This window comes from Mus caroli, unplaced genomic scaffold (genome assembly GCF_978045245.1).
Source record: "Mus caroli unplaced genomic scaffold, Mus_caroli_1 scaffold_8, whole genome shotgun sequence".
Classification (NCBI taxonomy): Eukaryota; Metazoa; Chordata; class Mammalia; order Rodentia; family Muridae; genus Mus; species Mus caroli.
The window spans coordinates 65,800,456-65,870,926 of record NW_028227263.1 but is presented as its reverse complement, the minus strand read 5'-3'; the positions used below and the strand labels follow the sequence as shown (position 1 = coordinate 65,870,926).

Genomic DNA, 70,471 nt, shown 5'->3' with positions numbered 1-70,471 from the left:
GGCATCTGATCTCATTACAGGTAGTTGTGAGCCACCATGTGGTTGCTGGGATTTGAACTCAGGACCTCCAGAAAAGCAGTCAGGGCTCTTAACCACTGAGCCATCTCTCCAGCTCCCAGACTAGCCTATTTCTAAACCTCCTATCTCAGCCTCTTGAGTGCTGGGATTACATACACGCCTGGGTTTCCATGGCCAGCTCCTGAGTCTTATCCTCTAATGTGTATTAAAAACTTGAACTTGGCCAGGTATAGTGGTGTGTGCCTTTAGTGTCAGCACTCAGGAGCCTGGAGCAGGCAGAGCTCCATGAGTTCAATACCATAGTGAACTCACATAGTGAGTTCTAGGATAGCCAGGGTTACATAGTGAGACCCAGGGGAAAAAAATAACCCAACCACGACTATTAGCAAACCTTTCCCTCACTTCCATATCCTATCCACCTCCCACGGCAGGCCGGAAACAACCTAAGACTTTCAGGAAGGAAAAATTAGCCGTTTCAAAGAACATAGCATTGGCTGGGCCCTGGTGGCACACACCTAATCCTAGCACTAGGGAGGTGGATTTCTGAGTTTGAGCCCAGACTGGTCTACAAAGTGAGTTCCAGGAGAGCCAGGGCTACATAGGAAAACCTTATCTAGAAAAACCAAAGCAGAAAGAAAGGGAGGACAGACAGACAGACTGACATATTATTGGGTTAGGTTCTTATCACTGCTGTTTGTGAGCCATCGATCATGCTTGTTACCCAAGCCAGGTGTGGTGCCTCATGCTTGTCAACCCAGCACTTGGGAGGCAGAGGTATGAAGATCACAAGTTTGAGGCCAGTGTGACCTGTAAGTCCAGGCCAGCTTTCGGCACCTGTCTTGGCATGGCACATCTGGCTAAGGAATGAGAGAGCACCGAGAATCATCTCGAGTCAGACTCAGTTAATGGAGACAGCAGGGAAGTTCTTGGCAGTGATGGTAGACTGTGGAGCCAGCTGGGTGGTTAGGTCCGTCACTGATTCTGTCCCTTTGTTTATTTAGTAAAGGATGCAGTGTCATCGCTGTGCTCAATGTTAGGATACTATAAAGTCCTATTAGGTGCCAGATAACAGAGACTTGGGTGCACCCCGGAGCTCCTGTCAGAAAGGCAGCATAGCTAGAATAGTTTCTCAGCTGACATTAAGTCTCCCGTGTAGCCCACACTGGTCTTAAGCAAAGGGACAGAACATGCCGTGCCAAGCAAGCCTTCTGCCTCTGCTTCCCAGGTACTGGCACTGCAGTTTTATATGCCACCATGCCATCTCCTCTCACACGTTAATCCACTCTATAACTTTAGCCTGAGACAGTCCCCTTGCTTTAAAGATCTTACTGAGATATGACAGATAAGTACATACAAGTGTGCACCTTGCCTTAGTTCCACAAGCTGCACACACTTAAGCAGCACCCAGATCCAGAAACAACTGAGCATCGATACCCAGATGTGCCACCTTGTACCTGCCTTAAGTTTATGGTGTGGTAGAGCCTGGGGGGCTTCTCAGACCTGGTTCTAAGCAGACTTGTGCTGCACAGATCTGCTTTTACTATACAGTTGAGTCAAGTCATAGTGAGACGGCTTCTCCATGGAATTCTATGGAATTCTACACTTATGGTTCCCAATGCCATAGTAGCTTCTAGTGTGAGCGAAAGGTACAAAGCTATGCTCCTACTGTCCTCTTGCTCAGTGACAACTCTGAGGTAAGCAAGCAGCCTCACTCTAGGGACAGACTGGAGACCTGGGGTGTGTGGTAAGCTCATCATTAGCACCTGCTCATCCTGTGGGCACTTAGCTACATTGTACTAGTTTCTTTTAAATTTTTATTTTTGCTTTTGTTTAGATGAGGCAAAGTCTAGGAGTATAGCCCAGACTGGCCTCAGATTTGTAGATCTCCTGTCTCAGCCTCTTACACTGGGCATTCCAATTTGTTATTAAAGCTGTAAGAAAGGACACGGTGACCAGGCTGTGGTGGTGCATGCCTTTAATGCCAGCATGTGGAAGGTAGAAGCCAGTGGATCTCTGTGAGCTCAGGCAGACAACCTCAGCTCAATCCCTTGGTCTCATATAGTGAGAGAAGAAAGCCAGCTCCCAGATGTTGTCCTCCGACCTCCGCGTGTGCACCACTGTACACATTCTCTACCCACCATGTAAAATGTTTAAGTTTCAAAAGCCAAAGCAAAGCACAAGACACTAAGAAGCACAGGGATGAAAGGAATGGATAGTAAAAAGTGGTACATTAGCTAGATTTAAATCTTTTTCTAGCTAGCAGGATTGGCACAATTGTAACTGATTAGTCCTTGCAAGTTAACAACCATCATTTTTCCTGGCCCTTTCCTGACTGGGTCTGGGAGGGGCTGGAGGGGGTAGAGGGGGTGGAAAGGGGTAATCGCTACCCTCTAACCAGCTCCATAGCGCAGCTGCCTTGTTCAACCCACTCTCTCACGTGGTCGGGGAGACCTTTACATGGATGTCCCTAAGTAGACCTTTTCAGATCTTTAGGTAAAATACACATCTTTCTTTCTTTCTTTCTTTTTTTTTTTAGATTTATTTATTATTATATGTAAGTACACTGTAGATGTCTTCAGACACTCCAGAAGAGGGCGCCAGATCTTGTTACAGATGGTTGTGAGCCACCATGTGGTTGCTGGGATTTGAACTCTGGACCTTCGGAAGAGCAGTCGGGTGCTCTTACCCACTGAGCCATCTCACCAGCCCTCTTTCTTTCTTTCTTTCTTTCTTTCTTTCTTTCTTTCTTTCTTTCTCTTTCTTATTTAATGTATATGACTACACTGTAGCTGTCTTCATGCGTGCCAGAAGAGGGCATTGGATCCCATTACAGATGGTTGTGAGCCACCATGTGGCTGCTGGGAATTGAACTCAGGACCTTTGGAAGAGCAGCCAGTGCACTTAACTGCTGAGCCAACTCTCCAGTCCAAAATATGCACCTTTCACTTTTGCACTTCTGATAAAATTGTGAATGAAGGAGCGGAGTTGAGACAGAGATGAATTCCCTTTGGTTTTCCACATTCCCTACCCCAGCCCCTTGTAGCCTAGGTCTAGAGTCCTTTGGTAACCTGAACAAAGGCTGTCACCCCAGGGCCTGCTTGTCCTTGGGTTTCTCTCTACTGCTCACACCTTGATGTCTCAACTGAGTTGAACATCTGCTCGAAGCTGCTGTGGGAGAAAGGTTACTGAGGGAAAGGGCTCACTGCAGGGGACAGTTTGCCCAGTCATTCCTCCACAGCTTGCTGTGAACCCTGTTAAAGGAGAGGCGCTCTGTCAACTGCCCAAATGCCCTCCTGGGCTAGGCCTTAGTCCCTAAGGCAGCTGTGAAACTCCTGGGCTGGTTTGGAAGCTAATTGCTGTGTGTTGGCCTGGGTTTCCACTTAAGTCATCTCATAACTCCTGAAGATCAGAAGAAATCTCCAAAGCCCAGTCTCATTGCTGGTCCCTCCTGTCATCTTGTCCTGTCCTCACCTCTCCACGGGTTGCTCTTCCTGTAAGCAGTCACAGTTCAACTATCTTGAGATCTGGAATTTTAACCTGGTAAGTAGCGATCAGGGGCCAGGAATAGAGCCCAGTAACAGATCATGTGGTTAATGTGTGGAGCCCTGGGTTTGGTTCTTAATGCCCAAAATCAAAACACATACAATAGTTTTTATTTTTAAGGCAAGGTCTTACTGTGTAGCCCAGGCTGACCAGAACTGCACATTCTCCTGCCTCTTTCTGAGTGCTGGGATAAGGTACCTACCTTAAAAACTCAGATAAATGCCAGGTGTGGTGGCACACACCTTTAATCCCAGCACCTGGGAGGCAGAGGCAGGCGAGTTTCTGAGTTCGAGGCCAGCCTGGTCTACAAGGTGAGTTCCAGGACAGCCAGGACTACACAGAGAAACCCTGTCTCAGAAAAACCAAAAAACAAACAAACAAACAAACAAACAAAAAACCTCAGATAAAACTAAGTGCTAAGTGCCTTCCTGCCCCCTTTCCTTGAAGCCACACCTTATCCCATCTGGGCTCTCCCATCTCTCTGCAGGATTCCAACACATTGACTTTGAACACACACGTATTTGGCATGTGTGTGATGACACTGCTGTGCAAGAAACTGGGTTGTTGAGAGCAGCGTTTTGGAAAGGTTCTCTCTCTGCCCGGCTGTACTCAAGCTGGAGTGTGCTTTTCCTTTCCCACCGCAGCATAGTTCTAGTCCAGCCCTTGCCCCATGTAGATGCCCCACAGTTGGCTCTTGATGAGTTGGTGTCAAGGATTCTCTTAGAACCAGGCGTGCAGAAAATAGGGAAGTGGGCTGTGTGTTGCAGCTTTGCATGACGGGTACCAGGCATGTTACATTAAGTGGTAGAAAATGTCAACTGGACGTTGAGCTCCATCCTGGTTATTCTCCAGGTAAGGATAAATACCTCTGCCCACTGCCGTGAATGACACTCTGAAACGGCCCCTGGTGCTCAGAGCCCCTGGTGGCGAGGTCCCCTACAGCTCTTAGGACCAGCCCCTCTTCCCCTGCACCTTCCTGCTGCAAAGCAGCATGAAGGTGCCGCCCCTCACCAATGAGTCTCATGAAACAAAAATAGGTGCCCTTGTATTTTATTGGTTAACGCTGCTGTCTGTCTGGTTGTAGAGGCCTTTGGGAAATGTAGTATGTGCTGAGTCCTGGCGCTCACCGCTCCACCTCCTGGATTCTTTGGCATTGGGCTGTCCAATTGATCCTGGCTCAGGGTTGAGTGTCACATGAGGATGTAGGGTGCTGGCCGGGGAAGAGGCTCCGGGTTGTCCCCGCCCCGCTGGGTGGATGTGGCCAAACCTAGAGCCAGGGTCAGGTTGTATCTATTCCCTCAGCAGGACAAGTACTTGGTGATGTAGGCCGTTCTTGCCGTTCTTGCTGCTCAATGGTCTGGGGACCATATCCCTGAGCCTGTAGCTTTCAACACACTCAGGTCCCAGGGCCTGCGGTTGTCACCTAAAAGTTTCCAGGAAACCTGGCCTGGCTTGTGGAGCAGAATAGCTTTCTGCTTCCTGGTTTGTGAACCCAGCAAGGGCCCAGGCTACCTGCATCATGACCGCTTCAGTTAGTCAGTGTCCAGGAACTTCCAATACTAGCTTCCTGGGGTCCTGCATTTTTATTATGTTCTTAAGGCTTGCAGTCTTACGAAGGGTCCTCTGCGTTATCAGGAGAGTTATCATGTTAGGGCTAAGAAGTTCTGAGCAAGGGCGAGAGCCTAGAGGAGACAGGGCAGCTCCGCTATTGCGCTCGAATCTCAGTTTTGGGACCGATTCCACCCACGTGCTGCTCTCCTGCGGTGCTGCTGGTTTTAAAAGAAACTTGGCTCTGGAACAGACAGAAAAAAACAGAACTGAAAATCCATAGTTGGCCTGACATAGCATCACAAGAACACGACTTTAATCCCAGCACTGGGGGGGGGGGGGGGGGCAGAGACAATTGGGTCTCCACGAGTTCAAGGCCAGCCTGGTCTACATTGTGGGATCTAGGCCTGCCAAAACTACATAGTGAAACTCTGTCTCAAGAAACAAAACAAAGCAGTGGTGGTGCACGCCTTTAATCCCAGCACTCGGGAGGCAGAGGCAGGCGGATTTCTGAGTTCGAGGCCAGCCTGGTCTACAGAGTGAGTTCCAGGACAGCCAGGGCTACACAGAGAAACCCTGTCTCGAAAAAACAAAGAGAGAGAGAGGGAAAGAAAGAAAGAAAACAAAGCAAAACAAAATAAAATAAAATAAAAAAGGAAAGAAAAGAAGGAAAGAAACAAAAACAGTATTTGGTGATGTTTGGCTCCCGTCCCTAAAACAGGATATGAAGAATAGGACTTGGTCTCTAAGCAGTCAGCTCAAACTGGCCAGGAAATACCTCACTAGGGAAGCTTGTACAGTAACCTTTTTTCCCCTCAAGACAGGGTTTCTTTATATAGCCCTGGCTGTCCTGGAATTCTCTTCGTAGACCAGGCTGGCCTTGAACTCAGAAATCTGCCTGCCTCTGCCTCCTGAGTGCTGGGATTAAAGGCCTGGGCCACCACGCCCGGCTGTTACAGTAACCTTTTTAACTTTAGGGTCAACTTTAGGGTTATTTAAACTCCAATATGTACCATTGAATTTATGAGGAAAATGTATTAGCTTTCTCTCTGTTTCTCTGTCTCTGTCTCTCTCTGGTTTTTTGAGACAGGATTTCTGTTTTGTTTGTTTGTTTGTTTGTTTGTTTTTTGTTGTTGTTGTTGTTTTGAGACAGGGTTTCTCTGTATAGCCCTGGCTGTTCTGGAACTCACTTTGTAGACCAGGCTGGCCTCGAACTCAGAAATCTGCCTGCCTCTGCCTCCCGAGTGCTGGGATTAAAGCCTTGAGCACCATGGCCAACTTAGCTACTCTTTTTTTTAAACTTTCGTGGGTTTTAATTTTGTTTTATATGTGTGAGTGCCTGCTTGTGTGTATGTGTACTATATGCTTGCAGTTATCCTACAGACCAGAAGAAGGCGCCAAAATCTGGAACTGGAATTATGGGCAAGGTTGGGAGCCACTTGTGTTGTGTGTTGGGAACTGAACTTTGGTCCTCTGCAAGAGCAGCAACTGCCATTAACCACTCTGAGCCATCTCTTTAGCCCTACATTTTCCCATCTTATTCATTTTCTTGACTAAGCTCTGGGTAAAATAGGCTTCCAAGAAGAAAGGGGGAGAGCGGGCAGAGAAATAGCTCAGTGTTGGTAACACTGGCTGCTCCCCTAGACCTGGGCTCAGTTCTCAGTACCAATATGGTTGCTTCAAAACAGATTACCTGTGACTCCAGTTCCAGGTGATTCATGGCTCTAGGCATACACACACACACACACACACACACACACACACACACACGTATGTATTCACATGCAGACAAAATGTCCATACAAAATAATAGTATCAAAAAAGCTCTTACTCTCTTGCTCCCTTGCTCTTCTCCCCCCACACCAATGTGGCCATGGCCAACCTCTACTTCCCTACTCTTCTCCCTCCCTCTGCCTTTCTACAATAAACGCCTTAAAGACATGAAAAAGAGAAAGAGAAAAGAAAAATGAGAAAAGAAAAAAAAGAAAAGGAAAAAAGAATGTTTTTTGTTGTTTGTTTTGTTTGGTCTTGTTTTGGATGTTCTTACCCTGGTGGAAGGCATAGGAGAGGGGATTACAGAGGAGGGAGGAGAAATTTCAGCCCTGTGCCTATCAAGATTGAGACCATTGCTGCTTGGCTCTAATTCTTGCTTGCTAAAATTGAATTCTTTGTGCATGCTGTATTGCCATGACCAGTTTGAAGTCTTCTCTTGGGGGAGCTCAAGAACAGTGACTTGCTGTGGTAGGGACTGGAGGAACCTCAAACCCCTCCAAATACTGCTGCCCTGTAGGAGCTCAGACTCAGTCTCAGACTCAGACTGGACTTTATTTTAAGACCCCATAGTTATTTGAACAGTGAGGGAGAATTGGCCGGTTATTGGCTCACATGTATGAGCTCCGTGAACCTACCCTCCGCCGCATTGTTGCCACATGGGTAACTTGGGTTTTCTCAACCCCGAGTGAATAGTGAATTGCAAGGCAAACACAGCTTCAAGCTCCTTTTAGCAGCCTTCTGGAGCTGTTTCTCCAGAGATTGCCACACTGCATGGGCACCAGGCAGTTAGCAGGGCAGACAGCAGGGCCCTCGCCTCTGACCCTGCAGAATCTGAATTCACAGGGTTGCAGTAGCAAGAGGCATCAGGATCCTTCCAGGCCCACACACTCCAGCAGATGCTGTGCTAAACCAACGATGCTAGTGGCTAAAACCAAAGAATTCTAAAGAGATGACACTACAGTTGCTTCCTTCAGAACAGTTCCAAATGGTCCTTCCCCAGGAGGTCCAGATCTGGGCAGATAGCAGCATCGAGACAGGATCCAGACAGGAGGCTGTGGCTCTGGCATGAGACTTGCCAAAGCTTGAAAGTCAGAGCCTGCCTCTGAACTCACTCATCTTTCTGGCTTCTTGATGCGGAGGAGTGAGATACGCCCTGGGCTGCCCGAGCTGTGCTGCACTTTGCTGCTCCTTTCAAATGAATTTGCTTATTCCACAGTCTGGATAGCGGAAGCTTTGAGTCCTCAACTAGACTGACTGGAGAATGTACAGCTTTACATGTTCTGAGGGTTGGTCTCTGCAGGGAGTCAAGACTAGACTAGCCGGGCAGTAGTGGTGCACGCCTTTAATCCCAGCACTTGGGAGGTAGAGGCTGTCGGATTTCTGAGTTTGAGGCCAGCCTGGTCTACAGAGTGAGTTCCAGGACAGCACACACTGTTCACTGCTGAGCTATCTCTCCAATCCTTAACCATTTCTATGTTAAGGTTTAAAACTTCATTCCTTTCCTCAGTCCTTTGCCTTATGGTTTCTATCATCAACCTAGAAAATGCCCACAGGCTTGCCCACAGGCCAGTCTGGTGGGGGCATTTTCCTCAGTTGAAGTTCCCTCTTTCCAGACGACTGGCTTGTGTGTAACACTGGCATAGAAATAGCCGCACAGCCTTGAATGGGGAGGAGTGCCAGGGCTGGGAGGATCAGAAGGGCTGCAGAAACCAAGGGGTTCTGGGACATTCCAGTGAGCCTTATATCCAAGAAAAGTCCCACCTGCCATCAGAACTGCAGAGGGGACTGAACTATAGTGGGCTTGCTACAAGTTTTAGCACCGTGGACCCAGGAACAGCATCACTACTGATTCAAAAAGCCTGCAGCCCAACTGCTGTGAAGCCAGGAGAAGCAAGCACCTTTGAGGCTAAGATACTCCCGATGAATCTTCCTGGGTGCTTGCTGACATCTTTGATGCTTTAGAGGTGATAGAAAACCTCTGCCACAGGGGACTCGTAGGGAGCAGCACCAAAGGGTGAATGGTATGGAAACAAAGGATCAGAGGAGTCTTCAGGGGACCCAGAGGCTGGGTCCTAACCTTTGGGTAGCGGGGAAGATCGGGGTAAGCTCTCCTCTCCAGAGTGCTTGGAACAGTAAGAGACACAGCCCCGAGGGCAGAATTAAGGACCCTGAGTTGCTAGTCAGGGGGATAGGTTCTGGGGAAATATTTACCTCCTATCCTGAAATACAGCGCAACCAAGCTCTCCACCAACTACAAGAGCAGGGTGGCTCACAAAGACTATTCGAAGGGGTTTTCTTTGCTCCAAAGCAAAGGTGTCTTCTTGTCTGTTTCTGTTTGTTTGTTTGAGACAGGGTTTCTCTGTGTAACCCTGGCTGTCCTGGAACTCACTCTGTAGACCAGGCTGGCCTCGAACTCAGAACTCCGCCTGCCTCTGTCTCCCAAGTGTTGGGATTAAAGGCGTGCACCATCATGCCTTCTTGTCTCTTTCTAATAACAGCACGGACACAGAGCGGGAAGAGCCCTCGCAGATGAACCTTGTCTGTTGAAAACACAATTTTGTTGGGCTTTGTTGCTTGAGTATTCTAGAAGTTCTTTGAGTTTAAGAATTTAGGGCTGGGGAGATGGCTCAATGGGTAAAACACTGGGCCACGGAGAAAAGAACAGAGAACGCCTGTCTCAGATAAGGCTGAAGGTGAGGACTGCTACCTCGGTGCCCTCTGACCTCCTTATGTGCCCTGTGACAAGGCAATTCACACGTGACTGCATGCACGCTCGCGTACACACACACACACACTTTCTTTCTTTTTTTTTTATTTGTTTGTTTGTTTTGTTTTTCGAGACAGGGTTTCTCTGTGTAGCCCTGGCTGTCCTGGAACTCACTTTGTAGACCAGGCTGGCCTCGAACTCAGAAATCCACCTGCCTCTGCCTCCCGAGTGCTGGGATTAAAGGCGTGCGCCACCACGCCCGGCTCTTTTTTTTTAAAGATTTATTTATTTATTATATGTAAGTACACTGTAGCGGTCTTCAGACACTCCAGAAGAGGGCGCCAGGTCTCGTTGCAGATGGTTGTGAGCCACCATGTGGTTGCTGGGATTTGAACTCTGGACCTTTGGAGGAGCAGTCGGGTGCTCTTACCCACTGAGTCATCTCACCAGCCCCACATATACTTTCTAAAGAGCTGGAGAGATGGCTCAGAGGGAGGAGAGCTTCTGGCAAACATGTGGCCCCGAGTTTGCTCCCCAGGCACAGTGTGTGCATCTGTAATCCTTGCACCTTTGGCTTGGTGGGAGCAGACGGGAGAATCCCAGAAGCTCAAAGGCCAGGCGGCCTGAGTATACAGCAGTGAACCAGAAGAGAGCCTGCCTCAAACACAGTGGAAGACGGGGATCAATACCCAAGGTGCCCTGTGCCCTCTGACTTCCACAGGCATGCTTCAGCCTGTGCATATATAAAACACACACACACACACATCATATAAATAAATGATAAATAACTGGGTTACAAAATGTCTTCATGCTACTTTGTATTTTGAGACAGGACTTCGCTTTGTAGCCCTGACTGGCCCAGCACTCAGTGTGTAGACCACACAGAGGTGTCCACCTCCTGGGATGGAGGGCTAGGCCACTAGGCCTGGCCACTGAGAGCACTTTAGAAAGCTTCACACCTAACCTGCACACTCCTGGGACATGGTGCTCTACACACTGCTTAGCAGGGGCCGACAGAAGCACTGTCTATAGAGCCTCTGGCTTCCTCTGAGACCTGGCTCTATTCAGTTTCCTCTTTCCAGTCCAGTACTTTCAATGGATGGCTATTTGCAGCCTTCGAGACTTTTCAGAACACCTGTTGTTGGAGATCATTTTTTAAAGGAATATTCCAGAAATCAAGTTAGAATTTTTGTTTCTTCCAAGGGCAGAAAACAAAAGTGGCATCGATTATTTTAGAATGCCTTTTAAAGATTTTTTAAACATTACTTATGTGTATGTGTGCACACAGGTACCTGCAGAGGGCAGAAGAGGGCGGTGGATCCCCCTGGAGTGAGGTACAGACAGGTGTGGGTGCCGGGTCCTCTCCAAGAGCACCAGGAGCTCTTAGCCTGAGTCACCTTTCCAGCTCCAATCCTAAGATTCCTCATCTATTAGACAGTCATCCCCATCCTCCCTCTTGTAGCCCTGACCTCAGTGTCCTTGCTGAGTCCCTGTGACTTTGCCTGCTGTAGGTACAGTCTGGTCCGGGCAGGCTCCCGCACCATTTGTCCTCTGGGTTGGTTTGTTTCCTGCCATCCATTTTGTCCAAGGACAGCCATGTGTCTGACCAGCTGTGTTTGGCTCTGTGTGTTAAGTGCATCTGTGTCTGTGTGCTCACTCTTCCTGCTGCCTAGCACAATCCAGGACCACCCTCCATGCCCCTGCATGCCTCACTGACAGACCCCAAGCCCGCTTTCTCAGTTGTATTCCCATTTACTCCTAGGGTAGGGGCTCTGTCTTTAACAATGATGTCCCTTCTGCCTTAACACACGATACAACTCAACTGTTACCTTCCCTGTGCGAGCCTACTCTCTCCAGGCCTGTGTGTGACTGGGCCCATGCTGCAGGCCACGCGCCCCTTCTCTAATGAAGGCCCTATGGATACAATTCAGCATCTCGTCATGACACCTAGGCATGGCATTCAGGAATGGCTAAGTGAGACTGATGGAGCCTATAGCATCACTGTTTCCACAGCTGCCTCCAAACCCAGCCCCTCCCACTCTCCCTGGGACAGAGCTGAAAGCATGTGGTCGCCTAACAGTCTCCCTCCCACCAGCAGCTGTAAGCATGTCTAGCCTCACCCCTTTCCCTAGACTGGGGGTGGGAGGGAGGAGGGAAGGAGGGAAGGATGCACTGAATTCTAGCTGTTCTTGACAGTGCTCTCCTGACTCCCAGCACACAGACCTGGCTAGGCTAGGTCACAAGATGTAGAACTAAAAAAGAAAAAGAAACAGAGCCAGCTAGCTCTGAGAGTCATAAATTCCCTTTCTTCTCTGGGTCCCACTGAGCTAGCTACGGACAGTGTCCTGACTCCACTGCCCTGGGACTTGAAGGGTAGGCTCTCACAGTCTTTGAGGCCCACATAGTCCTGGTGTCCTCCTTCAGCTAATGCTTTCCCCACATAGCTCGTCGGAAGGGAAGTTTACGTCGCCTCTCAATCTCTGAGCCCATCCCCATCTCCTGTCACTCTACTTTCTGTAGCAGTTGGCCCTCTTTTCTCTGGCCCCGACTTCCTGCAGCTGTGAAGCTACCTTGGCAAGCCTCCCTTGCTTCACTTCCTCTGCAGCCCCAAACTGCAGCTCAGTCACCCCGGGGCTGTGCGGCTGCACTTCCTGGTCAGGCCCTGGCTGATACAGTTCAGCAAAGTACCTTCTACATTCACAACCAACTTCTAAACTACTCACTCAGCTTTCACACAATGAAATACTAGAGTGCAGCTGGCGGCTGCTGTAGCCCGGACCTCTGCTGTATAACATCTGCCAGCTTCTGAGAGGTAACCACTCCCACCAAGGCCAACACCAAGCTATCAGTGTGTCACCACTGAACAGAGTAGAGGGAGTCACGGGATGAGCATCAGGAGGGGCGAGGATGACAGAATGCTTCCCAAACTCTGAGCATGATCCTGTTGTGAAGCACTTGGGAGGCAGAGGCAGGCAGATTTCTGAGTTCGAGGCCAGCCTGGTCTACAGAGTGAGTTCCAGGACAGTCAGGGCTATACAGAGAAACCCTGTCTTGAAAAACCAAAAAAAAAAAAAAAAAAAAAAAGAAGCTGCAATTCTCACCTCTCTCTAGAACCGACCTGCATCAACTTCACTGCCACAGAATCAACTGACTCTTTCCCCTGCTGGTCTCAGTGTCACTGCAGGGATCCTACCTAGGGAGGAAGGGCCCAGCACCTGAGCTCTCAGCCTGGTATTTGAGGGAAGAGACTTGTACATTCAACCTGATTCCTTACACAATGAGTCTGTATCTCAAAAATAATAAGTAAAATAAAATGAATACATTTTACTTTAAAAAGCTGTTAGGTGCTGGGCTCGTGGCTTGGCTGGTGAGGAGCCGTCCACGCACGCGGAGCTCCTGGTTCGAATCCCGGCCTCGGCTCTTGGCTGTGTGGTGGCCGCTTTTGCTCTTTGCCAGGCAGTGGTGGCGCATGCCTTTAATCCCAGCACTTGGGAGGCAGAGGCAGGCGGATTTCTGAGTTTGAGGCCAGCCTGGTCTACAGAGTGAGTTCCAGGACAGCCAGGGCTATACAGAGAAACCCTGTCTTGAAAAACCAAAAGGGGGGGGGGGGGCTGGTGAGATGGCTCAGCAGTTAAGAGCGCCGATTGCTCTTCCAAAGGTCCTGAGTTCGAATCCTAGCAACCACATGGTGGCTCACAACCATCCGTAACGAAATCTGATGCTCTCTTCTGGAGTGTCTGAAGACAGCTACAGTGTGCTTACATATAATAAATAAATAAATAAATATTAAAAAAAAAAAAAACCAAAAGGAAAAAAAAAAGTGAACAATGGGGGCTGGAGAGATGGCTCAGCAGTTAAGAGCACTGACTGCTCTTCCAGAGGTCCTGAGTTCAAATCCCAGCAACCACATGGTGGCTCACAACCATCCGTAATGAGATCTGACACCCTCTTCTGGTACATCTGAAGACAGCTACAGTGTACTTAACTTATAATAATAATAAATCTTTGGGCTGGAGCGAGTGGGGCTGACTGGAGCAAGCAGAGGTCCTAAATTCAATTCCCAGCAACCACACGATGGCACACAACCATCTGTACAGCTACAGTGTACTCATATACATAAAATAAATACATCTTAAAAAATTTATTATAAAAAATCTGTTAAACTTTTTTTTTTTTAAAGATTTATTTATTGATTATATGTAAGTACACTGTAGCTGTCTTCAGACACTCCAGAAGAGGGAGTCAGATCTCGTTACGGATGGTTGTGAGCCACCATGTGGTTGCTGGGATTTGAACTCCGGACGGACGTTCGGAAGAGCAGTCGGGTGCTCTTACCCACTGAGCCATCTCACCAGCCCCCTGTTAAACTTTTCTTATCCCCCCATTATTTTTTAAGTGCTGTGGACAGAAGTGTGTACCCCTTGCAAATTCATACACTGAAGTCCTTACCCCAAGAGACTAATTTGGAGAGCGGGGGTGTCTAGGAACTAAGGTTAAACAAGGTCATAAGGAAGGGACCCTTATCCACCAGAGAGGAAGACAGAGCTTACTCCAGTCAGCATGCAGAGGTCACGTGTGCACGAGGAAAGCAAGGTGCATCCTTTAGCAAAGTAGAGGCCTCGGAATGACTCCACCTTCCCAGCACTTCTTGGTGCCTATACTCATGAGTGTGCACACCCAAGCACGTGCACCCTTGCGCACGCATGCACACACACACACACACACACACCAGGAAAAAGTAAAAGAAAGCAGTTGGGGCATAACTCAGAACAGCAGGCTCAGTCCAGTCCAGTCCTGTGTACAAAAACTAAATTGCTAATTGCTTCTTACTGGTATTCTTTTTGATGTTTATTGGCCCTGAGACATCGATTCCTTCTGTGAGAAAGTTCATACCCACATTCACACTCCAGCTCTCTTGATTCACACCATGATGCTGTGAAGACAGGAACACAGCCTGCTGCTATACACCTGGAGATGCAGGGCTCCTAGAGGCAATGGTCGCTTCCAGCCATGTTATGCCGTGCGCCCTACCAACTGTTCTCAGGTAATTTTCTTGTGACGCTCCCCACAGCACTAGGTGGTACCTACTACACCTTCATTTTACAGGTAAGAAAAAGGGACAAGAAGGGAAGGCTAGCTTTCCTGAAGCCAACGGCTGTGATAGAGCTGTGGTCACTCGTAGTCCAAGTCAGCCTCTCAAACAACTCCTCTTCTCAGAGGCCCATGGGCAGCTGCTGCGTCATCAGGAGGCCTGGAGGTCCACCCAGTCCCACACATGCAGAGACGAGTCACTCGCTGCTGATAACAACGTTCTGGGTTTGCGAGGGTGCCAGGTGTGGGTGGTGACCAGAGGAGCAGAGTCAACGTCATTTCCATCCAGGAACATGTGGCCTTTGTGAGTGAAGAGAGGCTCCGCTTGGGTTTTCTTTCCATCCCATGATGTGACGTCATAGATTTGTACTGTCCCATCAAAGCCTGGAGAAGAACGTGCAAAGAGAGGCGTGACCCTACTCTTCCTCTATCACAAGACACTCGGAGGCCAGCCACCGAGAAGGCTGTGCCTGCAGCAGTGTGGGGATGTGTCCACGAGCGGCTGTGGACACCCACGCCACGCCCACATCGTATAGGATAGTTGTACAGGCCTGAGGTGCTTGTGTGCACTGAGTTTGTGTGGAATCAGTGAGGTAACCTTAGGTACCATTGTCCAGGCACAGTGTACCCTGTCTTCTGTTAGTCTTTTCATTGGCCTGGAACTCACCAATTTGACCAGGCTAGGGAGCCATGAGCCCTAGGGATCTGCCTGTCTGTCTCCCTGCTGGAATTATAATAAACACATGCCACCACAGCCAGTTTTCCCCTACACCCACATCATATGTACACATTATATATATACGTTTTCAAGACAGGGTTTCTCTGTGTAGAACACAGAGCTTTTCCACACAGGTTCTGGGGATCAAACTTGGATCCTTGCCTGCATGCCAAGCTTTACTGAGCTACACCCTCAACTTCAGCCTGTGACACCTTTATCTTCGTAACAGCATCTCCACAGGAAATGGACGCAGCAGAAACTTTCAAGCTGCTCCAAATCCCAATCCCTCCTCCACCCCTGCTCTTGTCTCTCTTCAGTGCTGTCCGCTTGTCCATCTGTCCTTATCCCACCCTGCTGTCCTTCTGTTCTCTCTGGATCCTGGAACTTCCCCTTTGTACTGGCTCCTGCGTGCCCCTGCTGAACACACCCTCACAGCAAGAACCCCTAGGCTTCAGGAGCCTGCTGTATGGCTATAGCTAAAAACTCAAGCAGCAAGCAGCTCACTGAGCTGATGTCTGGTGCAGCCTCTGGCTGTTCCACACCTTACTGTCTACAAGTTTCTCAATACACCTGAACCTATGCGAGCCTTGTAAGAGCCACTGGCGGTTACTGCAAGTTCAGCGGTCAGGATGGCTGGAAGATCACAGTTAGCATTCTGAGAGGCAACCTAAACTTCTGCAGCCAGGTTAACTATGAGGCTACAGGTTCCTTCCTAAGCACCTACCGCCTCTGGGAGAGAGCAGTGGAGTGACACGTTCTCCACAGTACCTGAAATAGCCAAGCAGTTGTCCAGGCCTGGAGCCCAGGTCACCCGCAGCAGCTCTGGGTCAGGGCTGGGTTTGAACACTGGACACTGGGCTGAGCTCACAGGATGACAGAGATTCCGGGGGTCAAGGAGACAGAGCTGCCCATCTGAGCCAAGGCTGGCAATGCAGGGCCCAGGGCCTTGGCCCTTGTTCCTGACTTCTGCACACCATCTCTCTCCACTAGAGCCAGAGCCGGGGCTGACAGTCTCCAACGGTGCCCACTTCTGGCGGGTGTCCACAAGCCCCAGCAGACCTGAGTTGCCACAGAAAGCAAAGGTATCTGCGTCTAGGACCTGAAGGCAGCTCAAGGACTCACTGTCAGCTGTACCTACAAGACAGAGGGCAAAGAAGAAATGGTGCTGGAGTCAGGTGGGTCTGGCGGGTGCCAGGTAGCCTGGTCACACCCACCCCTCATCTTGCCAGTCTGCTCTGCTGGTGGCTGTTGGCCCTAGAGGCCAGGGTTGGCACTGTATGCTCCAGGTTTCCCCAGCATCTGGCACAGAAACCCTGAGTGGTGTGGTGTCTCGCAGTGGCTGAGCCTGGCTGAGGGACAGAGCTGGCTGGAGGAGCCAGCAGTGGCACACTGTGGCACAGCAGGGGCACACTGTGGCACAGCAGGGGCACACTGTGGCACAGCAGGGGCACACTGTGGCACAGCAGGGGCACACTGTGGCACAGCAGGGGCACACTGTGGCAGTACCTGAGCTATATGTGATGATCTGGGATTCTACATCCACAGTCCTCAGGCCGCTGAGCCGCGCCCCGTGGAGGATTCCTGGTGCCTTAGAGCAGAAGACAGACATCCGAGGCCAGAGACTCTCCTCTTTGTCCTGCACATCAATGGTACTGACAGCTTCAATGACATCTGAAGTAGAGAGGAGGAGGCCAAAGCACAGGTCAGTGAGGGCGGGCGGCTGGGCAGGAACCTGCCCTGACATTTAGAAGGTCAGCGAGAGAAGGAGCTGAGGGCTGCTGAGCCAGTGCTGAGACAAAGGCACTTGGGTTTGTTCCCGTATCTGAGGCTGCCAGCATCCCTTTCCTGTCCTCATTAATTCCCTTAGGAACTGTTTTTGCAAATAGTGCGTCACTGCAGCCATCTTGCAATCACGCGGTCCTGACATGTCTGATGGAGGAGAGGAAAAGGAAGGAAAGGACACCCTACTGATGTCAGTCACATCTAAGGTGAAATGTGCACCAAGTTCACGAACCTGTCCTGCTTCTTATAAAATATGCTCCGGGACCTCACAGCCTCACGGCCTGCCAGACCTGGCAGCTCCCAGCTACGCTGCAGATGTCACAAAGCAAGGAAGGGCTGCCTCTCAGACAAAATGCAGTAAAGATACATTTTCAACTAGAGTAAAAGTTTAGTTTTCATCTTTAAACCTACTTTGCTTATTACTATAAGTGTGTGCGTGTACCATGGCGTCTGTGTGAAGGTCAGAGAACAACTTGCAGGAAGTCAGTTTTTTCTGTCCACTGTGTGGGTTCTGGGATTGAATTTAGATTGCCAGATGGTCAGGCTTGGCAGCAAGCGCCTTTCTCTGCTGAGCCATCTTGCCGGACCTTTTCTTTTTCTCTTTTTCTTTCTTTTTTTTTTTTTTTTTTTAAGGCAGGGTCCTGCTCTGTAGCCCACATTGGCCTCAAACTCTCTATCCTCCTATCTCCATCTCCTAGTGTTGGAATGAAATGTATTCTAGTTTTTGTTTGGTTCTCATTTCTGTGGTTCACTGTATGTCTCCAGCTCAGGCTGCTTGGTTAGTTAACTGTTTCTAGTCTCTGTGTTCTATATCATTAAATTTTTTTTTTTAAGTTTTTGGAGGTAGGTCTCACTATGTAGAGCAGGCTGGCCTCAAACTCAAACTCACAGAGGTCTCTGCCTCTGTCCCCCAAGTGCTGATTCATTTGATACTTCCCTCAATGTCACTTGGAACAGCTCGAAACAAGTATTTGCTGCACAAATTACTGAAAAGAGAAGTCTTGTTTGTTTTCTGCGTTGTATTTTCTTTCTCCAAAACCAGAACTTGCTATGAGGTGTGCACACGCGTGGAGAGAAGCTCTGTCACGTGCACACGCGTGGAGAGAAGCTCTGTCACGTGCACACGCGTGGAGAGAAGCTATGTCACGTGCACACGCGTGGGGAGAAGCTCTGTCACGTGCACACGCGTGGAGAGAAGCTCTGTCACGTGCACACGCGTGGAGAGAAGCTCTGTCACGTGCACACGCGTGGAGAGAAGCTCTGTCACGTGCACACGCGTGGAGAGAAGCTCTGTCACGTGCACACGCGTGGGGAGAAGCTCTGTCACGTGCACACGCGTGGGGAGAAGCTCTGTCACGTGCACACGCGTGGGGAGAAGCTCTGTCACGTGCACACGCGTGGGGAGAAGCTCTGTCACGTGCACACGCGTGGGGAGAAGCTCTGTCACGTGCACACGCGTGGGGAGAAGCTCTGTCACGTGCACATGCGTGGAGAGAAGCTCTGTCACGTGCACACTCGTGGGGAGAAGCTCTGTCACGTGCACACGCCACACGCGTGGGGAGAAGCTATGTCACGTGCACACGCGTGGGGAGAAGCTCTGTCACGTGCACACGCGTGGGGAGAAGCTCTGTCACGTGCACACGCGTGGAGAGAAGCTATGTCACGTGCACACGCGTGGGGAGAAGCTCTGTCACGTGCACACGCGTGGGGAGAAGCTCTGTGTGCCTCTTCAGTTCTAAAGGGCGGGCCTTGGGGAGAACGGTGGGTGGATGGTGGAAGGGTGTGTGTTCCCTGCAGACAGTTCTGCACCAGCAGCAGGGACGGCTGGGCTCCCAGGGCATTTCATTCAGACTTCTCAACAAGAGCTGAGAAGCACTTGCAACAGACACAACAGCTGAGCCTGGGCCGTTAGCTGGTCTCTAGGGAGCACAGAAAGGCTGCTCTCCTGGGCCACTTCCCTGACTCTCTTACACTGATCCCAAGGAGCCCGAAGCCCCCAGGACCTGCTGCTCTGAGCTGGGAGAGGGTTTTCAGCTGCGGAAGGGAGGAAACCTATTTCAAAGATTTAGCATTAGTAGGGCTGGCCTTACAGTGCAATGTCAGAGCCCTGCCTGGCTTATCTGAGGCCCCGGATGATCTCTCCATCCAGTACCATAATAACTGCACACCCATAAAACAAGCCCAGCCTCTCTCTCCAGTCTGTACAAAAGAATATCTTTTAGGAAATCCCCACCTAATATACCAAGCCAGCACATTAAGATGCTCAAAGAGCCAGGCAGTGGTGGCACACGCCTTTAATCCCAGCACTTGGGAGGCAGAGGCAGGCGGATTTCTGAGTTCAAGCCCAGCCTGGACTACAGAGTGAGTTCCAGGACAGCCAGGGCTACACAGAGAAACCCTGTCTCAAAACAAACAAACAAACAAACAAAAAATTGCTCAGAGAGTCAGGAGCCTCGGTACACACTTGAGGGATGAAGACCAGCCTGGTCTACATGAATGACTTCCAGGACAGCCCTGATTACATAGTGAGACCCTGTCTCAAAAAACAAAACAAAACAAAAAAGCCACACACCACCACACACCAATGAGAAGAAAACCACCAAACTGAGATACATTATCAGCAAATCTATGTAATAAAGACCGTGCATCCAGCACATACAAAGAACTTTTATAACTCAGTGAGTGAACGGTTCACGACCACATGAAAGACGTTCAGTGAAAAATGCAAACAAAGGCTACAGTGATAAACAGTACCACACCCGTTAGAAAGGCTTCAACAAAAAAGCCAGGGTTAGGGACAAGTGCTTGCCCAGCAGGCACGAGGTTTAATCCCTAGGCCCTCAGAGACAGTGAAAAACGTTGGTGAGCACATGGAAAAATGGTAACTTTTGTACATTGATCACGGGACAGAAATGAAACCATTTTGTAAAATTGTGTGTGAGTGTGTGTGTGTAAGTGTGCGCACGAGTGTATGTATGTGTTTAAGTGTGTGTGTGTGTGCGCCTGTATGAGTTTCTGTGCACATGCCCACAAAGGTCTGAGGGGTTAGCCCACGAGCTGACGTAACAGAGGACTGTGAGCCACCTGACAAGCAAACAGGCTGGGAACCAAACCGTGGTCCTCTGCACCAGCAGGAAGAGCTCTAGACCACCGAGCCATCTCTCCAGCCTCAACTTTTATTTAGAAACAAAGCAAAACCCCATAAATTTACCACATAATTCAGCAATATAAGTTCATATCAAGATTTGTACATTAGGTGTGGAAGAGACGGGAAAAATGTGCCACACCCATACCAGGGCATAGTGTCAGCAGTAAAAGGAAACACATCACAATGGGCGCCATAACACAGACAGTCTTAAAAAGCATCGGCTAAGGGGCAGAGTAGAAGCGACTCCACTGGTGAGATGCTTTTCAGAACAGGCAAGCCCACGACAGAGAGGATACATTAATAATGTCCGGGCAAGGGCAGGAGTAAGAGCGATAGTAAATGGCCTGACAGGTCTTTATGGGAACAATGAAAAATGTCCTAAAATTGATTTACAGTGATGGCTGTAATACTTGACAAATTATCTTTAAAAGTCATTGAGCTGTACCAAAAATCACTTGATAGGTAAAGCATACACCATTAAAACAGCAGCAATAAGCCAGTGGTGTTGGTGGTGGGGAATGCCTTTAGTCTCACCCAGCCTTTAATAGGGAGGCAGAGGCAGGCAAATCTCTGAGGCCAGCCTGGTCTACAGAGTGAGTTCCAGGACAGCCAGGGATGCACAGAGAAACCCTGCCTTGAAACACCAAAACACAGCATCAACAACAAAAAACACCCAGGAGCAACAACAAAAACCAACCACATGTACAGGTAAGCAACACAAGGAACTGAGAAGGACCACGCAGACAAGTGGTGAGAGCATATGAGAAAGCGCTGTGTAGCAGCCAAGCCTGGGAGAAGTAACAGCCACTGTGCTGACACTGACAGTGGGAGGCAGTGTGCAGAGGCAGCATCCCACTTCCTGCTAGGAGATGTCTCTCGATGGAGGAGGGATGGGATGAATGGCTGCATCAAGCTAGGGAGATACATGCTCTGGTGTCTGGACAGAATCAACACCTCCTGCTCCTTCTCTGTGTCCCTTGGGAAGCAGTGTGATCTCTGGGCAAGAAACTGCCAGTGAGCATCTTGCTCACTTGTGACTTGCCTCCTCCAGAACTACCACACTGTAAAGGAAGGGACCTCCATGCCACCTCCTCCAAGGGCTGAGTGCCCCAGTGGCTCTAGCTCAGCCCCTCCTCTGCCCACGTCCAGCAGAGAGGTCCTGGCTCTCTAGGTGCTCTGCCAGCAGCTGGGGTGGTAAACTCAACTCCTGGAGGAAGTTCAAGGAGGCCCTAGTAGGCCTGTCTGCTACATTGTGGATGCTAACTCATCTTGGTTGCATGTAGTAGACAGAAACTGTGCTGTCCCTGTTCCCTTGCGTAAGTGCTTTTTTACTGGCTCTGCTAAGAGACGAGTGTGTGAGTCACTTTCCTAAAACTGCACCTTCCACCCTGTGACCGTCACTCACCGTTGTCCTCTCTGACTTGCCACACTTGTATGGAACACCCTGGAAGTCCACTGGTCACCAGCAACCTGTTCCAGAGAGACGGGGAATCTCAAGAGCAGACATGGAAGCTTGCCCTCCCCACAGCAGCCTTTCCTCTCCAGCCCACTTGGGAGCCCTGGGACCAGCTGCCCTCATCCAACACATCAGCAGGCTCACCCTGCTTTAGGGACAGGATCACAACTCAAGAAAGCCACAGACTGAGCCCAGGCTGCCACAGGTCATGATGGTCACCTAGAAAAGTCACAAGTAGGAAGTCTGAACACAGAACCCCGACTAAAACCTGAACTTCTATGGCGTCTGTCAGCTTTCAGACAAGCTTCAGAGGGCTTTTCCAGTCTGCATTTGGTCCCTGGAGCAACTGCACAGACTTGTAGGCAATACTAGTCAAAATGTCTGCTAAGCTAACAATTTCTTCAGATGCCCCAGGTACACCCACCTATGTCTGTATCCTGAGAAGTGGGCATGCTGATAAAGACAGATGCTGCAGAGCATTTCTTGTCATCCCCAGAGAATTCAAAGTCTGGGACACAGACTGGCCATACCTGGTATCTGGCACATGCTTTAGGTCAAAGACAGATCTGTCTGAAAATCCTCCATGGCGTACTTTGAAGTCCCTCTCTGGGTGTAAGCCCTAAAAATCAAAGGGGTGGGGCAATCAGACTTTTCATTTTTGGCTTATCTAGGCAGGGTCTCTGTATAGCCCTGGCTGTCCTGGAACTTGCTCTGTAGACCAGGCCGGCCTCAAAATAGAGTGCTGAGATTGGGGGTGGAGAGATGGCTCAGCGGTTAAGAGCACTGACTGCTCTTCTGAAGGTCCTGAGTTCAAATTCCAGCACCCATATGGCGACTCACAACCATTGGTGATGAGATCTGATGCCCTCTTCTGGAGTGTCTGAAGACAGCTACAGTGTACTTACATATAATAAATGAATAATTTTTCTTTTTAAAGGTGCTGGGATTAAGGGTGCGCATGCACCGCCACGCCCTGCTCAGCACCTGCTTTCCAGATGAGCACTAGGGAAGGAGGCGTCAAAGTCACTTGGCTGGACCTCGGCAGGGTGCATCTACTCGTGTAAATATCTACGTGGTCAGCTGCTTTTTTCCCTCCTGCCTATCCCCAAGCCTTTTTCTAGCCTGTCCTAGCCCTTGGATTATGGGGCAAAACCAGTTTACACCTTCCTAGAGGAAGACACAGAAGACAAACAGCTTAACCCAAGAATGCAAAGATTACGACCACCAACCCACTCACCCTCCCACTACAAGCAAGGTGGGTCTTTCTTTTTTTTTTTTAAAGATTTATTTATTATATGTAAGTACACTGTAGCTGTCCTCAGACACTCCAGAAGAGGGCGCCAGATCTCGTTACGGATGGTTGTGAGCCACCATGTGGTTGCTGGGATTTGAACTCTGGACCTTCGGAAGAGCAGTCAGGTGCTCTTACCCACTGAGCCATCTCACCAGCCCAAGGTTGGTCTTTCTAGCAATAAAGACAAAACAACCATGTACCAAGTGTTCACTCTATTAAGAACATCTTTTTTTTTTTTTTTTTTTCCTTTCTTTTTTTTTGTTTTTGGAGACAGGGTTTCTCTGTAGCCCTGGCTGTCCTGGAAATCACTCTGTAGACCAGGCTGGCCTTGAACTCAGAAATCCGCCTGCCTCTGCCTCCCAAGTGCTGGGATTAAAGGCGTGCACGGCACATGTCTGTCTGTCTGTCTTCCTTCCTTCCTTCCTCCCTTCCTCTCTCTTTCTTTCTTCCTTTTTTTTTTTTTTTTTTTTTTGAGACAAGTTCTGTGTAACCCTGGCTGGCTAGGAGCGGCCACTAGCTACACTCACACATTCTCTCCCCTTATTTCAAAGACTATTCTTTCTCCGCATCATTTAAATGTGCTCCCCAAGGCTCTGCCCTGCCGCCTCAGATCCTACTCCTTCATCCCAGGCGACCTTACTCATTCACATGGCTCCCCAACCCCCACATGCTGCCGGCTCCCTCATCTCTTGTCTGTCAAACGCAGATCCTCTAGAAGCGCAGAGTGCTCTGAGCCCCCCAACCATCTCTCCAGCCCACGTCTATTTCTGATAAAGTAAGACTGCTCTTCGCCTGTAGTAGCTCTCCTGCGCCCACCTGCCTGTCCTTGGTATTCATCCCTATGCACAGGGGCCTCGTACCAGACTTTGGTTTTGTTTTTCTTTTTTTGAGACAGGGTTTCTCTGTGTAACCTTGGATGCCCTGGAACTCGTTCTGTAGACCAAGCTGGCCTCAAACTCACAGAGATTCCCCTGCCTCTGCCTCCCAAGTGCTGGGATTAAAGGTTTGCACCACCCCCGCCAGGCTCCTTCTGTGGACTTTAAGGTCAGCCCCAGGTACTTGTCAGGCAGAGTAACAGGCACTCCAGAAATGCATAATAAATTGACGCAGATAATCAGCTTCTCTAAGTTACCTGGTTTTCCTGTACAGAGAGCCTGAGAGGTAGTATCAAATGAAGAATCTCATTTTTTTTCAAACTTTCATAACCAGCAACAAAGATTCCTGAAATAAAACAGTAACTATGACAAAGAGAAATATCGTGGATCCTGGGTGGATTTATAAACTCTCCCAATACCTTCCCCATTCTCTGAGTAGCCTTGTGTCAGGGGATGGAAGTTGAATGGGTCTCCCTAGCGGCTCAGACTTTAAAATTCAGCCCATGAGGCAGAAACGCATCTCGTTTAGTAGCAGGCAAGATATATTACCTTTTTCACCAATCCACTCAAGGACTCGAGTGGCTCCTGAGAGGTCAAATGCATGGAAGTCTTGGTACCTGCAGGATAGGGATACAAAAATCACGCAACGCACAGCTAACCAAGAACTGGGAGATCGCTGAAGGACTGGTGGAACCAGGCTCTGGAGTTAGGTAAACTTGGGGCTGAACCTTTTCTTCTGCATTTTACTCCCTGGTGTATGAGACCAGGCTGGCCATAAGGAACCAAGCCTTGGTTCCTCACCTGCGGAACTCCCATAAAGTTGATTTCCCCAAGTTGAGGTGAACGATCAGGAGAAACCTGTGTTCAAGTTAACCTAGAATCCAGCACAGGGTAACGGGCCATGTGTGCTTTATCAGCCCTCACAAGCGCGGATCTGGCCACATTACTTGCTTACAGAGGACCCAGAGTCCCAGAGCTAGAGGCCGGGTGTCAGAACCTCCGTCGGTCCGTGCCTGGGCACTGCCCGCGAGCCCACAACTGTACGCGCCCTCTCCCATTGCCCATCAGACCCGCCCACGGCCCAATTTACAATCGCAAAGACTCCACGAGCCAGTCCTCTGCGAGCTCCATAGCAACTGTGGCTTCCGTCGCTCCACTTCCGCCAGCCAGACTTCCTGGGCAGGCGCGCGCTCTCGCGAGGAGAGGGCGTGGTCTTTCTCTGGCTGGGGAGGGAGCGCTCAGCGCTGCGCAAAGCCTTTTTGTTTTTTTTTTTGGTTCTGTGTGCAGAGTCCGGGTGAAAACGACGCAAAAAAACCAGATTCATCGATGTCAGCTACAAACAGGATCGGAGACATCAAATATACCCCTATTGTATATTTAGGATCAAGAATGTGCAGCCAAAGAGCTGTCAGTGTCCCAAAGCCAGGTACAATACAGACTTAATTGGCACTTTAAATGAACAGTTAATCTAAAAGTTTGCGTGTATTGTCCGTAAAGGATACTTTAGGACTTTTTTTTTTTAATGAAAGGAATCTTGTTTAACTGGGGATGTAGCTCAGCTGCTAGAGTGCTTGCCCAGCATGCACGGAGTTAGCTTTTCAGTACTCCGTAAAAACAGACAAACAAAAAAAAACCCAGCGCGGTGGCGCACGACTGTAATTCCAGGACACAGGGGGCAGAGGCAGGATCAGAAGTTTTAGGTCATCATCTGCTGCATAGAGAGTTCGAGACCAGTCTACTGTTACACAGGACACTATCAACAAAGTATCTGACATTCCAATTTAATTTTTATTCGATAACTTTGGCAACATGTATGGAGGACCCTACATTCGGAGAAGAAAAAGAACACAGCAGGGCCGGATTCTAGCGAGGTTCTCTCCCGTATGCACCAGGTAGTGCACTAAAGTTTGCCATGGGGATCAAAGGTAGGGCTAGTGTAGCATGGTGCAGGTAGCCCCCCACTACAGGGGAAGAAGCCTTAGGTAGCAGAACTCGTGGCTGACAATGGATCAGTGCAACCAGCACAATACCTGACTGCTGAGAGCTGGCTGGCTGGTGCCATGGTGGGGGGTGATGGGGCTTTTTTAAGACCACCCTAGCTCTCTGAACATGCCACCCTCCAGAACCCTTCCCTCTTTCCTCAAATGTGGGTGGAAGGAGAGGCCCAGACATTCTGTGTAAAGAGCAGTATTTTTATTCACAACTTCACCAGGGAAGCAAGAAATACAGCAGGAAAGACTTTGTGTCTGCATCATCAACATTCCTGGTGACCCAACCAGAAATCACAGTAACAGAGTAACACATTTGAGCTTAGGATTTACATCCAGAGGAGGCCACTGCTAGGGTTCCATTGTCAGCTTCCCTGGATGAACACATTCTAAGCCCAGCATCCAGTTTGTTCCATTATTGGCATCACTTCTGCAGTAGTGGCTCCAGCAGCCTCCTGTACTGAAGGCAAAAAGGGAAGACTTGACCCTGGAGTCCACAAATCAGGGAAATGCTGAGTGTACCCAGGAGGGCAGCTGCAGGCTCTCAGCTGAGCCTCTGAGTGAGAACCTTTCTCCCTGGAAGACCTGAGGAGTCAGGGGGATTGCTTTTCCCAGAATATAGCCCCAACTTCACAGGGTAGTCATGACAACTAAAGGACATCACAGAAACCAAGCCCAAGGCATTAGAGAAGTGTCAGTGACATGCCCTACCCCCCAAGCTCTGCTGCAGACCTCGCTCCGACTCTCCCTGCCACTGGCCACGGCAGTATTGCTTTCTGTGAGATTCTCTGGTTGGTCGTGGTATTTCAGACCTTCCAAATAACACAAATAACACCCTAGAGGTGATGCACTCTCTCTCTCTCTCTCTCTCTCTCTCTGGACTCAGCTAGCCCAAGCTTCTCATTTTTGCATCAGGGGTTCCAGGGATATTTGCTGGGACTGGAGGTAGACCTGCTTCTAAGGAATGTCTCTTCTCTGAGCATGTGCACTCTGTGCTAAGCACAGTAGGGATAGGAAGGGCATCATAGCAAAGTCCTGCCAGAGGCTTGCAGACATGTGGTAGGAGCTCCTGCTTCCAAGAGCTTTCTGGTTGCCCAGCACTGGACTGCACGTCATACAAATGATCTCATCTACTGGGAGGTGGGCCTGTTGTTTCTATTTGATGAAGAACACATTTCTAAGGTTCCCCTAGCTACTTAGCTAGGTGTAGCCCCAGCATGCATCCTACCCATCCCACTGCCTTCTGCACACAGCAACGAGTACCAGGGGACACCAGTAGGAGCCAAGATCGGAGGAGCTGCCACACCACCTGGCAGCACCCCAAGGCCTTGAGTACCACAGGTCAATGCTTTACAACCAGCAGTGAGTCAAGCCCACTTCCACCAGGGGGACACCAACACTCATGTCCGAAGGCTTTGGTTTTTGTTTTTCCCAAACTCCTGATCTCAAACCATCCTCCTGCCTCAACCTATGATGCATTTGGGACTTCAGGCAAGTGCACTGTTCTTGGTCTGCAGGGAATCTTGGTTATCACAACTGGTGAGGAAGGAATGTGCTACTGGCCTCTGGTGGGTAGAGACCAGGGATGTGCTAAGCATCTCAAATGCACAGGACAGCCCTGCAGAGCCTTTACCACCAGGAACACTGGCATTGGGAAGTGGATGGGACACTGGAAAGCAGGCTGTTTCTGAGTTGTCACTACTGGTCACTTCCCTTCCACCTCTAGGCCGTAGGGATCACAGCTTGGGACACAAGCACAGCCTGGCCTGGCAAAGGTGGGCTTGGCTAATGACAGCTGGGGTGGACAAGGCTGTATGGCCTGGAGAACACACTATTTAAGAGCTAGAATACTCCTAGTCTGTGACATCAGACTGGGGATGGGCAAGGAGGAACTTTTTCCCCATGCAGTCTGCTGCGTCATTTTCCAGTCTTTGGGATATTCCCCCTTTGAGCCCTGGGACCTTGGCTTTCTGGAATCCATTACTGTCTGGCTAGGCAGTCCCACTCTGAAGCCATGCTGGGTGGCAATTCTTTCATGCTGGTGCTGGGGACGGGGCTTACCTGGATTGGGGGAGCTGGGCCACTGAGGTTCATGCCTAGAGCTTTCTTTCGCAGGAGGATCCTGAGCAGATCATGACTCAGCTGTAGTCTCTGGTCCCTCGGGGTGTCAGGGGGTGCTGTCCCCACCAGTGACAGGCTCGGGGGTTCCAGGCTCTTCTTGCCCATGAAGTGACCTAAGAAAGGAGGTGCCAAGGTACATGGAAGCTCGAGATGAGGACCCCATCACCACAGCAAGCTCTGGTCTAGTCGACCTTTTGGCTCTCACAGAGGGAAGACAAGAAACATTATCCTCAGCAAGAAGCCACAGATCTCTGGGTGGAGGCAAAGCTGACATCCTGAGCTTTTCCTGACCCGCTGGAGGACAGAAGATGGGTAGATAGCCCAGGACCAGGGAGACTACCTGCCAGGGAAGGAAGTGGAGAAGGTTCCTCTAAATGAATGCAGAGAAGACATGAGGTGAGAAGACCTGTCAGTCTGCCTAAGGGGAGGGGGCCGACTGGTAACCGGATCTAATCTCTGTCTTAAACTTTCTGAGTAGGTTATCTTAGCCATGTCTGTGAGTGCTAGGGTCTCAAGATTCCCATCTGTTAAACTTGATGAGCCCCCCCGCGACTGCAGGAGCTCCGCTACAAAGAGCCTCCAAAGTATTGAAAAGGAAACAGAGGACCAAGGAGAATGAGGCATGCTTATAGGGGGTCCCCTAACACTTACCGGTCGCCCAGAGATTGCCCCGAGGGTGCACTCGAATCTTGCTTGCTCGGCTGCGGGGCTCCGGGAGATCCCAGTTGAAAGGAGCGACGCCTGAAGCGAACAATGCGAAGAGCAGGAGACCACGGAGGAGCCAAGAGCTCCCTACCTGCCGGGTCATGGCTGTGCCAAACAGGCTCTTCTCTGGCACGCTCAGGATACTAGTTCTCGAAGCCCGCCTTCCAGCCTTTTAAACTACAGTAGGGAGCAGAGCCTGTCTGAGGAGCCGAGCTCGCTCCGCCCCAGAGCCCCGCCCCACAGGCTCCGCCCACACAGCCTTGCATCCCGGTTTCTGCTAGAAACCCACCACACTCGCGTGCTTATGGCATCGTCCCCAGCAAAGGTGGTTTCCAAGGCCACTGACACAGCTTTCTGTGTTTCCATCAAGTTGTTACTTCAGCCCTCAAAGCATCTCCTTAAAGCTAAAGTAGAACAAGAAGCCCTGCTTTTGGCAGTCCATGTGTTTGGCATCATTCCGCAGAGGAACTCAAGAATCCTGTCACCTCCTGTCTCAAACCATCTGAGCCTTGTTTGCCCTGCTTTGCGCTCACAAATGGCACACACTGGGTAACCTGGACAAGTTCTGTGCCCAGAATGGGGACAGAATTATGGGGAAGGGAGAGAGGAGCTGCCTTCTAGTAGTGGTACCCTTTAAAGGGCCTGGCTTATCATACTGTAGGTCAGATCAGTGGAAAGATTGCTGGGCCAGATGACTTCTCTAGTGTAAAATGGAAATAACCATACTGCCTATACCTTTAATAGTTTTACTCTTTTTTTTTTTTTTTAAGTACAACTATTTGTGGTCTGTTTGTTTCTTTGTTTTATTTCTTTGTGGTTTCTTTTTGAGGAATGGTCTGTATAGCCCTGGCTGTCCTGGAACTCACTATGAATTCGGAGCTGTCTGCCTCTGCCTCCCGAGTGCTGGGATTAAAAGTGTGTGCCACTGCCTGACAGTGCAACTACTTGTGGAGGAGCAGAACTCTGTCTTCCAGAGCTGTTCTTACTGGTCTTGGAAAGTATCTTCAGTCATCAGTGGCATCCCTGAATGATCAGGGGCAGATGTGTGCACTGACCCAGCATTGTGGGAGGGGCAGGAGGGGACACCAATTTCCTGTTCACAAGATTTCACTTTCTCATTGGAAACTAGGTCAAGGAGTTCATTGGAAACTAGGTCAAGGAGTGACTGATGGAATAGGGTATCAGGTCTTGGACCCTTTACTGCATCATTTGTGTTGCCTAGCATAATCTTTCTGTTTTGTTTGGGACATGAGCTATGTAGCTCTTCTGTTCTGGAGCTCCCTACATAGAACAGACTGAGTTGAATTTATAGCAATCGTCCTGCCTCAGGTTTCTAAGTACCAGATTATAGATGTGAACCACTCTACTTGGCTTGTTGTCTTTACTGCTACACATAGCTAGCTGAACAGGGCCAGGAGTCCTACGGATCAACATCCCAGAAGGGGATCTTTTCATTCTGTGGATGTCAGAGGTTAGCACACTAGGCATTTTCCTCAATTGTGTGTGTGTGTGTGTGTGTGTGTGTGTGTGTGTGTACCCACACATGGAGGCCAGAGGGTCAGTTCTTACCTTCTGCTTTGTTTGAGGCGGGGTGTCCTTCTTTCTGCTGTCATGTAGTCTACTTTAGCAGGCCCACAGATTCTGGGTTATTCTCCCATCCATCTCTCTCATCTCACCACAGGAACACTGATTGCATGTATGTGTCAGTACATACGGTTTGTCACCTGAACTTAGCTCAGCCTTGTGGCTGCAAGTGCTTTTATCCACTGCGTCATCTCCGCAGCCTACACCGTATTTTTTGAGGCAGGGTCTCTTGCTGAAACTGGAGCTCATTGACTCAAACCTGGCTGGCCAGCAAGCCTAGGGAGCCTCCTCTCTCCACCTGCCTAGTCAGGGATTTTAGGTGCTGGCCCACACCCCTGGCTTTGCATTTGGTGCTGGGAATCTGAACTCAGTACTCATACTTGCACGGCAAGCACTCGCCTAAGCTTAGCCTTCATCCCCCAGGCCCAGGGAGTTTTCTGAGGCTGTGTCACTGAGGTTCTGGAGTGTGGCACACGGGACAGTGACAGTCCCTTTCTGGCCCTGGCTTTTCCCTTCAGTCTCCTTGCTTCTCACTTCCAACCTGACATTCACACCTCCCTGCTTTCTTGTCACAGCTTAGCCATGGTGTTCAGATATAGCTCTTATCACCTTCCCATAATAATCATTCCCTGTGTGGCTGCCTCCTGCTTTTCTGCATCTATCACATGCTCAGACTGTCGCTTTGGTCCATGGATGTAGAAACCAAAGGAAACAGTATTGACTTTAGTGAGTGCTGACTTCCTTAAAGGAAGGAACTCACCTGACAAGTTTCTCTCTTATGTCACTGTCAGAGATCACCTCAGAGGCTTCGTTACTTGTCATGACACCCTTGGGGCACTGCCTGATGTACCCAAAGCTATGAGAACACACACAGCTTCCCCTAATACACGCACGCCATTTTCCCACACCTGTATCCGCTCAGCACCAGGGTGAGTTTTGAGTTCTCTGGGGGCAGAGCTAGTGACACTACCTCTCCCGGCTCACTGCTCTCCTGCACGTGACACTGAGTTCTGTTCTCACAGGCTCACGGATCTGACACACACACAGCAAGCCAGGAAGCTGCTACTCAGTGAAGAGAGCGAGAGCCCAGGATGCCGGGAAGCCCTGCAAAGTGGGCAGGCCAGGCCCTAACTGCACGGAACCTTGGTGCATGTAAGGTGACAGTTACACACTGAAGTAATATTTTCAGCCCCAAAGAGGGTTTCTAAAAATGTTTTTGGGTTTTAGAGACTTATACTCACGGTGGAGCCCAAGGCTGGCCTTGAACTCCAAATCCTCTTGTTTCAACCACTCCAGTGCTGGAATGTGTGCCACATTACTGAGTGGCCAAAAAGGTTTAAATACTTGGGAATCTGGTACAGAATCCCACGATTCTAGAAAATTTGATAATCTGAGCCAACCCGAGGGAGAGAGGGCTTTGCAAATCTACGTTTTCTGCAGTAACCCATTCAACTTCCAAAGACAGGACAGGGTAAGGCACCCAGTGCAGCAACCTGTACTGGGAAAGAGCGGACCTCTGCTGTGCACAGACCTCGCAAAGAAGCAGTGCAAACGCCTGAACTCTGCTTTCTCTCCTGGGTGGAACAGAGGTTACTTTGTAGCTTGTTAAATAGGAAACAATAGCTCTTGCCTTTGCAGCTACCGTTAGAGCAGCGGCCCAGAATGAAGCTCATTCCCTTTGTGAGTTCTGACTGAAGCAATTAAGTGGCATTTCAGTGAACCAGCTCACGTTTGCAAGAACATGATGTCTTCCACTCTCCAAAGGCCGAAACAGAAGTATAGTGCCCATTTGATAGGAAGATGAAGTTCAGGCTGTCCGAGGACACCACAAAGGTCAGCAGATTAGCAAGGCGGTCCAGGTGCACAGAAGGCAATGTGTCATCTACACTGAAAAGGTGTGGCCCGGAAAGAGTAATGGCATAACCGTCCACGTGGCATCCACCCCAGCACGGTGGGGATCACCAGGCTAAAGTGACAAAGACAGAAAAGAAATCCTAGAAGGAAAAGCCAGTGCTGCCCAGCAGGAAAGGAGAAGGGCAAATACAAGGATGATGAAGAAGATGCAGGGGAAGAAGCCTATCACGCACAACTTCCATCACAGCCTGCCTATGTGGAAGAAACAGGAAAGGATGGACGTTTGTAACAAACTGTAAAGTGCTTGCAGTAGAGCAGACGGTGGGGTCCCAGGAAAAGCAGAGCCTGTCACCGGGAATCATTCACTCCTTAGTGAGACCTGAGTGTCCACACAACAGAGCATGGCCCCGCCCAAAGCATGCCTGTGACACCGTGGTTCCTAAATCAAAATGCCAACGTACCTACATCACTTCTTTTTTCTTTTTCTTTTTTTCTTTTTGGTTTTTCAAGTCAGGGTTTCTCTGTGTAGCCCTAGCTGTCCTGGAACTCACTCTGTAGACCAGGCTGGCCTTGAACTCAGAAATCCGCCTGTCTCTGCCTCCCAAGTGCTGGGATTAAAGGTGTGCGCCACCACGCCTGGCTCTCTTCCTTCAAAAAAAAAAAAAAAAAAAAGAGACCTGCCTGCCTCTGTCTCCTACATGCTGGTGGACCTCCACACTTGGTATTACCTCAGTTCTTGACCAGTGCTGAGAAAGAATTCTGTAGCACCCTGGTTTTGGCTTGAATAAATTGGCAGGTTGAGAGCTTGACCAAAGCTTGATGTCAGCTAATTTATCTACTTGCCTAACATACTGAATATAAATTTGTGTAATTAGACTCCCTGAATTAAAGCAGGAACCAGGCTTACCAATCCAAATAGATGGGACAGTTATAGCCATGGCTGTAGTGAAGTGACTGAAAGTAGGCAGAGGCATGCTGGGGATGCCTAAGACAGGCGTTTGTCAGTCACAGTGAATAGTTCCATTGAACTGTATATGAGAACTAGACAAGCTTCAGCAAAACCAGGGTAACAAGGCAAAAAGTTCCTGACTGATCGGAGTAAGAGACTGGGGCAGGAGTGTCATGATAATGAGTGTACTGGTTGGTTTTGTGTGTCAACTTGACACAGCTGGAGTTATCACAGAGAAAGGAGCTTCAGTTGAGGAAATGCCTCCATGAGATCCAACTGTAAGGCATTTTCTCAATTAGTGATCGAGGGGGAAAGGCCCCTTGTGGGTGGGACCATCTCTGGGCTGGTAGTCTTGGTTCTATAAGAGAGCAGGCTGAGCAAGCCAGGGGAGGCAAGCCAGTAAAGAACATCCCTCCATGGCCTCTGCATCAGCTCCTGCTCCCTGACCTGCTTGAGTTCCAGTCCTGACTTCCCTTGGTGATGAACAGCAGCATGGAAATGTAAGGTGAATAAACCCTTTCCTCCCCAACTGCTTCTTGGTCGTGATGTCTGTGCAGGGATAGAACCCCTGACTAAGACAATGAGGATATCAGATTTCTATTTCCTGAAGACGCCCATGGACTTAGGAGTTTGCAGATCATCATAAGGAAAGCTCAAATACCTGATGGATGTGGCTTTGGGTTTGTTTGTGTTTTGAGACTGGGTCTCATGTAGCTCAAGTTGGCCTTGAATTCATTGTTTGTAGCTAAGGCTGGGCCTTAAGTTCCCAATGTGCCTGCCTCCACTTCTCTCTGTGCCAGTCAGGGGCTGCCATACCCATTCAGGAGGTGGCTTTCTGTAGATGTTGCCAAACTAACTATACTGAGAGACTTCTGGGAAACAGCCTCAGCAAGCTTACCAGGCTAATTTGGACAGGATTATTATGTAACACCACAGGGTGTTCCAAGAGTTCCTTGTCTTTGGAAAACCATTCTAAACTTTCTGTTGTTGTTGTTATAACAGGGTTGCTCTGTGTATCTATCCCTGGCTGTCCTGGAACTCACAGAGATGCCTTTGCCTCCTGAATGTTGGGATTAAAGGTATGCATCACCACCACCCAAATTTCTTTTTTTTTTTTTAATAAAGATTTATTTATTTATTATATGTAAGTACACTGTAGCTATCCTCAGATACTCCAGAAGAGGGCATCAGATTTCGTTGCGGATGGTTGTGAGCCACCATGTGGTTACTGGGATTTGAACTTGGGACCTTTGGAAGAGCAGTCGGTGCTCTTAACCACTGAGCCGTCTCACCCGCCAGCCCACCCAAATTTCTTTTTATTACATTTTATGCCCAATCTATAAAGCCCAGAAATAGCAGTTTCCTTCTTTGTACTATAGTCTAGAAAACTAAGAGTCAAAAGATACAGATTTCTTCCAGCAGACAACAGAATCTTTCACCATCTTAGGTTTTACATAAGGCAACTGATTTCAGATCTGGTTTTATCCATTTCCTCTTCAACAATAATTTCTTCAGTTACAATTTTATATTTTATCACATAATACTAGCTTTATCTGTACAGAATAAGACAAGTATTTAAATAAATTTTAAAATAAATAAAATACTCTATCAGGCACTAGAAGATACCCAAAGATGAATCCAAAACCTGTCCCACTGCCTGAAGGAATCAACCCTCAGTCTAGTGAGAAGAGGGACATAGAGGCAATATTAGAGAGAACAAGGACAAAGCACTGGACAGTCTGAAGCAGGAAGCATCACCCGAAGTCATCAAGAGTAGGCAGGACTCCATTGGAAGCCCCCTCCCTAGCATCGTTTGTGATCACACTAGGCTCCTCTGTGGGAAAGGCTGAGGACATGCCCAAGACAGACTTCTGAAAAGTCACCAAAGATTGGTCTTTACCTCTGTAGCTGGGTCTAGCTGGAAATCTGACACTGCAGATGTTCACTGAGGAAATTCTTAGCTGCACTCCAGGCAGTGACCAGCATAAGCAACGGTGGCATGTCTACATGCTAAGAGCCATGTGGATGCTGAGATGGGGTCTGAGGAGAGCTGAGGCAGGGAGAGTCGTGAGGCTTACAGTCAATCTTGGAAGGACTGTCTTCACGATCTGTGGTAAGCCTTGATCCTTTTAGTCTCAATATCATTCCTTGATTAAAAAGCATTTTCTATATCCAGACCATACTTTACAACAATACCACAGGCCCTAGTATTGTTCAGTTCCAGCATCAGAAAAAGGTGATGAAGGTACAGACAGGCAGAAAATGGCTTGCACCACCTTCCTAACTCAAAGAGCACCCTAAGGAAGGGCGAGTCCATCCGGCCAGCTACAATTAGATCATCCCTCGAAGCTCAACAGTGTTAGAACACTGTCATAAGGAGAGCAACAGCAGACGACGGAATGGAGTCTCCCCCATGTGATGAGCAGTTAGCTGAATGTGATAAACACTAAAGCACTACGCCGGAGAGCCTCTGTGCAAGTCCCCAGAAAAATGCACAAGCAATCAAGAAAGCCGAGCCTCTCAAAACCTATGACTCCCTAGGTAAAGTGACAAATGTCAGCAGTCCAGCCAATAAAGAGAACACAGGAAGAGTCTGCAGGCATACAGAAATAAGAAGGCAGAATTAACATTGACGGGTACTCGTGCTGCTTAGATGGAACCCGGGTGAGAGGAAGTTTTCAGATTCAAATTTGGCAAGGCCAATAGAGAATGTACTTACTAAATAACAGGAAAGTACAAATCACTTTAATGATTCATACGCTCCGCTCACAACAACACTAATCTAAGATACTACGCCTCGGCTTCCAGTGCATGGCTATACCCAGCACTTAATAGACGCTGCTTCATGCTGCGGGAGAAACAGAGCACAGTGTCTATAAAACACTGTAAAGCTGTCAAGGACCAGCGGCAGGACAACATCATGTCTAAAGATGACGAGCTTCAGACAAGCGCAGAGGAGAGAAAGAGGCAATACAGTGAGGACACCATGGACGATGGCGTGGAGATGCTCATTCAGCACTAGCTGCATCCAAAGCCTGAGCTGAGCTGGCGTGCAGGGCAGAGGTCGAATGAAAACAAGCCATCTGCTTCAGTCACAGTGCACTCCTCAAGTGAGAGGCACACACCCTCAAAGGAATGGTCTACAGTGCCCACAGACGGGATCAGATCATGGGGGCGGGGGGACCGAGGCAGGGCAGAAAGGAATAAACAAGGGCAGGGTGAGTGGTACTCAAGCAACAGGAAGTGGTAATTGCTTATGAGAATGGATGGCAAAGGGAGAGGTAGGCTTAGCAGTGAGACACGCTGGAAAATGCTTCACCTTGCACCTCCCTGAACATGTGAGAAGTAGCTGGGAAGCTCGAGTTTCAAAATGGGAAGGTTGGTCTGGAGGGATGGCTCAGTGGTTAAGAGCACTGACTGCTCTTCTTAAGGTCCTGAGTTCAAATTCCAGCAACGACAGGGTGGCTCACAACCATCTGTAATAAGATCTGATGCCCCCTTCTGGTGTGTCAGAAGACAGCTTCAGTATACTTACATATAATAAATAAAAATCTAAAAAACCAAAATAACAAACAAACAAACAAAAACAAGTGGGAAGGTCAAGTCAGAGGTGTGGGACCAGAACTAAGGAAACGACAGTGTAATAGCTGGAGTTATGAGAGCCAAGAGAGCCTCCTAGTATCACATTCCAATGTAACGTTTTATCAGTTCTTCTCCCATTTCCAATTCCTTCCAGTGGCTGGGTCCCCCACACCTCCACTCATCTTGCCAAATCCCAAACAACTGGGAAGTCAATTCAATTACTAGTTTATTCTCTGGCATTTCTTGTATTTTCATTTTGGTGAACTGGGTCTCAATATGATGCTCAGGTGGTCTCAACCCCATGGGCTCAAACGGTTCTCCTGCCTCAGCCTCCTGTGTGGTCTGGACTATAAGTGTGTACTGATATGCCTGACTCATTTCCTACGTTTTCTGTGTTTTAAGATTTATTTTAAATTGTGTATGCGTACATGAGCGTAGTGGTCCAAGGAGACCAGAAAGTGTGGGGATTCCCTGGAGCTGGAGTTATGGGCAGTTGTGAGCTGCCATGTGGGTGCTAAAAAACCTAGGACTTCTCCAACAGCAGTAGGTACCCCAATGAGCATTCCGTTTCCAACCACCCCCATTTCAAGAATCATTTTAATTTCTTTTATTTTCAAAAAACTCAAAATGTTTAATTTTTTAGTTTTAAAGAATTATTATTATCCTTGAAAGATATATTATTTACATGTGTGTGTATGTGCGTGTGTGCACACGCATGTGTGTATATGTGCATGTATGTGTGTGTGTGTGTTGGGGTGTGTGTGTGTGTGCACGTGCACACTTGTGAAGGCCAGATGGCAGCACTGGATCCCCTGGGACTGGAGTCCCACATGGCTGTGAGCTGCCTTATGTTGGTGCTGGGAACTGAATTCAAGTTCTCTAAAGGTGCAGTGTGTGCTGTTAACCAACAACCACCTCTCTAGCCTTTCTTTTTTTATGTGAGAGTTTTGCCTGGATGTATGCATGACTAACCGTATGTCGTCGGTGCCCATGGAGGTCAGAAGAGGGCATTGGATTCCCCCATGGAACTGGAAATACAAGTGGCTGTGAACAGCCATGAGGAAGCTGGGAGAGGTCTGACAGAACAGGTCCTCTGTAAGAACAGCCAGTACTCTTAGTGCTGAGTCATGGCCTCTCTAGCTCCCCAAATCTTAGTGTTTAGTCTTATGTCTTAGCTTTCAAAAGTATAAAACATGGGAACATAATAACTCTCCCCCAAAATAACCTCTTTGCTTTGGCGAATAGAATGATTCAGTGTGCTGAGTGCTCCGGCTACTTAAGAAAAATGCAGCCTTTGTGATAGAAGCTTCTAGCAAAGCAAGGGAAAAGAGAGTCTGAGTCTCTCTCTCCCAGGGGACTGTCCAGGAAGGAGTAAGAGTAATAACCCTCTGCCATGCACTGGAGAGGCAGTCTGGGCACGCGTGGATCATGGGCAGTAAGTTTCTCAGGCTGAGAAAGCCAAGAGCTGGTATCATTAAACACCATATGCAAAGTTTGAAGGCTAAGGCCTAGTTAATGTCTCAGGTAGCAGTATTCTATATAGGGAAGGCTCTGGGAACTTGCCTATTCCATTCCATTAGCAAAACACCACAGGCTGAAGAAACAGAAGCTGACTGCATGCTTGCTTGGAGATCTGACATTAAACAAGAAAGGCAGAATTAGAAGTATTTTGTGTTACTGCATATTGGTTTACCCTACATTCTGATTTCAAAATGAAAAGAAAACACAATTGGGCTTTTAGTCACTACTTAAGCTTGCATTAGAGAAAAAAAAAAAGCAAAGCCAGCCACTTAAGCAAAAGGGTTTAGGCAAATGAGAATTAGAGAGTAGGGTGCTGGCTTCCGCAGGCAAAGCTGCCTTGTCCAAATGCTAACATATCGAGGAGTAGGTGAGAGCGCCTACAGTGGACAAAGGTTAGGTGTCTTTGCAGCCAGGTGAGATCTCTCTGGACCTCTCAGTTGCACCATCTGGGATTATACACATCTGAGTCACACCCGAGTGAAGAATTGATTGTGACTAAGGCATTTCCTATGAGCGTCAATGGCTACTTTGGCTTCACAGAAACAAAAACAAACCTTGACAAAAAAAAAAAAAAAAAAAAAAAAAAAAACAACCAAAAAACCCTGTTAATATCTGATCAACTATCACAGCTGAAGGACTGTTTATACTACAGCCTTTTCTCCTTTAGCCCAGGCTGGCCTTGAACTCCTGATCCTCAGCTTCTGGTGCTGAGATATTCCAGGAGCTGGGATAACAGGTATGAGCTGCCACGCCCAGCCACACGAAAGCCTTTCTAAACCATAATGGTTGCTAAGAACCAGCCAAGAAAGGCTCATGTCAGGAGCTTTCCCAACAAACAGAATTCAGGGAAAGGGGTTCAATGTGCAAAGTCTTTTATTTAAAATTTTGAAAAGTTAAGACTTATGACCGCCTCAATATGTGCCATTCCCACTGTAAGGAGGAACGACAGGTTTGAACTCATGCAGAGCTGTGTTTTCATTTACAGAACTCTGTAGGCACTTTTAAAGTGAAGCTTGGCTTCAAAATACAAACACTGGGGGCTTTGGCTCAACCTTTTAATATAAAAAATTCACTGATGTACAAAAATGTGAAAGAGTGACAATGACAACATATGAAACCCTGTGATTGACAGTCCCCTTGTGTGCACTCCATGGTGCACATGCACCCGCCCACACAGCCTCGGGTGTGGAAACACAAAGGAATGCAAACCAGTGCTACCAAGAGTGCCGACATGTGTGTCCTCCGAAAGTCCGCAATCACAGATCAGGATCTACTCCAACATTCAGTAACAACAAGCACAGCAGCTTCCTAGGAACAGGGAGTCCGACTTCTTACTCACGATGGACCAGCACAAATAAACCGAGCAGAAACAGTACTGCATACTAAAAAGTGAAACAGGAACACATGTCAGGGACACTTTCAATACCTCCGAAGTCTTCATCGTCATAAACTCAATTGTGACCAGGATCAATCACTAAACTACATTATGCTTTCATGCTGTAATCCATTTAACAGTCTCCAAAGGTAAACAAAAGATCCCTGGAGGAGCTGGCTGAATCCAGGGCCTCACACATGCTACGCATGCGCGCTGCTGAGCGAGTGCCACACTCATCAGTTCACTTCTAATCAAACATAAGGTTGTGCTCTCACCTTAAATTTAGGATAGTCATTCATGAGGATTGTCACAATTCCAATGTAAGGAACAAACCTGAAACAAACAAGTAAGCAAACAACTTATCATCAGAGAAAAACGCCCTCGATGAAGCAGCTGCTAATGTTTACTGACTATTCATCACCAGTGCCTTCCAGAGTACTGACTCTCAGTTCACAATGGCCACTTGCATACATTATATTTGTTCCTTTCAATAGCCTGTTACAAGGAAGTTAGGATATTACCATTTTATAGATGAGGAAACAGGATCACGCGCCCAAGGTGCATGGCTTGTGTGAGGCAGAAGCAGTCAGTACCATACCAGAGATCTTAGGTCTCTAGTTGGTATCTTCACCGCTAGGGGCTGTGTGTGGCCTCATAGCCATTACGGAGCTGCTTGCCAGTCTTGGTGGAGAGGTAAGGCAGAAAGCAGCACCCTGCAAAAGTACTTCATGTCTGGTCGCCACTGAGCAGAAGAGCTCATGGCTCCACCACCACTCATTTAACCACAGTCTGGCTTTGGCTCTCTTACTCCTGGCTTTATTTATTAGACAGGGTCTTGAAATGCAGCCCAGGCTTGCCTTGAGCTTACTTCCACCTGCTGTAGTCTCCTAAGATGCTGGGATGAGTACATGTGTCACTGTGCCTGGCTCTGAAATTTTTCTAGAACCATTTTATCCACCACACGCAGCAAACCAGTCTTAGCCTCCATCTTCCTATATACTTGTCCAGCATTCTTTTAATTCTTAGATTTATTTATTTTATTTATGTGTGTGTGTTGCCTGTATGTATGTATATACATATACCTGGTGCCCATAGATGTCAGAAGAGGCATTGGATCCTCTAGAAATGGAGTTGCAGATGGTCGTGAGCTGCACGTGGGAGTTGAGAATTGAGCCCAAATCCTCTGAGAGAGCAATGAGTGCTCTTAACCAGTGAGCCATCTCTTTAGCCTGCAACTTGCTCTTGAAAGCCTTTCTCTTTTGTTTTAATAACTCACACATCTAATAGTTCTATGTCCACCTTTAGACTGCTGTATCTGTACTTTCATTTCTTCCTCAACCTGGAATTAGAGATGGGTGACCAAGCCCACCCTGCGTTTACAGAGGCTCTGGGGACCTGAACTCAGATACTTACATTTGAGTTGCAAGCACTTTGACCACTGAGCCATCTCCCCAGTCCTGTGTTCCCACTAGCTTGCTTTCTCTTTATCCCTTAACTGAGCAGAAACACCTGGTGACAACTCTTAACGCACTCCATACACTTGCCTTTAAGGTCTTCGTCACAATTTTAAGAACTCTGTTGTTCTAATTATATGGTATCTGCCTCCCTCTGACTCTCTCAGAGTAGCGATCTTGATCTCGCATAACCTCAAGGCCTTGTACACCCAACCTTCCAGCCAACACGTACAGGTGCACATGTGCATGCACGTGTGCTCACACTCCCACACTAGAGAGCAAACTCAGGCAGGGCTTCATGCAGGCCAGGCACTCGATCTATGGCTGAACCTTGCCTTGGGCCCAGTCCTGCCTGATGGAATGTTTGAATAGGTTTTCTTTTCAGTTTCTCCAGAGGTTAAATCTTCTTTCTATGTAAGACACCTTAACACTGTAAGACTTCAGAGTAGGGGCTGGGCTAGTGATGCACACATTCAATCCTGGCCCTTGGTAGGCAGAGGCAGGTGGCTTGAGTTCAAGGCTAGCCTGGTCTATATATCAAGTTCCAGCTCAAATAGTGCTACACAATGACACCTTATCTCAACAACTCACAACAACAGCAACAACAACTCAGGACAAAACAAGAAGGTTATCGGGATGTCTCCGATGTGGTTAGAAAAGGAGGTGAGAAACCCAAATGTTCACCTTTCTTCCTTCTCCCCACTACTGGCAGACTCCGAGTAGACTGGCCATAATGTGGCACTGGGCCAAGTGGACTTCAACTCTCTCATCACGGCCCACTTTCACTGTGTGCATAGACCCTTCCTGCCATGCCACAGGCCAGAGAAACAGAAATCACCTCCCAGTTAACACCTCCGAATCAAAGCCATAGGCAAACTTCAACAGACACTGTTTTTAGTGTCCTTCACTTCCTGTTAACAACTTCTTACTTTCCATCTCCTGTACTCTTTTTTGAAACTAAACTGGTCCTTCTCCCTCCTTTCCCCCAAACTCCCTTTCTACATGCTCATGTTTCTCAACAGTTGGATCTTCTTTAACAAGAGTCACTTGAGGCTGCAGCTGGAGCTCAGAAGGCAGAATGCCAGCCTAGCAGAAAGGCATGAAGCCCTGGGTTTGATCTCTAACACCACACAATTCAGGTGTGGGGGTGCACACTTAAATTCCAACATTTGAGAAGTGGAGCCAGGAGTCATTTTCAGCTACAACAGAGAGCTTGAGGCCAGTTTGGACTGCATGAAACACAAAATTACCAGATACACTGTTCTAGTGTCCCCAGATTTTTGAGCTTAAACAAATCCCTGAAACATGCACCCCAAACAATGCTCAAGTTCAAGATGTTTAGGTCTGATTCAAGATGTGTGCCTCAGGTACATGGTGGCAAGCAGTTTCACCACTGCAAACTTGTGTGAACATGTGGCTCCTCCAAGAGCTGAAAAGAGACACCTACAAAGTACTGCTAAGCTCTGGCCAGAACAAGGGCTCTTAACCACTGAGCCAACTATCCAGCCCCATATTTTTAATTTTCAAAATAGCGTCTCACTTTGCTGCTGCAAACAGCTTCCCCAGGCAGCTACGACTACACATGTGCCACCGCACCTAGACACAAGCTTTACATTTTATTCACATGTGATTTACATGCATTTTATGGCCTATCAGTTTTTATGGGGTATTTTAATACATATATACAGTGTACACTAAACACATCAAGGTAATTAGCATCTCCACTTTACCATCAAAGCCTGTGGCACACTGTAGAGGCAGCCATTTTGCCTGATGCACTTCACTTCCTGTTAAGAACACTTCCTCTTCTGTGAGGACAGCGTTGTCTAGAAGCCTCCAGTGTCACTGTCCCGTTCCCTCCTTTATCTCATTCTTTATCACTGCAGCATTTGTACCAACTCTCCTGCCCTTCTCTCCTCTTTTTCTGACACTGCTTTCTTTCCTGTGATTAACTCTCCTGCCCTTCTCTCCTCTTTTTCTGACACTGCTTTCTTTCCTGTGATTAACAGGTCCAGCTTTCTGGTTTCCAAAGTCATCTCTATTAAATAGTTTTAGTTGGTACAGTATTAGTTTCATTTCTACAAATTTTATTGCAGCTACAAGATGAATAACCTTGAAAATTAGGATAGGTAAGAGAAACCAAACGCAGAAGACCACAACTGTGATTCTGTCTACACAAGACACCCCACGCACGAGCCATGCCTACACTGCAGGTTAGCACTGTCAGCAGCTGCAGGAAGAAGGGCGCGGCCTGCGCCTGCTAATGAGTGTCGAGAGAAATGATCTGGAATTAGATAGCAGTGATGGTTGCACAAACTTGTAGATATACTAAAATCTGTGAACTATGCCCCTTAAAACAGAGACTCTTACATGTGAATTCTGTTTCAGTAACATTTTTAAACATAATTGGCTCAGAACCATTGGTGTCAGTGTGGAGTAATCCAGAAACCCCCTTTTTTTTCACTGAGAGGTAGCTGCACCACAGTTCAGGCTTACCTGAAAGAGTGAGGTACAGCTCAACTCTGAGATATCAGCTTAGTGTTTTATAAATACAATTTCCACAAAGGAAGGTGACTCATTACATTAGGTGTCGAGCTCAGAGGCAGGAGAGTCGATGAGAAGTGAGTTGGGCAGAAAAGCCTGTCTGCCAGCTGTCCATGTCCCAGGTGGTTTATATTTCATAGAATCAATACTTAATTCACATTATTACATTTTTTATTAAAAGCCACTAAAGGGTTTATACTGCCAAAATTGAGATTTTAGTTTAAATTTTATATAGTTTAGAACTATAAAAAAATTCTTCAAAAAGAAGTTCCTAGGGAGGAAGCCTGAGTACTCTAACCTGGAAAATAGTATGTCTTTTTTTTTTTTTTTTTTAACCCAACCCAGGGCTGCCTAGGCAGCCACAGTGACGGACAAAGAAGAACCAAGTGCACACAAGGGACACTCTTACACGGAGGAAGCACACAGAAAGAATTTGTCAAAAAGATTTAAAATGTGCATATTCTTTACTTAGTAACTGTTTTTTAAATTTTTACTGGGAAGACTGGGTAGAACTACTGGATATATGTAACAACAGCACAGTGTTCACAAAAGCAAACTAGAAATAATGCTAACCACGGCCAATGCTAGGACAGCCAGTAGCCATATGAGCTTCCCAGGGACTGGAGAGCTAGCTCTGTGAGTGATGATAAGTGTTGATGTGTAAGTACACTATCGGCCTTGCAGTGAAAAGGTCATTACACGTACAATAGCGTGACTATTCTCTTATATAACAAATGTTGTCAGGCGTGGTGGCGCACGCCTTGAATCCCAGCACTTGGGAGGCAGAGGCAGGTGGATCTCTGAGTTCGAGGCTGGCCTCGTCTACAGAGTGAGTTACACAGAGAAAACCTCTCAAAAAAATTGATGGGGGTGGAAGAAAGTAAAGCAACCCGACTCTCCAGTGGCGGGGCTTCCTCGCCACTCTAAATGTACCTGCAGGCTTACACCTCGAGGAAAAACAAACACTAAAGAGATGAGGAGTCTAAAAACGATAGGCGCATCTTTGGAAATGAGGAAATTTGGAAATCTATTTCTCAAAGCCACTGATGGCCTAATGTAGATTGTGTTTACACACACACACACACACACACTCGCAGACAAAACAACACAGTAGTCCTGTGTAGGAATCTGGGATTCCTTTACATTTCTCATACTACAATTGAATAAGCTTCCTTTCAGAAACAGCCACCTGTTCTGCACAGCATCAGAGTGTCACAGTGAGGTGACAGTATGTAGTAAGGAGGGGATGTTCTGACATCAGTAAGAATGCTATGAAGCACCTAAACAGAACCAGCACCCACCCACCCACGTGAGGGACACCATGGCAGCCACTTAAATCCACCACCAGCGCGATCTTAGATACATAACATGGCTTGTCTGAGTTTCCTCATCTGCAGAATGGAAATCTTGGAATTGTTTGAAGGTTAAAATGAAGCAATATTTATAAGGCGCATATAATGAGTCTGGAAATAGCAAGCCCTAATAAAGGTGAGTTATTGTTAATACTATTAATACATTAAAGTAGTAAGTCCATACTTCTTTACACCAGTAACTTACAATTCCTGTCCTCCACTGATCTGTTCTCCTGATAATATCTGAAATAAACAGGCTTAATAGAATTTAAAAGTTTCATTTGATCTCATCAACTTCAAGCCTGAAATAAAACAATATAGGCTATATTAACACAATAAGATGAATTCATAGGAACAATTTAAATTGACTGAAAAAGACTCTAATAACTTGTTTCATGAAGCAGTAATACTATTCTGAAACCTAATAGCCTAGCCAAGTACAGATATCAATGCTCCTTGGGTGAATTGAATACATGATTCTTATTTTTAGAGCAAGGGTCTCAGGTAGCCAGCTAGCCTTAAACTCACAGCTTCTTAGTGAGTCTGGCCTTGAACTCTGATCTACCTCTCAGGAGCTGGAATTACAGGTATGTAGCACTGCACCTGGCCAATATTTTAATTGTGATATCCACTATGCCATCTCAGCACTAGCATTTGACTCTCTTATTGCACCCCATTCCTGCCCTCAAGAACAGTATGCCCTAAGACTTAAGTGCACTTTAAGATTTATATCTTCTAAGGACAAAAAGGTGACTTGGCATAACCAGGACCAACAGTGATGCACCCAGTCATACACAGTAAGACCATGTTTAAAGTAATACGAAAAGCCCATGATGTTCCCCTGGGTACTCACCCTCTTGCTCTCCCCACAACATCTTTCTTCTCCAGCCAGTGTTGTCCTTGTTTATAGAGACCTCGGTCATCAACAGCATTATTATCTCCTTTGGTTAAAAACTTGATATGCCCATCTTGCCTTAGGAATAAGGAAACACAAGTCACCAAACACCCTCATGGCATTTAGTGCACAGCATCAGCTCTTGTTACCAAGCACTAGGTACTCATCATGCCTAATAGCAATTCTTTAATTGGCTAACAGAGTGCTGACAGCTGGTCTGCTCAAATAGAGAGAGCTGAGAAGTGAGTGGTGAAGGAGCTGGCTGCACTACCCCAGTGTGACCAACATTGCCACAGAGTGTGTGACAGTAGATGACATGCAAGTTTTACAACGTGAGGAGAAGATCAACTAGCATATAAAATAAATCTCAATTTATATTACAACATACACAACCTATTTTCTAATATACAAATACAAGAATACATTAAATTGCCCCTCAGAAAGTAACTGTTCAGTGAAGACTGTAAGAAACTACTCAACAGCATAGTTCCCTTAAGAAACATGAACATTTCTGCATGAGACAAAGAATGTTGGAAGAGTAACCTTCAGATAAAGTAACAGTCTGTACGGTGCAGCCGGTGAGCTGGCACATCAGGTAATGGCATTTGCCATCAAGGCTGACAACCAGAATTTGGTGGCCAGAAACCACCCAGTACAAGGAAAGAACCAATTTCCCCAAGTTGTCCTCTGACCTCCATATGCACTAGCAGTGACTCCCAAACAAAGAAATGTAATTTAAAAACATTCCAAGTGTCCATTAAAGCCACATCAACCAGCTGCAGCCGAGGATCTTATTTGACCTAAGTTCAAATAAACAGTCATTATGAAACTGGCAAGTTGAACAACTAGAGTTAATAATCTTAAAGAATTGTTCATTTTTATCATATATTTAGTTATTGCTTCTATTTAATTATATTTATTATCGTATATATTTATCCCCCCCACACTAATTACAGTTTTAGTTTATAAAAGCTTAGTGGTTATTTTATAGAAATACTAATGTGACATGCTATGATACTGAGGATGTGGCTTAAAATAATACAAGAAAGGAGGAAAAGAAGAGAATGCAGAACGGCCACATGCTAACCATCCAAGGGACTTGTTAGACCCCACTGTGCATGCTAGAAAACCTTTAAATACAAAATGTAAGAGCTAATGTAACACAGATCAAGGGATAAACAGTGGCTGCCTACAGTATACTGTAGCTTCACACTGTCTTAGTCTTTATTTAACAAACATGTAGTTGATAGAAAAACAAGTTAAAAAAACAAAAAACAAAAAACAACTGGGTGTGGTGGCACACACCTTTCAACCCAGCACTAGGGAGGCAGAGGCAGGCAGATCTCTGAGTTCAAGACAGGCTTGGTCTACAAAATGAGTCCAGGACAACCAGGGCTATTACACAAAAGAACACTGTCTCAAGTAGGGAAAAAAAGCCTCAATTTTTCAGGTATGGTAATATTTATTACAATACTATCTTGGCAAGGTGTAGTGGCACATGCTTTTAATCCCAACACTGAGGAGACTGAGGCAGGTGGATCTCTGTGAATTCAAGGCCAGCCTAATCTACATAGCAAGTTCTAGGATAGCCAGGGCTGCATAGAGAACCCAACTCAAAAACAAAACAGAAGAAAGCAAAACCACAAACCCTCTTCCTGATCAAGAAATGATTGCTTTGGGGCTCTGATGTAGCCTAGCTTGTTAGGCCTTGGCTTTGATCCCAGCCTAAATCAACTGAGCATGGCAGCCATGCCTATAATCCAATCCTTGAAGGTAAAGACACGAAAACGAAGCTCTCTGGTCACAGAGTTGAAAGACAGCCTGGGCTACATGAGGCCCTATCTCAGAAAAAAAAGTCAAGAAATTAATGCTGCTAAAGAACGGGTAAGACTTCTTGTAATTTTTAAAGTTGCTTTTAGATATACTTTATATATATGAGTGCTTTGACTGCACACATGTATGTGCACCCTGCATGTGCCGGGAGCCTGCAGAGGGCATTGGATCCCCTGGACCTGGAGGGACACGTGAAGGGAAGGGAACAAGTGCTCTTAGTCACCGAGTCACCACTCCAGCCCAGCTTCCAGTAAGTTTAAAATGTAACTGAAAACAAAGCAAAATTTACAGTTAATAAAGACCAGACTAAAATTAATCTAAGTGTCTTTAACAATCAGTCTATAAAAAAGAAAATGAGCTTCAGGTTTCTACTGACTAATATCCACTCAGGAAACTGTCTCCCAGTAAGCTAGAAGTCAGGTGAAAATTGGAGGTGTTGCAAACACCAGAGACAGTGAAGTGCAAATGCCACATTGAAAATGAGGTTCCAGTTTAAAAAATGCAAATATATACAGAGAAAAGTAACCAGTAGCTGACAATTCAGTAAGTTGAAAGAGTGTCTGCGATAGCCTGGGGGTTACAGATGCCAGGAGCATCAGGGAGAAGGGACAGTTCAACCAGAAAAAAATCACTGGCCCTTCAGAGGCTGACATAAAGTCCAACAGACGAGAAGTGGTCAGAGGGAAGGAGTGTTACCGGCTGGGCTAGTCCCAAAGACCTACCAGCAAATACTGTGCTCTCCCCTGCTGAGCTGTAATCAGGAGAGATCACTATTGTTTCTTGAAAAAGCACCTCTCTCAACAACTTAATGCACAACAAATACTTTTCCCTGGTGGCCTCCCTCAATACACCTGTCAAGATCTGCTCCAGCCAGGGGTGGTGGTGTCTGCATGGAATCCCAACACCCAGGAGGCAAAAGGAAAATCACCAAAAATTCTGAACCTGATGTTAGGGTACAAGTGGCCTTTCCTCACTTTGCTGTCCTGAATGGCCCAGAATATACCATCCTCTTGACTTCACCTCTCTGGTACAAACCACCCCAGGTGAGTACCTCTTAAACGGAGAAAGACTACAAGATGCCGAGCCAGTAGGAGCTGAGGACTTAATGCAAGAGTCTTTTGGGTTCCCAGCATACCACCCCTATTTGTTCATTTCCTTCTCTCCTTCTCTTGTGAACGTGCTGTAAGTACAAACAGGACAGCCTGGGAAGAACGGGGGTGCACAGCTGGACAGGGACCACCCACTTAAGAGGTCAGGGTCCATCTTTCTCAAGTCTTTACACTACCTTAAGCCGACGAGCCCCAGGGAGGCTGAGCTTTTGGCTCACGATTCTCACTGTTCTGAGGGAAAGCAATGTGCCCTTTCTGCTTCTAGAATGTAAGGTTCAAGTTAGAAAAACAACTTAGATTTTAGAAATTTATCTTGCCTTAGCACACTGGCACAAACTCATAAATCCCAGAACTCATGATGCAAAAGCAGGAGGGTCCGGAGTATTTGTTCAGTGTTGCATACACCGGGTACACACGGGGAGTTCAAAGACAACTTCTGAGAGTCAGGTCTCTTACCATGTGGATGACTGGGGCTGAATTCAGGTCATCAGGCTTGGTAATAAATGCCTTTACTCACTGAGCCATCTCACCACTTTCTTGAAAAAAATTAAAACTTTACATTTATTTACTATCATGTTGTGTTACGTATATTGCTATAGTGCTTATGTGGAGGTTAGGAGATACTTTTTGAAATTTGGTTCTCTCCTTCCACTGTGGGTTCTGGGGACAGAACTCTGGTCATTCTGGCCTGACGGCAAGCACCTTTACCTGCTGAGCCATCTGGCCAGCCCTCTTTACTAAACTCTGAAAAGTCAATAGACTTGGGTCTGGCCAGGTTTAATTCCAGTATTCCAAAAGAAGTTTACAAATCTATTATCACTATATTGCTTTATAGCTTTTTGTTCTCATTTTAAGGTTTCTTTAGTCATTAAGGTTATTTATATTCCATAATTATATTTAGGACTAATCTTTACAACATGATTTTGTTGTTGTTTTGCTTGTTTGTTTGGTTTGATTTTTCGAGACAGGGTTTCTCTGTATAGCCCTGGCTGTCCTGGAACTCATTCTGTGTAGACCAGGCTGTCCTCGAACTCAGAAATCTGCCTGCCTCTGCCTCCCAAGTGCTGGGATTAAAGGCATGTACCACCACTGCCCAGCTTTATAACATGATTTTTGAGAAACATACACAGACTGATAATTAGAAAAGAACAAGAAAAATCTCTGGAAAAATATTCAGAGAGATAAATCCCTATCCAGAGTTTTCCAAATATTCACCAAACTTTTAGACATTCATAAAACTGGATGAGAAGTAAAGATCAAAGATTCCTTACTCTCTACAATGTTTTTTTATTAGAGAAGAGACTCATTAGCACAGGCTAGCCTTCAACTCGCTATGTAAGCCAACAATGACCCTGACCTTGTCTGTTTCTATCTCCCAAGTACTAGGATTACACTTGTAGCAAGGCCTGGGTTCTGATCCAGGGCTCCATCTGACCAGCTGAGCTACATCTACAGCCCTCTTTATTTTTTTAAAAAATGTTTTTATGTATATGAGAATTTTGCCCACGTGTATGTGTGCCTGAAGAAGGCACCAGAACACCTGAAACTGACGGCTGAAAGCCATCACGTAGGTGCTGGGAGCCGAACCTGGGTCTTCTGCAAGAGCAAGTACTCTTAACTGCTCAGCCATCTCCCACCCCCCTTTTCAACAATTTTTAATTATCAAAATTAAACACTTCAAACTCTAAAACAAGAATGTACAAAACCACAGATGAGAAACTGGCATGTACTTTTCATGGATCTTCAGGACTCTGTGCACTATAGGAATCTCTCTTCCTTCTATCCTGAAAACAACGATCTCCCCCACGCGTATAGGATCTTCAACTCGGTTCGTGAGGAAAAGGAGATCCCCTCTGTGAAACGCAGGCTCCATGCTGCCACTGGGAGGGAAAATGGATACAAAAAGGCAGGTTACATCTTTTTCAAAATTAGAAACTCAACAAAGCAACAGATGCTGATGTACTCAGCATTTTAACAACCACAGTGCCATAGATAGCTCTGTCTACAGAATAGGCTGTCCTAATTCATGCTCATTCATTTTGGGGACATATTCATTCATTTTGGGGACACAGTCACTCTCACAGCATATACATCAGGATGCCCTCAAACCTGTGGAGATTTTCTTACTTCAGCCTCCAGTCCTGAGAGTCCATGTGTGCACTATCACACCCAGCTTGATTTCCCTCAACTAGTAAAGGAATTTGTTTAGTTACTAGTCTTCACTAACTAGTTCCATTTTAAGCATTACAACCAAAGATGTTTAAGTCTTGAAAAGGGCAGTGTTACTAATTCCTTAACCTTTTAAAATTTCAAATGACAAACAATATAAAAGAATGAACTTTAAAAAACACTGCCCTTATTCTGGCTTCATCTGAAAATACTAAACATATTCAAATATTCAAATGAGAACTGGATCATCTTCTGCCATTTATGAAGATACAGGCCACGATGACCTCTGAGTTCAGCGGATTCTGGAGGAAACAGTTGACTGAGTCACAGAACAGCACAAAGGTAGCACTGTGTTATCAAGGCGTTTAGTTGTTTCATAAAGAGAAGTATGAGAGGTTTCTAAGGATTTCAGAAACTAGGAGGAAGTGGAGAATCATGAGAGCATCTCATAAGAGCATCTCTTCCCTCTTCCCTGCTCTGCCTCACACCCAGTTTTGAAAAGGTCCTAAGAGATTGGTATCATCAGGAACTCAAACCCAAGTTTTCAATGATAAGAACATTAGTAAAGAGTAAACTTATCAGCAGGAACCCAAAACTCAGACAGATATCATCCAGCCACAGACACTACCGTCTGAAGATACATATGGGCACACCAGTGGCTCCCAAATTCTCCTGTACAGTGGAATAGCCCAAGTAATTTCAATAGAATCCTCATGTCCAGGTCACATCACAATACCTGGGGATGGGAGGCAGGCATCACTGGATCCCCAGAAATTCCACCATAAAATACAAATTGGGGAGCTGTGAGAAACACTGTGTTTGTATTTGTTGTTATTTATGACTTTTCTCTTTTCAAACGTTTGGTTGGTTTGTTGTCTGTATCTTGTTTTTACGACAATATATCACCTGCATAGAAGGCTAGCCTGGACAAGGTCCAGAAACTGCCGACAGAAACTCACAGCACTCTTCTTGCCTCCCAAGTGCTGGGACTGCAGGAATGCTGGTCTATGTGCTTATTGTTTTGTTGAACTTGAGCTCACAGCAATCCTCCTGCTGGCATTACCGTCTTGTACCACCATGCTAAGCTACTATATGATCATACTTAAAGCTTTTTTACAGGTAGGCAGAGCTCTGTGAGTTCAAGATAATCCTGATCTACATAGCAAGTTTCAAACCATCTACATAGTGATCCTACCTCAAAAATAAATAAATAAATAAATAAATAAATAAATAAATAAATAAAATCCTGTTATTTAGAATTGCCAGGCTAAATGCAGCTCAGTGGACAAGGTCCTCGGCTGGATATCCAGTACTTCCAGAAACTAAAAAAAGAGAATTTTTCAAACCGATCACACATCACACACACACACACACACACACACACACACAATACTATGGAGAACAAAACAGAAAAGAAACTAAATGCACTTGCAGAATTATCTCGATTCTATGTAAAATTATACTTAAAGAGAGGCTACAGCAATGATTTTTATCTCAAATTTACAAAGACAGGTTCAATCCAGATTTTCCTGTGTTTCTAGCATATCACATTATGGGAATATATTAACTTTTTCTCATTAGAAAAGCATTTCTTCTCAAAGGTCACTATGACAGCCAGGCAGGAAATGACAAGGGCCTGAAATAGAATAGCAATAAAGGAGAGGAGAGAGGAAAACAATTGGTGGCCAATTAGACACAGCAGAATCAAGAATGACCCCTAGTTTATGTCACAGGCAACTGAGCAGATGTGACAGTCACAGAAACAAGTTGGGGTGGGGGTCAAAATGGAGCTGAATTTTATTTTTTTATCACTCAGAGAACCAAGTGCCTGGTCAATAGTCAGGTGAAGCTGTCCAGTGGAGCAAAATCAGAAACAAAAACAAACACTTTTGGAATTCACATGTAGATACTAGTTTAAAACACATGAAAGTAACCAGAAACGGTGGTAAATGTCTATACTACCAGCACCTGGGAGGCAGAAGCAGCAAGACTGAGTTCAATGCTAGCCTGAACTACATCCCAAGAACCCCAAAATCAAAATGAATAAAATATATAAGGCACGTAGGAGAGGGTAGGGAGACACAGGAGGAAATATGCTTGCATGCCTCATATAAAAATGTCCCTGTACAAAATAAGCCATGAACAACAGCTCAGCCTTCCAGAGCTGCCCTTCCAGAGGAACTGGGTTCAATTCCTAGCACCCACACTACAGCTTACAACCTCTCTAATTCCAGAGGATCTGATGTCATCTTCTGACCCCCACAGGTACCACATACACAAGCAATACAGACACATGTGCACGCAACATACCTTTATGCATAAAACAATGACATTTAAACATAACAAAAGTTAAAAAAGAAAATATACTAATGCAAAAGAAATTTTAAAATATTAAAGAGTCTGTAGTGAGACTATTTCAAGTGTTGATCTTATCACCATTATTACTCTGTTACTATCTGTGGTGCAGGAATTGAAATCCAGGCCTTCCTCACGCTATGCAAGAATTTTACCACTGAACCACACCCCTGGCTTACAAGGATCACTTAAAAAGCTGGGCATGGTGGCGCACACCTTTAATCCCAGCACTTGGGAGGCAGAGGCAGGTGGATTTCAGAGTTTGAGGCCAGGCTGGTTGGTCTACAAAGTGAGTTCCAGGACAGCCAGGGCTACACAGAGAAACCCTGTCTCGAAAAACCAAAAATAAATAAATAAATAAATAAAAGATCATTAAAAAAATTTCAGAAAACTGTCTAAACATTAAACGAATTACTAATACGCTTTTATTTTGACAAACATACTCCCCTCTCCCTTTTAAAACCGAGACAGGGTTTCAAGCGTCCCTAGCTGGCCTTGACAGATGGGTATGAGAGGATGATCCTGGCCTTCACATCTTTCTGCCTCCACCTCCCGAGTTCTAGGTCAAAGGCATAAACTGACACACACATTTTTATTTTTTAATTTAAAAATGGCATGGGTGCCTAACATGCAAGGATGTGTGTGTGCACCATACCTGGTGCTCTCAGAGGCCAGAAGTGGTTTGGCAGCACTACTGTCAGACTGGCTGGAACTATGTAGCCCACGTTGGCATCAAACTCCGTGATTCTCCAGCTTCAGCCTTCGGAGTACTCGAATGACAGGGTCAAGCCACCACATTCAACCACACTCTTAGCTTTTAACTGATTCATTAAACGTTACACACACAGGCACTGGAGTGTTGGAAAATTGGTGCTAATGCTTTGAATATGCGTGTTCAGACACTGAAGGTCCTTGTCCCCAATTACTTTTTGATCTATCAATAAAGATGCCAGTGGACATTTAGCATTATAAGGGCAGGACACAGGGAGAATCTCGGAGACTGGGGGAAGAAGAAGGGGACGAAATAGTGACAGGAGACAAATCCAACCAGCCCTTAGAGTTTTCTGGTAAGTGGTTACTGGCCACCTCCCTGATTGGCCCTAGAGTAGCAGGGGAAGGTTTAGGAGTGCCCTGCCTTTGAAATAGCCAAGACATTTTAAAATTAACTGTGTGCATGCGTGCGCGCGCATGTGTGTTTTACATTCGAGGATCCAAGATAGCTCCTGGGCCAGTGCGCCTGTGATTCACCAAGAGCACAAAGCAGTGCAGCCATAAGCTCATCACAGCACTGGAGAAATGGGTCTTCCACCAAGTCTGATGACCTGAGTATGCACAGGTGGAAAGAATTGACTCCCACCAGTTAGACTCTGATCTGGACATTACACATACACAAATAAATAAAATGTAATAAAAAGCTTATGTATTGGGGGCTGGAACTCAGACTTATTGGGCAGGGTGCCTGTCTTATCAAGCACAAAGCACCACATACGAGGTGTGCTGCCAGGATGCACTTGGGAGAGGCAGAAGATTCGAAAGCTCAGTGCCATGCTTGACTGTATACACAATTCAATGCAGCATGAACTACATGAGACCCTGTCGAAGGGGAGATGGGGAAGCCAGGTGTGGTGCTGCACTCCTTTAATGCCAGCACTTGGGAGGCAGAGGCAGAGGCAGAGGGATCTGTTTGTTCATGGCCAGCTTGGTCTACATATTAAGTTCCAGGACAGCCAGAACTACTTAGAGAAACCCTGTCTTGGAAAAAAAAAAAAAATCAAAGCAAAAGAAAACAAAAGAATTAAAATTAAAAATAAAAATAATAAAAAAGTAGCAGAGGCAGGAAAGCCCTGAGTTTGTTCCTTGCCTGAGTTAAGTAGCAGTACCTGGTCTAAAGAAAAACCAGCCTGAAAGAAGGAACAACTCATGACTCTGAGGCCAGGAAGAGCCTCCACTGTCGGACCACCCCAACACTGAGGGACGGGACATGACACAGTCGGAAGATGCTGGGAGCTAGCCCAGCGAGCACCAAGAGATCTTCTCCTTGGTTACTTCAGATTTCATTCTCTTCAGTGGAGGTATTTAACGTCAAGGACTTAATGTCTGCTTGTGATCAGATATCCCTGGGAGGATTCACGCCAACCCAGAGTTTACCTTCTGGGCTTTGACACAGCTGGTGAACTCTGAGAATGAGAAAACAACACTCTCCTGTGACATGATATTAACTGAGATTTCAGGTTATAAGCAAAACCTCCCTCCCCACTGCTGAGATAGGGCATGGCACTTAATATAGAGAGCAGACTGGCTTCAAATTTACAGAGATCCTCTGTCTCCTGAGTGCTGGGATAAACGCATACCCCACATACCCAGCTGGAAGCTATTTTTTTTTCTGCATTTATACAGCTGTCTAAAACAACAATTAAACAAAACAAAACAAAACAAAACAAAAACAAAAACAAAAAACCTAGTCAGGGATGATGGTACATAGGCAGGAAGATTGAAGATCAATCCACATTTAAGGTCAATATGGTCTACACAGTGAGTTCCAGGCTAGCCAGAGATACACAGCAAGACCCTGCCTCAAATACTGAGACATTCTTTCAAAAACCAGAAGTCCTGACTTAATTTTGGTGAGGATTAGTCAGCAGTAGAGCATCTGCCTAGCACACAGGAGGTCCCTAGGCTCTACCTTTAAACATCCGTTCAGAGTATTGCCTTATTTAATCTGGTCCTAAGGCTTCAATCTTCAAGTAGAGTGTGTGCTGCCTTCTAGCACTAAAGGAAGACACCACACCACTGGGAGGAAGTGCAGGCTGACAGAGTTCCTTTGTGAGACTTCTGGGGCTATTTCAGACTTAGTCCTCTCTAGCAGAGGGTTAAAGGACAGTTACAGGAGCTGACTAAGACTGCTGGAATAAATGGGAAGTTAGATTGGAGGACGTGATTTAAAAATCTGATAGCTTATATGGTTCATATACACCTATAATCTCAGCACTTAGGAGTCGAAGGCAGAGGACCATGAATTCAATGCCAACACAGGCAAGACTATGAGAGAGAGAGAATATATATAATTCTAATCTTCTTAGCATTAAAAAATAGAGAATGAAGAGCCTTGTGAAAGAGGCATACTTATGGTGGTAAGTTTGAAGGTATGTGCTTGCTTACCAAAGACATACCAAGTTCTGCACCTCAAAAACGACTGCTTTCTGCTTATCAGTTATACCTCAATAAAGTTCTGAAGAAGATATCTCAACTCTAGATAAGGGGACAATCCTATTTCCTTCATATTTGTACTGTACTCGCTCCAGGAAGGACTTGAGAGGTTACAAAATGAATCCCCAAATAAGACAGAACCATGATGATTCAATTAAATAACCACATACTAATGTCCCAAAAATTAGTTGCTAAATTAGGTTTTAAAATCTGTAAGATTTATCAGTACAAAGATAGAAATGGAAACAAGGTAGGGAAAAACTTCAGCACTATCAACTAAAAGACTGGATTATTACCCTCAAAATCCCTGGAGTCTAGTTTAGAAATGATATTTAAAGGTCAACAGGAAATATGAAATTACGTAGTGATGTTCCCAGCACTGAGAACATGATGCTGGGGAACCCTGTTGTGGAGGCGCTGTACAGCCAGTGTGCTAAGTTCTCGGCCTGATATACCAAACACAGGAATGCTAAAGTCAGAGGAACCCGAGGGAAACCAAGGACACTGAATAAAGGACAACCTCTTAAGGGATGAACCAAAAATGAAGTTCAAATCAAAGTGTTTAGGGTTCTCATAAGACTGACCTTGAACTCCTGCCTCCTGCCTCTGATTGCCGAGTGCTGAGATCATAGGCATGAGACGCCACATCCAGCACAGAGCAACCTATGGGGTACTGGGGTTGGGAGTGGTGACAGGAGAATTAGGTCAGGAGCTGAGGACACAACTGCTCTTAGAGAGGACCTGAGTTTGATATGCATGTTGGACAGCTCATAACCACTTGTTCGTTTTCTTGACTCCATGGGTACTTACATTTACATGCAAACACACTGACACACGCACACATGCATATAACTAAACACAATTGTTTTTAAAGAAAAGGATCCGGGTCCTTGGGGAATGGGAACACCTCCCATGATAGTTCTCAAAATTGAGTAGCAACTGATTTGCTTTCAGGCGCTCTCCTAGGTAACAATTTCTAAGGAGCTGGCACACAACTATTTATTTAATACCTCTACTTTTCTACCAAGTAACCCCATGCAATTCTGTGTTCTGAAAAGGCATCGTGTTACCTGAGCACCACTACAATTGGACTCTCACTTCCGGTTATCACCATCAGCCCCTTCCAGATCATTAGTGCCGAGGAGACAATCATTCCAAAATTTAGGACTTGGTAGTACAGCTGCAAGAACAAAGAGAAGAAATCAGATCCACCACTATCCTCACCTAGGGAAGGAAATGATAGTAGCTACCATTAACTTAAAAGTTCAAGTAGTCAAGATGGGGATGCAGCTCAGTTGGTGCAATGTTTGCCTAGCAGGTGCAAGCCCAGGGTTCAAACCCCAGCACTACATAAAGCCAGGTGTGGAGACTCATGACTAGATCCAAGCCTGCAGGAGGTAACATCAGGAGAAGGGCAAACAGACCATCATCATCAGGAGGCTTACAGAGTTCCAGGCCTACCTTAGCACTTAGGAGAGAGGCATGGGGATTTCTGAGTTCGAAGATAGCCTGAACTACAAAGAGAGTACCAGGACACATAGGGCTATACAGAGAAACCCTGTGTCGAAAAAAATCAAGAGAAAATAATTCCTAACAAGGGAAATGTAAGGTTTCAGGCTGCAGAAACGGCTCAGTGGTTAAGAGCACAGCTGCTCTTCCAAGGACAAGGGCTCACTTCCTAGCACCACACGGCACTTTAAAAGCATCTGCAACTCCAGGTATGGGTATCAGCTAGCCTCTGCAGACCATCTGTGGGCACCAAGCACACAATGACATATGTACATTTATATATATATATACATGCAGGCAAAACACTTATATACAAAAATAAAGTTTTGATAAAAAGAAAAAACTTGAAAAGAATGAAGAGTTCTGTCTCTGTGAGAAGTCACTCTCCCATTTACATGGGTCCTGCCCTTCCCTTGGACACATGGCACCATACTGACACAAGCAGCTTACTCTGAGATTCAGCTAATCAGCATCATCTTCATTTTCAGGAGAGTGTTAAAGTTTCTTTTCCTGATTGTGATGAAATGACAAAGGCAACTTAAAGTATAAAAGAGAAGGCTTATTGGAGCTCACAGTTCACACAGACAGTCCTGCACTGTGGGGACTCAAAACAGCAGGAGCCTGAAGTAGCTGCTTATTATATTTCATCCACAGCCAGGAAACAGAGAGACAGAAAGAATGCTTGCAAATATTCAGCTAACTTTCTCCACTTTGTGTAGTATATGATCCTCTGGCTAGGGAATGGTCCCACCCATAATGAACAAGTTTGTTTCCATATCAACTAACTTGGTCAGGATAATCCCCCACAGGCATACCCTTGATTGGGTCAGGCTGACAAGCAACACTAACCAGCACATACAGAATGGTTAAAGTCCCTTAAAGTGTGGTTGTGTAGCTGCTAGTTCCTTAAGAAGGACTAGTGAGCCGGGCGTGGTGGCGCACGCCTTTAATCCCAGCACTTGGGAGGCAAAGGCTGGTGGATTTCTGAGTTCGAGGCCAGCCTGGTCTACAAGGTGAGTTCCAGGACAGCCAGGGCTATACAGAGAAACCCTGTCTCGAAAAAACCAAAAAAAAAAAAAAAAAAAAAAAAAAAAAAAAAAAAACCAAAAAAAAAAGAAGGACTAGTGAGTTAGTCTTGGGGTAAATGTAGACAGGAGCACACTATGCTAAACAAACATCCTGTCTGAGCAAAGTGTCAGACGGTCTTACTCTTTCATTCCTTTTTTCTTTCCTGTCAAGAGATTTTACTCAAAAGTCAAACACACAGCTTCTACTTCCTGCTGCTTTCCCTACACATGAATGCTTATGAACATAAATTATCAACAACAGCAGCAAAAGCCATTTTTATCTGTCTAGTATTGGCAGAAAGAAGTTACCTAACCTCATTCCATCTGGCCACATCAAGCTATTAGGAAGAAACGGTGACATGTGTACAAGAACAACCACAGAATTGAATTGCCCTTTCTAAGAAATGAGTAGACCAGAATGTTCCTCGTCGTTCAAGGTCAAACTCTAAAAGAATGTTATTAAGCCCAATGGAACACTGACCGTTCCACACACCTTGTCATCCCTGCCCTGGGAAGCTGAAGGGAGAGATATCTAGTGGAAGGGTTACTCTGGGCTGCATGAGACTATGAGTACACACTATGAGTGTGTGTGTGTATGAGAGAGAAGGAGAGGGGGAGGGAGGGAGGGAGGGAGGGAGAGAGAGAGAGAGAGAGAGAGAGAGAGAGAGAGAGAGAGACAGAGACAGAGAGACAGAGAGACAGAGGGAGAGAAATAGTTAACTTTTAAGCTCCTTTCAGCTAGGAAGGTAGAGCATGGCTGTAACCTCAGCACTTGGGAGACTAAAGCAGGAAGAATGCCAATTCCAGGCCAGCCTGGACTGTGCAGTGTCTCAAAAATGACTGAGGGCTGAGCTCAGTTGGGAAAGTACTTGCCTAACATGCACAAAGCCCTGGGTTAGACTACAGCTATGCATCAATTGGGTGTGATAAGGCACAGCCAGCACTGGGGAGATGGAGGCAGGGGGATCAGAAGTTCAAATCCATATTCTTTGAGGCAATGTCTCCCAATCAAATCCCCAGCTCACTGACATGGCTACTCATACTCTCAGGCTGTCTCTGTAGCTCTCCACCTCAGACACTGGAACTACAAGCCCACAGCTACACTCACCCAGCATTCAGCATTTTGTGGGTACTGGGAATCCTGGATCTGGCCCTGTTGTTTGCCTAGCATGCACTTTAACCACCAACCATTTCACCTGAAAGTATTTAAACCTGAATGAAAGTAAAAATACAACACAAAAATGTGTAGGCTGTGCCTACAAAAGTAATGCATAGAGAGACTCTTGTAACTGTAAAGGCTGATGTTGTTAAGAAGACATCATCATGGTCTGCAGCACTTGGAAGGTACGGCAGCAGCTGTCTGTCACCCACTTTTGTGAAGCTGGAGTAATGTTTAATATCCTCCAGGGAGTTACATGTACTGAATCAGTAACCCACACATTCTGTGGCTACAATTCATCCACATAGTGCACATATATACTGTTTATGCAAAACATTCATACAAACAAAACAAAATAGGTTTTTAAAAAGTCCAAAGTAAAAGATGGCCTAGTGGGTAGTTAAGCAACTTTGAAAAATCAGATTGATGCTATCAGTACTCAGACATGGATCAAGTCCTGAGTCCCTAAGAAATCTCAAACAGGCCAAACACATGGGATCATGTCTACAATCCTAGCACTTGGGGAATGGAGGCAGGAGAATCACCAAGAATTCCCCAAGAATCACCAGTCCTGTTCTATATAGAGAATTCCAAGCTAGCCCAGTTAGAGAGACACAGAGAATATTCACATTTATAGCCATTCTATAAAAAAACCCATCAAGTTTGTTGAATAATCAAAGTTCTTAGATGGTGTTCTGGTTTGAATAGACTTGACCCATAGAGAGTAGCACTGTTAGGAGGTGTGTGTGACCTTGGCGGAAGTTTGTTGTGATGTGAATAGGCTTTGGAGGTCTCCTCCTATGGTCAGGCTCCACCCTGTGCAGTGCACAAGAGAGCTTCTTTCTAGCTGCCTAAGGATGCCAGTCTTTTGGCTGCTTTTGAATCAAAATGTAGAACTCTTGGCTCCTCTAGCTAGCACCATGGCTGCTTGAATGCTGCCATGTTTCCTGCCTTAATGATAATGGACTGAACCTCTGAACCTGTCAGCCAACCCCAAGTAAACATTGTCATTTATAAGAGTTGCCTTGATCATGGTGTCTTTTCACAGCAATGAAACCCAAATTAAGACAGCTGGTATAGGGCTGGTGAGATGGCTCAGTGGGTAAGAGCACCCGACTGCTCTTCCGAAGGTCCGGAGTTCAAATCCCAGGAACCACATGGTGGCTCACAACCATCCGTAACGAGATCTGACTCCCTCTTCTAGAGTGTCTGAAGACAGCGACAGTGTACTTACATATAATAAATATTTATTAAAAAAAAAAGAAGAGTGTGGGTTGGGGGTACAGAATCCCAGAATAGAAGGTTATATATCTATTGCTGAACACACCATGAACTTTGGACCATGTAAGCTTCCAGAGGGGAAATCAACCAAGAGTCCTATCCAGTTGCCATACCCTGTACCAGAATAATGACCACCATAGTATAGTAATAGTTACAATACCCCTGAGCTACAACAGTAACCACCACAGCACAGTAACAGTTGCAATACCCATTAAACATAACAGTGACCACAGGGACAGTAACAGAATGAAGCACACATACATTAGTGGTAACCAACAGCTCTCTAATCGGACTTATGACCTACTCAACAAGAGGGAAGTCACAACTGCTACTAGAAACCTAGCCAACTACCCAGGGTTCGTGAAGTCATGCATCTTAGAGAACCTACAACCACCACTTGACTAAAAAAGCCTAATCTCCAACTATTTCTAAGTATTTGTCTTCATCTCCACAGCTAAGTGTAGTCCTCACCCTCACTTCTCGATCAGGAAGTTTGCTGTGAGATTGTGTCAGAATCTACACCTACGAAGTCTCACTGATTGACCGCCTGAGCATGAGGTGAACAATGCAGATGCTAATGTGAACGGGGTAAAGCTCAAGAGGCCCAAACCATAGACAAAGAAGTACAGGCAACTAAGGAAAGCTGACGGTGGGAAAATAATCTTCCCCAGCACAAGAGTATTCCAATTGGTTATCCGATACTAAACGTTCAGCCCTTGTCTTAGGGTTTCATTCCTATAAAGAGACACCATGACCACAACAGCAGCTTTTATAAAGTAAAATATTTAATTAGTGCTGGCTTACAGTTTCAAAGGTTTAGTCCCTTATCATCATGGCAGGAAGCATGGCAGTGTGCAGGCAGACAAGGTGCTAGAGGAGCTGAGCGGTCTACACTTTGATCCACATGCAGCAGAAGGTCTGTATATCCCACTGGGTATAGCTTGGGGTTAGGAGACCTCAAAGTCCACTCCCACAGTGACATACTTCCAACAAGGCCACATCTCTTCTTAGTGCCATTCCCTATGAACCAAGCATTCAAACAAATGAGTCTATGGGGGCAGTACCTATTCAAACCACCACAGCCCTAAAATCATATAATATAAGCAACATTACATAGACTGAGCAGTTTGTATTTATGCATTAGAAACACACACACAATTAAATAAAGAGGACTTGAATTTGAACGAAGCAAAGAGGGACGCATGAAAGGGTTTGCAGGGAGAAAAGGTAAGAAATTATATAATATGCAATTACATACAAATCTCAAAATTATATCTAATCTCAAAAAGTAAAAAAAAAAATAAAGGGGAGTTATATTTATAAATTAAGCTTAATACTGTGTTAACTTTTTGATGTGTTCTGTGCTGTATGTATGTATCTATATGTGTCTGTGTGGTGTATGCAGGTGTGCAGATGCACACACCCACATGGGCATGTGCAGAGGCCAGGCGTCAATGCTGGGAGTCTTCTTCAATTGCTCTTGGCCTTAATTTTTGAGACCATCTATCACTGAACTTAAGAGTCTGTCATTTCAGTTCAAAGTCTGGCCAGCAGGCCCCTTGGGGATCCACCTGTGTTAGTCCCTCCTCCCCCCATCTTAGGGTTTCTATTGCTATATAGAGACACCATGACCGTGGAAACTGTTATAAAGGAAAACATTTAATTGGGGGCTGGCTTACTGTTTCAGAGGTTTAATCCCTTTTTTTCTCTTTTTTAAAAAGATTTATTTATTTATTTATTTTATGTATATGAGTACACTGTAGTTGTCTTCAGACACACCAGAAGAGGGTGTCAGATCACATTATAGATGGTTGTGAGCCACCATGTGGTTGCTGGGAATTGAACTCAGGACCTTTGGAAGAGCAGTCAGTGCTCTTAACCACTGAGTCATCTCTCCAGCCCCAGAGGTTTAATCCTTTATCATCATGGTGGGAAGCATCGTAGTGTGCAGGGAGACGTGGTGCTAGAGAAGGGACTGAGAGGTCTACATATTGGTCCAAAGGCAGCAGAATGGCTGTGTACCACACTCGGTGTAGCTTGAGCATATGAGACCTTAAAGCCCACCCCCACAGTGACACATTCATCCAACAAGGCCACAACTCCTAATAGTGCCACTCCCTATGGGTCAAACCTCAAAACACCTGAGTCTATGGGAGCCATTCCTATTTGAACCATCAAACTCACTATCGGTGAGTTTATTGTTACACGTTGCCACACCCAGCTTGTTTTTACATAGGTGTTGAGGATCCAAACTTTGGATCATGCTTGTACAGTCATCTCCTTAGCCTCAAGTTTATTTTATTTTTTCAAAACCCGGTTTCTAGGTCTAATACTGACTGTTCTGGAACTTGTTTTGTAGACCAGCAGGCTGGCCTTGAACTCAGAGATGCCTGCCTCTGCCTTCTGAGTCCTGGGATGAAAGGCATGCTCCACCACCATTCCCAGCTCTAAGTTTCATATTTTTAAAAATGTCCAAATTTAGGTTTGGTTCTCAGCTTGGGGATAGGGATGAGGCTAGAGATGGAGATAGGACACACAGAACAAAATTACAAAAAGTAACAAAAATGTTTAAATTTTCTGGGTAGGATAGCTCCTGTTTATAATCTTGGTATATAGGAGAGGCTAATGTAGAGAGATTGTATATTTGAGATTAGCCTGTATAACATAAGGAGACCAAACTATTAAAAGAATAGTAATAAAAATAAAATGTAAACCAACTGTAATGGCTTAATCTTGTGATCCCAGCCCTTGAGAGGTTCTGAAAGGAAAGCCAACATAAACTTGAGGCCAGTCTGAGCTACCTAGAGAGTTGCAGACTAACCCAGGTTACAGAGTGAGCCTATGTCTCAAAACAAATAAAAAATAGGGCTGGTGAGATGGCTCAGTGGGTAAGAGCACCCGACTGCTCTTCCAAAGGTCCAGAGTTCAAATCCCAGCAACCACATGGTGGCTAACAACCATCCATAACGAGATCTGGCGCCCTCTTCTGGAGTGTCTGAAGACAGCTACAGTGTACTTACATATAATAAATAAATCTTTAAAAAAAATAAATAAATAAAAAATAAAACAAAACCCAACAACAGTAATAACAACAAGACCCACTGGGACTAGGAAAGTGACTCAGTGGGTAAAGTAAGGTCCTGAATCCTAAGTTTAGCTCTCCAACACTCATAAAAATGCTAGACATGGCAGTGTTTGCCTGTAACCCTAGTACTGAGAAAGCAGAGACAGAATAGATCCGGGCCTCACTGACCAGCCTTTCTAGATGAAAGGCAGATCTTCAGGTTCAGTGAAAAGATCTGTCTCAAAAAGCAAGGTGGTGCCAGGCAGTGGTGGCGCACACCTTTAATCCCAGCACTCGGGAGGCAGAGGCAGGCAGATTTCTAAGTTCGAGACCAGCCTGGTCTACAGAGTGAGTTCCAGGACAGCCAGGGCTACACAGAGAAACCCTGTCTTGGGGAGAGGTGGGAGGTGGGGGGTGGGGGAGGAAAGCAAGGTGTTTTTGTGCCCAGGCCACAAGTGTAGCTACCACATCTGGTCAAAGAAGCTTCTCAGCAAATGAAGACCACCACAGAAAACCACAACTAGACACAATATAAAGACCCACACACAGTGGGAGCCCAGCACCAGCAACACATCTGCAGCACAGCTCTGCATCTATGGTTCTGAGGACAGGACAGAAAAGGGTGAACAGACTGTAAGAGCTAGAGTCCCTGTCAGTCTCTCTTACGGACAGCGCCATAAATAGGACCAGAACAATGGACCTGTTAAGGCAGGGGGGGAGTTCTGAAGGGTCCTACCCTTAGATAAAGAACTACAGGTGACTAATGACCTCTGGACAAAGAACTGCCTTCTCCCATGGATGAGCCCCTTATCAGTGTCCAATGTAGAGTGGCCAGCCTTTAAACCACATACACACCACTCAACAGGCTATATTTATATTTATTTGTGCATACGCATGCATACACACGCACATATGTATGTTTGTAACAATAATACTCAAAGAAAACGAAGCTATTAATTGAAAAGTAGAAAAGACACGAAGGGTTTAAAGGAAGGTACCTGGGAGGGGCTGAGAAAAGGAAATGGAAGGGGAAAGTAATCGAATTCTGTATTACATAAAAACATATTAAAAACATAAAATAAATTAAAATTTAAGAAATGGTCCATAATTTTAAGTCTTTCTATCCAAGTGATTCTATATAGATTCATTATAGATCCACCCCAAATTTACCATTGTCTCTTAATAGAGAAATATGTAACTGAGGTGCTACCAGCACAGGTAAGCACTCTTGGTTTCAAAACTTGGAGAATAAAGTTAGTACATTAGAGAAGTAAGGTGGAGAGTGACAGAAGACAACCCCCATGTCAACCCCTCACACATACAAAGAAAGAGAAAGAAAATTGGTTGGGGAGGGGAATAGGTGTGTAAATCAGGTGATGTGTGTGATTAACATGCTTGAAGTCCATGAATCAATTTCTAATGCAATCAAAAAAGAAATTAGTATAACTTTATTATATTAATAACAAAATATTAATGTCCTAAATTCACCACATTCTATTTTATTAGTCCCATGCTTTTTTCTGTTTTGTCTACAAAGTAGAAATTATAGTTGTGTGCGGCTATCTTTTCTTAATCCCCCTTCTGACATGTTAATGACATAATATTAACCTTTTTTAGAAGGACTTATCAACCTTTTTAGAAATAGATAAACTCTACAAATCTGAGATTCATGGATTAAGAAAAGCCCTAGCTGGGGCTAGAGGATGGCTCAGTGGTTAAGAGGACTGACTGTTTTCTAGAGGACCCAGGTTTAATTCCTAGCACCCACATGGCAGCTCAACAACTGTCTGCAACTACAGTACAGGGGATCTGACACCCTCACACAGACATTTATGGAGAAAAAAAACCACCAATGCACATAAAATAAAAATAAATAAAACTTAAAACAACAAACAACAACAACAACAAAACAAGCAGGGCTGGAGAGATGGCTCATCAGTGAAGAGCACTGACTGCTCTTCCAAAGTTCAAACAAATCCCAGCAACTCCATGGTGGCTCACAACCATCCGTAATAAGGTCTGATGCCCTCTTCTGAAGACAGCTACAGTGCACTTACATATAATAAATAAGTAAATCTTAAAAAAAAAAAAAAAGCAAAGAAAAGCCCTAGTTAAAAGGTGATCTTGGGGGGCGGGGAGGGTGTCTATGAAGAGATGGCTCAGAGAATTAAGGTGTCGGGCTGATTTCCAGGACCCATAGGATAGGAAGAAGAGAGCCAAATCCCAGAAGTCATCCTTTAACCCTTTAATTCTGAACACAAACCCCAGCCCCCCAATCTCCACTTTCAAAGCACGATTGGAGCTGTGTACCACCGTGGGTTTCAGTTGTAGGAGCTGTGTACCACCGTGGGTTTCAGTTGTAGGAGCTGTGTGTACCACCGTGGGTTTCAGTTGTAGGAGCTGTGTGTACCACCGTGGGTTTCAGTTGTAGGAGCTGTGTGTACCACCGTGGGTTTCAGTTGTAGGAGCTGTGTATCACCGTGGGTTTCAGTTGTAGGAGCTGTGTGTACCACCGTGGGTTTCAGTTGTAGGAGCTGTGTATCACCGTGGGTTTCAGTTGTAGGAGCTGTGTGTACCACCGTGGGTTTCAGTTGTAGGAGCTGTGTATCACCGTGGGTTTCAGTTGTAGGAGCTGTGTACCATCGTGGGTTTCAGTTGTAGGAGCTGTGTGTACCACCGTGGGTTTCAGTTGTAGGATTTTTGTTTGGTGGTTTGATTGGTTGGTTGGTTGTTTTTTTTCTCTCTTTTAATTGCATGCCAGCTCTCAATTATGTTGCCCAGGTTGGCTCACCCTTCCAAATGCTGGGATTATAGATGTGTACTATCGTGCTTGGTTCAAGAAAAGCTGTCTTTCAAAAAGCCAGGGGCAAGCAGCAGCATAGCTCAACTGGTAAAGGTGTTTGTGCCAAGCCTGCTGTCCCTAGTTCAATCGCTGAGCCACTGGCAGAAAAAACGGATTCTGACAAGTCAATCTCTAACTTCCATGCATTCACCATGGCACACTCACACCCATACACACATATGCACACACAAAATAAATATACTTTAAAAGGGAGCTCAAGGACCAGCTACTCTGGGGTACTCAAAATGGCAGGAACAAGTGAGACCGTGCCTCAAGAAGGTGGTAGAAGAGACCCAACTACCAAAAGTTGTCCTCTGTCACATGCAGTCTGTAGCTCTGCATACCCACATTCACACACACTCAATAATAACAAAAAATAAGTAAAGAGCAGGAGACACAGCCTGGCAGTTGAGGTCTTTGCTCCTCTTGCAAAAGATCTAGCTTTGGTTTTCAGTGTCCACATGGCGGCTCACAACTGTGAGTCCAGCTCCACAGGGCCCAGTGCCACCTTCTGGCCTCACCCACAGCAGACACACACATGGTGAACATGTACACTTCTTAAAAGTAAAGAATTTTAAAAACAAGGGTTACAGGTGTAATTTACTGGAAGAACACATGCTTAGAAACTGAAAGACCAGGTTGGGGTTGGGGAGGTAGTTGGCAGCATATGCTTTTAAATTCTAGCACTCGGGAGGCAGAGACAGGCAGAGTGCCAGGCTGGCCTGGTCTACAGAAGAAGTTCAAGAACAGGACGAGAAACCCTGTCTCGAAACAAAGAAAGAACATGAAAGGCCCTGAGTATGATCACCAGCAATACACATACATAAAATTTCTCGTCTGGGAATGGAATAAGAGAGGATGGTGTCACCCAGCCAACCAATATGCCTTCAATCCCAGTATTTGGGAGAGAGAGGCAGAGGCAGAGGATCTCTGATTTCCAAACCACTCTCATCTACATGTGAGCCCTTATCTAAAAAAAAAAAAAAAAAAAAAAAAAAAAGGGGGGGGGGGAGAAAGAGGAGGAGAAAGAAAGAAAGGAAGAAAAAGAAAAAAAGAAAAGGTCTTTCCAAATGGGGGATACATGTGCTCAGTGACAGATCACTTGCCTAGGGCTAGGAATGATTTTCAGCACATTTGAAAAACAATCAAACAAACTTAGAAAATACAGTTATTTACCCTGACTCAAGCTGCAAAGGCAGGAGTCCAGCTCAAGGCCAGCTTGGGCTACACGGTGAGTTCCAGGCAGCAGGGGCTACATACGGACAGAGTCATACCAGTCAGTGATGCCATGTTGTGACATATATCTATAAATCTACCTCTCATGAGGCTGAGGCAGGAGGACTACATAGCAAGACTCTGTCTCAAAATAAAGTACTAAAAATAAGGTCTTTTAAAACTAGGAGCACGATTCTGGTAGCCTGTGATGAACGCAAGGCCCTGGGATTGATCCCCAGCACCACCGAAATAGGAGTCCATACAGAAGACAGTTAAGTGACAGCTACTCCTTAAAGCTGTTCTGACTGGAATGTCTCACAATTTTGTAAGTATGTCTAACAAGAGACGGACCTACTTTTCTATGTAATAATTATAAACAGGGCAAAACAAATGTCCTATTCCAAAATAAACCAAATCTTTAAATGAGACAATTCTTAATACCAAAATACGAGGAGGGTAGGGAGGCAGGGAAAAGGTCAATTGCTACCCGAACATTCAGTTCAGGAGACAAAAAGGTGACTGTGTTCTCAGTACCTTCTAACACATGAGCTAGAAGACAGCAAGACTGAAGGATAAAATCTGATTTAAGTTTCAAGATTTCTGTCCCACTGACATCTGTCATCAAAGATTCAGAGGACTGTCACCTTTCTGCCAAGGTAACTGGCACACAAGTGGTATAACAGATTCAACTCCGAGCTTAGAGTGACCCTAGTTAAAACGGATGAAGCCCATTGAGGTCTAGCTGGGCTGAAAGGTGGCTACACAATGAAAGCAACAAAACGGCTCCTGAGGGACCTGCAATGGCTTTCCCCAGAGCCCCACCAGAAACGGTTAAGTCTGCCGCCTTACAGTGTCCCAAACTCCCACTTACAAAGCGCCCTATAGTTTTCACTTACTCCCCTGCCTCCTTGGTGGGGGGGGGGATCGCAAAGGTTCTCTCCTTCCCTCTCGGCCCCACGAATCTGGTGCTATGAATGGGGGCAAAGAGGACTTGGCTACCTACAGTCTGCAAAGAAAGAAATGATCCATACAGGCAACCGACCCACGCAGGCCCTCAATCCCGTCCAGAGGTCCGCGGGGCCCCCCCACAACGGCTAAGGGACCAGAGGAACCCTGGAAGAGAGAGAGAGGGCGGCCCGTCTCACCTGCCTCTTGTTCATCCGCCGCACATCGTCTAGAAAGTCTAGAGACAGCATGGTGAGATGGAGAGCGCGACAACTAGCAGCCAAGAGGGCGCGACAGAACCACCGAGAGGGACCGCTGCAACACGGGCCGGGCTCACCGTGGACAGAACCCCCTGATGCCTGCACTTCCGCTTCCGGGGCGGGAGCAGGCGAGGCTCCTCCCTTCTGAGCAGAGCCTGGACAAAGAATGACTTGTGAGCCCCCTAGAACAGCCCAGGGCCTGGCCTCGTCAAAAAAGGACCTTAGCCTTCTCCGGCCGAGAACCGGCTGAAGGCTGCTTTCTGTGCTCAGCCCGCGCGGCGGCTCCCGAAGACAGTGACCCTAGGTTAGCTAAGCCCGCAGCGTGCGGAAGGCGGGCCCTCGGACAGGCCTGGCCAATCGGAAGCTGAGTCTGCGCCAGCGCGAAGTCGGTGTCTTCCTGCGTGCTTCTGGGGCATGGGTGTGGCTCGGGACGTGGTGCCTTGCTGTTTGTTCTCAGGTGGAGCACGCTGCGGTTCGCTACCGGAAGCTGTGTGTGTCCTTTAAAGCATTGTATACACACACCCACACACACACCCACACATGTGTGTGTCCTTTAAAGCATTGTATACACACACACAC

At 46.3% G+C, this 70,471-nt stretch overlaps 3 protein-coding genes and 1 long non-coding RNA gene across 4 annotated transcripts; 1 reads left to right on the top strand and 3 right to left on the bottom strand.

Moving 5' to 3' along the window:
- Window positions 1–13,814: 13,814 nt before the first annotated feature.
- Wdr73 (WD repeat domain 73) lies at window positions 13,815–25,128 on the bottom strand. Its single transcript, XM_021167622.2, has 8 exons — window positions 25,044–25,128; window positions 24,503–24,570; window positions 24,211–24,299; window positions 22,315–22,403; window positions 21,734–21,798; window positions 16,905–17,069; window positions 16,167–16,532; window positions 13,815–15,064 (listed from the first exon to the last, which is right to left on the bottom strand). The coding sequence occupies exons 1-8, from the start codon at window positions 25,082–25,084 to the stop codon at window positions 14,832–14,834; spliced, it is 1,116 nt and encodes a 371-aa protein (XP_021023281.1). The 5' UTR covers window positions 25,085–25,128; the 3' UTR covers window positions 13,815–14,831.
- On the top strand, window positions 17,031–17,566 carry LOC115031480 (uncharacterized). Its single transcript, XR_003837096.2, has 2 exons — window positions 17,031–17,100; window positions 17,266–17,566. It is a non-coding gene; the product is annotated as an uncharacterized LOC115031480 (long non-coding RNA).
- A 1,006-nt stretch (window positions 25,129–26,134) lies between the features above and the next one.
- Window positions 26,135–31,090, bottom strand: Nmb (neuromedin B). Its single transcript, XM_029479170.2, has 3 exons — window positions 28,714–31,090; window positions 28,003–28,175; window positions 26,135–26,401 (listed from the first exon to the last, which is right to left on the bottom strand). Exons 1-3 carry the CDS (start codon window positions 28,868–28,870, stop codon window positions 26,366–26,368), a joined length of 366 nt encoding a protein of 121 aa, XP_029335030.1. The 5' UTR covers window positions 28,871–31,090; the 3' UTR covers window positions 26,135–26,365.
- Window positions 31,091–39,112: 8,022 nt separating this feature from the next.
- On the bottom strand, window positions 39,113–70,191 carry Sec11a (SEC11 homolog A, signal peptidase complex subunit). The gene is made up of 6 exons (XM_021167051.2): window positions 69,833–70,191; window positions 57,621–57,730; window positions 50,550–50,699; window positions 45,836–45,955; window positions 39,908–39,965; window positions 39,113–39,639 (listed from the first exon to the last, which is right to left on the bottom strand). Exons 1-6 carry the CDS (start codon window positions 69,881–69,883, stop codon window positions 39,589–39,591), a joined length of 540 nt encoding a protein of 179 aa, XP_021022710.2. The 5' UTR covers window positions 69,884–70,191; the 3' UTR covers window positions 39,113–39,588.
- Window positions 70,192–70,471: the final 280 nt, after the last annotated feature.

Bases quoted from the DNA above. Each gene is read 5' to 3' on its own strand.
- Nmb (XM_029479170.2), bottom strand. From the start codon at position 28,870: ATGACCCGGCAGGTAGGGAGCTCTTGGCTCCTCCGTGGTCTCCTGCTC. The intron at 28,176-28,713 runs GTAAGTGTTAGG...CTCCTTTCTTAG, and splicing joins GGGCAATCTCTGGGCGACCG to GTCACTTCATGGGCAAGAAG. The intron at 26,402-28,002 runs GTAAGCCCCGTC...TTTTGCCTTCAG, and splicing joins GCCCAGCTCCCCCAATCCAG to TACAGGAGGCTGCTGGAGCC.
- Wdr73 (XM_021167622.2), bottom strand. From the start codon at position 25,084: ATGGAGCTCGCAGAGGACTGGCTCGTGGAGTCTTTGCGATT. The intron at 22,404-24,210 runs GTAACTTAGAGA...TTTGATTTTTAG, and splicing joins TCTCTGTACAGGAAAACCAG to GGCTTACACCCAGAGAGGGA. The intron at 15,065-16,166 runs GTACTGTGGAGA...GTTCTTCTCCAG, and splicing joins CAACTGCTTGGCTATTTCAG to GCTTTGATGGGACAGTACAA.
- Sec11a (XM_021167051.2), bottom strand. From the start codon at position 69,883: ATGCTGTCTCTAGACTTTCTAGACGATGTGCGGCGGATGAACAAGAGG. The intron at 45,956-50,549 runs GTACATGCCAGT...CTTATTCCTAAG, and splicing joins GTCCTGAAGATCCATGAAAA to GCAAGATGGGCATATCAAGT. The intron at 39,640-39,907 runs GTGAGAGCACAA...TTCACTTTTTAG, and splicing joins ATGACTATCCTAAATTTAAG to TATGCAGTACTGTTTCTGCT.